Source organism: Pinus tabuliformis, chromosome 7, assembly GCF_031772625.1.
Source record: "Pinus tabuliformis cultivar Carrire ecotype Pingquan chromosome 7, CPIR1, whole genome shotgun sequence".
NCBI classification, from domain to species: Eukaryota; Viridiplantae; Streptophyta; class Pinopsida; order Pinales; family Pinaceae; genus Pinus; species Pinus tabuliformis.
In genome coordinates this window covers 35,016,875-35,088,963 of record NC_142293.1, presented here as the reverse complement: position 1 = coordinate 35,088,963, position 72,089 = coordinate 35,016,875, and the positions used below count along the sequence as shown (strand labels likewise).

Below are 72,089 nucleotides of genomic sequence, written 5' to 3'. Positions count from 1 at the left end.
TATGATGTCCATGCTCCCCCTGAGTATGTGTTGAATTCCTTGATTAATCTCCCCCTGAGTACATGCTGAATTCTCTGATTAAGCTCCCCCTTTGTACATGCTGAGATGCACTAAATTGTCCATGCGAGGTCCATGCTCCCCCTGAGCATATGCAGAGTTTGCAAAAAAAATATTTTTCAAAAGAATAACATGACTCTATAACTCAACTAAGTGAGTATGACCTTCCTATCACCAATGACTCATACATACATCAATCTCCCAACCAAGTGGGGATACACCAAATTTGACTCATCCACCCAACCAAGTGGGGATATACCAATTGTTTATACATGATAGAAATACAATAAATACTACATCATCCAACCCATGCAAAGTGGGGATATAAATTACATCATTTGTCCAATAGGACTTATTCAAATGTATGAGAAGTCATATCACACCCTAGACTTTTACATGACTTAAGCAACAAAAAAAATATCTGAAGCCATAGCTGGACTCAACAACCATAATGCCAACAATGCAAAATGCGTGTGAAGGATAATTCTCCCCCTAACCTGTGCTACTCATTGTTTTTTTTTTTTTTTTACAGAAAAACATATATGCTCATTTAACCATAGAAACTCGCATGTATAAGCGACTATACTTCATGAAACCCGCGTATAATAACCTTCCTCTGAAAAATTGGATTTAACAACACGATGATGCAGCAACTACTCCCAGCTTTTGTCTGAGATATTTAAATGTTTCTCTAGGCAGTAGTTTAGTGAATATATCAACAACCTGTTCTTTGGAGGGGACATACTCCAATTTGACCTTTTGTTCAAGCACTTGTTCTCGTAGAAAATGGTACTTGATGGGTATGTGCTTGGTCTTGGAGTGCATGACTGGATTCCTTGAAATACTGATGGCACTTGTATTATCACATAGAATGGAGATGGGTGGAGTACATGTGATCTGAATGTCTTGCAAAGTTTGCATCATTGAAATTAGTTGGGTGCAGCAAGATGCATCAGCCACATATTCTGCTTCAGCTGTAGATAAATAAATTGAACTTTGTTTGTTGTTGAACCAAGACAGTAACCTAGAACCCATATAGAATGCACCACCACTAGTGCTTTTTCTATCATCAACACTTCCTGCCCAATCTACATCTGTAAATGCATGAAGAGTGAGATCTGCATCTCTAGGATACCATAGTCCAAAGTCCCAAGTTCCTTGAAGATATTTGAAGATTCTTTTGACTACCTGAAAGTGTGATTCCTTTGGATTTGCTTGGAATCTTCCAACTATTCCTACCGCATGCATGATGTCAGGTCAGGTACCTGTTAGATAAAGAAGACTACCAATCATGGATCTGTAAGTTGGTTGATGTACTGCTGTTGATTCATCATTTTAGCTGAGACTGCATCCTGTTATCATTAGAGTACATACAGGTTTAGAATCTTCCATTCCATACTTTTTCATGATCTACTTTAAATATTTGGTTTGTGAAAGAAAAATACCATCTTTAGTTTGCTGAACTTGTAGACCAAGAAAATAGGTAAGTTCACCAAGCAAGGACATTTTAAATTCTTGCTGCATTGCTGAAGCAAAATTCTAACTCATGGATTCTTCATTTCTACCAAAAATGATATCATCAACATAAACAATAATAATTAGCAATTTATTATTTTCAATCTTTGTATATAAATTGCTATCTGCAGAACCTTTTGTAAAACATTATTGGTGTAGATATTTGTCAAGGCAGTAATACCAAGCCCTTGGAGCCTGTTTTAGACCATAGAGAGCCTTTTTGAGTCTGCATATAAGTTTTGCATCATTTCCAAGAATGAATCCTTCTGGCTGTTCAATATAAACTTCTTCTTCTAAATCTCCATTAAGAAAGGCTGATTTTACATCCATTTGGTATACTTTGAATTTCCGAAAACTGGAAAGAGCAAGAAACATTCTTATGGCTTTAAGTCTAGCAACAGGTGCAAAAGTTTCTTCAAAATCTATACCTTCTTGTTGAGCATACCCTTTATAGACAAGTTTGGCCTTATTTCGAATGACTTCTCCATTTTCATTCAGCTTGTTCTTGAATATCCATTTAGTTCCTATAATATTTTTATCATGATGTCTAGGAACTAATTCCCAAGTGTCATTCTTTTCAATTTGCTCAAGTTCTTCATCCATGGACTTGACCCAAAATTCATCTTTGCATGCTTCATTTACATTTTGAGGTTCGGTGGAGGATAGTAATGCTAGATCGCTTGAGGTCCCTGTAATAGTTCTTCTTGTCTGTACACCAGCCTCATTTTCTCCTAAAATTTGAGTTTCTGGATGATTTTTTTGAACATACCCGGACAGAGTCTTTTCTTCTACCCTTATATATTCTTCTGGTGCTTCATTGGTTTCTTCTTCAATATAATTTTAAATTGATGTGGGAAAGTAATCCCCATCTTCCTCATTGTCATAATCTTCTGTTGATTTTATCTATTTTGGATTTTTGCATGCTTCATCAACTACAACATCAATGCTTTCAACAATTTTCCCAAGTCTTTTATTATAACATTTATTTCCTTTACTTTTGGAAGAATAAACAAGAAGAATCCCTTCATTTGCTCTGGGTTCAAACTTACCAAGTTTTTCATTAGTCCTTTTGATAAAACATTTGCTTCCAAAAACTTTAAATTATTTAATAATAGGAGTCTTACCATACCAAAGGTCATGTGGAGTTTGAGTGCTATTTACCCGAACATTTGCTTTGTTGAGAATAGTCATGGAAGCGAAGCAGCTTCACCCTATAAGGTTGTAGGAGATCCAGATTCATCTAGCATAGCTCGAGCCATTTGTTGAACTATTCTTTTCAACCAGTCTACCACACCATTTTGGTAAGGATTTCTTGCGGTGGAGAATTGCCTTTTCATTCCATGTTGTTCACAAAAGTCAAAGAATTCATCCGATATAAACTCCCCTCCTCGATCAGATCTGAGGCATTTGATTTTTCGATTTGATTCATTTTCAAATAAAGCTTTGAAGGCTTGGAACTTTCCAAATGATTCATCTTTATGCTTTAGAAGACCTATCCAACACATTCTGGAAAAATCATCAATGAACAAAATAAAGTATTATTCTCCACGAGGTGACTTTTTCCTTGTTGGTCCACATAAATCAGTATGGACAAGTTCAAGAGGCTTACTAGCTAACCCTTCTTTTTCCATGAAGTGAACTCTGGTTTGCTTACCAATTTGACATGGTTTTCATATTGTATTTTCTGGGATGTTGATATCTGGAATATCATGAACAACCTTGAGTCTTCATGCTTTTCTTATTTGAGAAAAGCTTAGATGTCCCAATCTTCTATGCGACAACTAATTTTCATCATTTTTTCTTAGATGGCATTGTTGTTGTCCTCCTTTGAGTAAGTATAAGTTGTTTTGAGTTCTTGTCCCTTTGATCACAGTCTCTCCTGTATCAAGCTCACAAACAACAAATCCGTTTGATCGAAACACCATTTCATTTCCTTGATCACACATTTGACTAACACTCAATAGGTTATGCTTTAAACCATCTACATACATAACATTTCCAACTTTAACCTTTTCTTTCAAGAAAACAAAACCTTTACCTTTTATGACAGCTGGAGTGTCATTTCCAAATGAGACATTCTTTTCCTTTTCTAAGGCATTATATGAGTGAAGTTTCTCTTTGTCACCTGTCATGTGTTTGGAGCATCCACTATCGATGTACCACTGATTTTCTTGTCCTTATGTATACAAGGCTATACCACATCTTTCTGTTTGAGATTCTTTCCTTCTCCATATCTTGGGATTTAATGGTGTTTTCTCCTTTTGAGGTGTTTGCTGAAATTTTCTCATGCATTCATATTCGTCATGACTAAAGTTGTTACAGATTGAGCATTCTATTTCATTTTCAAGAGGAGAAAAGTTATTATAGGAACTTCTCTTGATCCCTATTATATTCCTTTGATTTCGTGCTTGTCTAGTCATGATGGCTTTGTAAGCAATGCATTGAGCAGCTTTGTGCCCAAAATTATGACATGAAAAACATTGCCCATTAAAGAATTTTCTGCGACTATCGAATCTATTTACCTGTTGATTGTAGTTTCTATTGATATTCATCTTTGGAGAAAATTGAGTATGATTTTCCTGAGGTTGGTTGTGGCTTCTATTGATATTCATCCTTGGAGAAAATTGAGTATGATTTACCTGGTGATCAGCTTTATGCCTTTTTTGACGATTTTCATACTGTTCACTGGTCTTTGCTGCATCAAGATAGCTTTTGGTGGAGGTTGACGACTTTTGTGATTGAGATGCTTCTTCAGTATATCCAAGACCTGTCTTTATCAGAGGAGAACACTGAACTTTGATAATTTCATTTAAAGTTTCTGATCCTTTAGCAAATCTAAGATTGAGAGATTTTGTTTTCTCAAGATCTTTTCTTAGACCCACAATTTCACATTCTAGTTTTTCATTGTGTTTTTCTTTTTCAGCAAGTTGGTATGTCAAGGTGTCTATGATCATATTCTTTTCTTCTAAATAGATTTTGAGTTTAGAGATTTCTTCATGAAAGTTTTCCTCTTCTAAAGCATCCCAAAAATCATCATCGCCATAAGCCATGAGAAGTCTGTAATCTTGTCCAGTTTCATCTTCATCATTATTAGATAAACCACCACTATCTTCATGAGAATAGTAACTCCTTATATTCACAACTTGTTTCATATTCCCTTTTGCATATTCCTTTCCTTTTTCATAGTTATCTTTATGAGGACATTTGGCAGCATAATGACTGACTCTGCCACAAGCAAAGCATTTGAAAGGTAGATTACCTCTAAACCTTCTAGAACCCGGTTGAAGCTTCTTGACAAAATTTACCTCATCTTCTTCTTCTGAAATGTGTCCTAATTCATTGTGTTCTTCCTTTATATTTTCCTTTTCTAAAGCTTTAAATGTGTCTTCTCTCATATCTGATGGACTTCCTTTTCTCATCTCAAAAGAAGTTAGGATTCCGTGAAGCTATGTCATAGTGATATTATGCAGATCTTTTTTTTCTTCTATGGTAGACACTTTTGATTCAAATTTAGCAGACAAGGATCTCAAAATTTTCTCAACTAAGGTAACTTCCTTTATTTCTTCACCCAGATTCTTCATACAATTAACAACCTCATCTATACGTAAGAAGTAACTAGCTATACTCTCATCACTATGCATCTTAAGAGTTTCATACTGAATTCTGAGAGTTTGAAGCTTGGCATGTTTTACCTGAGAGTCTCCTTTGTAGCTCTGAACTATTTTGTCCCATATCCCTTTGGCTGATTTGAGCTGCATGACTTTGACAAACTCTGATTGTGACAAACTTCCCAATAAAGTATTGACAGCTTTGAAATTGGTTTCATATTACTTTTTACCTTTCGTGTCTGTAGGAATTGATGTTGGAAATGTATATCCTCCTTCCACAATTTCCTAGACATCAGTTCCAAGAGATTGTAGATAGGCTGCGGTTCTTATTTTCCAATAAACAAAGTTGCTCCCATCGAATATTAGCGGTCTGATGGATCCCATGCTTTTGTGATTATTCATATTGATGGATCTCCCTTCAAGCGATCAAGATTCTTCTGAAGGACCTACTCTGATACCAATTTTTGGAAATAATACTGAGAGGGGGGTGAATCAATATTATGAGATCAATAATTTTATTTCCCATACAGATTTATATACGCTAATTAAGTGAAGTAAACTAGTGTGTACATGCAACTATGGTTAAAGAAGCCAGCGTATATCCAAAGAACTTGTGATTTAGACAATTTATCATGTGTTGATCTTAAACCAGTACATCAGTAACTTATTAGACAGTGCAGTAAAAGAAGAATAAAGAATCACACATAAGCAACACACATGAACACCAAGATTTAAGGTGGAAACCCAATGTGGGTGAAAACCACTTGCTACTATCGTCTCTGTCTTCTTTTATTAATAAGAAAATATGTTTACAATATTGTACTGGTGCAGACTCATACCAGTATGCAGGCACCCACCTGCAGAAGGCTGCAAACTTCTCTCCTTTTCCAGGTTTTACTGGAAGGGAGCTGCAACCCCCTAGCTCTTGTACTAGCCAATATGTTTACTAGTACGTAGGCGATGACCTACAGAAGGTTACGACCTTATTTCTTTTTCTAGGGACCATGTTTTATGAATTTTTAGATTGGCTACTCCTGGATCACAACACCAAAATCTGAAGGCCACGTTTCATCCAATTTTCATATTGGACCCATATAAAACGTTTTAAACTTAAACTGCATCAACCAACATTCAGTTAATTTGAATAATAAAATCACTGACACCAAAACACTGTGATGAACCTAGAACCCTGCATCATCATTCAGAACCAGCTATAACCTCAAAAATCATGCATTAGAGTGTATACGCTACTTGGCTAAACCCAAACTGCGTGTATACACTACTTCCGTTAATCAAACTTGAGTATACCTTCAAAACTACTGCAAACATAAACTTTTGAATCAAGTTTGTACTAACCAAAAATATATTGAATATCTACTGTCAACTTACAGAGATTTACATAGGTAGGGACAAAGATCACTTCTTCTCACTTATACAATCAATCAATCAAATGCCAGCCTCCTTATGCATTGAGTTTTACATTCAGATCTAAGAAGACTTCATTGACAGACAACAATAACACAACAAAATTTGATCAGATAGATAAGTCAGATTTGAAAAAGAAGCTTTTCTTTTGTATATGCTACTTGAAAGAGCAGAACCTGCATGTATATGCTCTTTGGTTGAGACGAACCTGCGTACAAATCTGCAAATATTGACTCAGAACTTTTCTGTAATTCTAGACTTCATACAAACCCAGATCATGATAGATAACGAATAAAACAGGTGCAAAACATTAGATATAGTCTCAATCAATATCATATCATTCAAGAATATGTCATTTCAAGTCTCATGATCCTGATCCAATATTGAACTCAAGGTGCACATGAATATTTCAGATCTAGTCCCAAACATAACCCTACAACATAAAATATACTTCAGATAGAAGTATTCCTTAGAATCTTATTGCTTGCACACTTGGCCTTATGATCTTCTCCTCTTTATATAGCTTTAGGCCCTTTGTCAATACCTTGGACCAAAACCACTTAGGACCAATACCTTGGACCAAAACCTTCATTTTCCATCCCATACATGCTTTTCCTTCTGTGAAAGTGTATGTATATGTATACACTCTTTTTTATCTGTGTTCCCGCATGTATATTCTACTTTGACAAAGTGAACCAGTGTATACCTCTCTTTCTTCAATCTCTGGAGTCTGATTTGTAATCCTTTGTTGTTAACCTGTTGCACTGTGAACTATCATCTGTGTGAGTTGCCATCAAGGACAACACCTGTATCATAACGCCAACATTGGTTGCTAGTATAAGAGTATCAGCCATACTACCAATTATGTGATTAGTAAGAAGAATCCTAGCCACGTCAGTTGATGGCCATTCAAGGGTACAAAGCTCTGAGTGAAGATCTACTAGTGCTTTCAATTTTACAGACTTGCATTGAGGGTATAGCAGGAGAAGTTGAGATTATGCATGGGGACATGCAGTTGCTTCAGCGAGGGGGAGATGTTGGGTGTGACTTTTTACCTATTTTATGCACCTTCTTTCCCCAGTTTTGATCCCGTTATCCTCTAGGCCTATGAAATTTACATGATTAACCACCCTTTTTCTCACTTTTATAACATATTCCATTGTCATGTTATTTTACTGTATTTTGCTGAATAATACGATACTTTATTTCTTTTTGTGGCTAACTGGGGTGAGCATTGGAGGAGTATTTTGGAAGCTCTTCTCCTTTTCAGGTGTTGCTTGTGGGAACAAGGCTATGGAGTAAACAGGCAACGCTGATCAATTACAGGGCAGGGTAGAGTAGTTTGTTGTTACACCCTGTATGCTGTTACAGGTTGTTGTTACACATTGAATGTTGTTACACTATGCACTGATATAAAGGACCGTTGTTACACCAAGGGTGTTGTCGCCAGTGATTGTTGTTACATCTTGAACCGCTATTCACCCGCAGGATGCTGTTGCACCGGAGTTGGCAAGTGTGGGTACTATTCCACATAACAATTGTCGGCATTAGAAATTGTTTATTTTGGAAGCAATAGACCCAAATGGTTGCAATCCTAAGTAATGTATACTCGTATTTAGAAATAGGTTGTAACTACTTTCATTTTTTATCAGCATGAGAATCATGAGATTCTCATGACTAATCTGTTTCTAATTTCGGGCATGTAATAACTATAAAAGAAACTCGATTTCCTATGTATAAGGACGACATATAGAAGGGTACTGTTACTCTTCTTCTGTAACTCTGAATTATTCTTAATATTAAATCACTACGGTGATACTGTTATTGCTCTTCAGTCGATTCGTTAATTAATTCTGTCTTATTCTTGCACCCCTGCTAAGGAGGAAGGGCCCTCCTCTTTGGCAAGGACTGCAGTGGTAGAGGTAGTGTACATTCTTGTTTTGTTTATTTGTCATATGGTTTCCTGCTGTTGTTGTACAAATTGTGAATTACATTCGTTGTTGTTCCAATTTATATTATGTTGTTACACTGAGTAATCAAACAGAATGGTAGTAACCAGCTGGAGTAGATATTAGTTACTGTGTGGCGCGCCCTTACTTTGGTAGTTGTGAAGTGTGATTTCAATTCTGTGGAGTGTCTTTATTTCTACATGAATGATTTGATTTCAACAATTTGATTCAATGACATATTTTACTGTTCTTTCTATTTTTCATTCTTGGCTGTAGTGTATCGGCACAAATAGTGCAAACTCCATTAAAACAGAAAGACCTACCCTGGGTTGACAATTAAATGTTGTAGTCTCAGTCAATTAGGATTGATTAAAACAACACTACATCTGGAAACATATTTATCTTTAAAAAAGAGGTTTTTATCGGGAACAGATTCATTAAAAAAACCTCTCTCAGGTTTTACACAGGTGCCACGGTTTTGAAGATTCAAATGAATCTTTGCGGCCCATTTTTCCAAAGTTAAATATTAAACAATTTTTTGTTTTAGTCATCAACTTTAGACATGGTTTTCAAGAAGTGAAAATGAATTTTTCAAATATGGAAGAGGTTTTTGGCTATAATGGGATCATTTACAAAAATCTCTTCAAGTATTTATACATCTATCACGGCTTGGGAGGTATGAAGACATATTTGGGCCCTATTTTCCAATAACTCGTGCAATTCACACAATTATTTAGCGATGAAAATCTTTTAATAATTCAAAGCGCATGAAATATTTTAATAATTCAATAAAAAAACACTTTTTCCTCTATGCACGAAATTTCATGGAGGTTTTCTCAAGAAAATAATCTTGACTCTTTATCATATGAAATTTTCCAAGTGAATAAATTCGATTCTTATTTCTTCATCCACCATATGCAAACACAATAATAATTTTCAAAGAGCATAGTGATTTATCTTATAATGCATGCTTGGAATCCTTCCTTCATCTATCTTGGCTTGATTCTACATGTATTTTTTCATTGATTCTCATATTTCCCCATAAGCATACATTAAGTACAATTAAGAAAATGCAATAGCTTTTCTAAATCCTAAAAGCATTCTATAAATCACCCATAAATCACTCCATAAATAAGATTTTTCCTAAATCCATAAATCACCCCATAAATCATATTTTTCTAAAGTCTAAAGCCACCCAATAAATCATCCATAAATCTCTCATGTTTTTGTCGATGTTGATTTGTTTTTTCCTTATGGACAAAATATAACTTATCTGTAGCTTTTCTAAAACTATGACTCATTAGTTCTAAAACTCAAAAATATACCAACTTGGAAATAAAAGTTATTTAGATAGAAGAATATAAATTATTCTCAATATAAAAGTTAAGAATTAATTCTTGTAATATTCTTATAATTAATAATTAGAAGAACATTCTTCTCGTGTCAATATAAGAATTAATAATATTTAATTATTCAACAATGCTCATTTTACGAGTGTTTTTATGGTACCTTATGCCAAAGATATTACATACTCCCTCCCTTAAAGAGAACATGGTCCTTGGTGTTCTTCTCTTGTTGGAACACTAACTTTTTCTCATAATATAACAATCTAAATAACCATAAATGGAATCTTTTCCCTTTAGAATGAAGGATTTTTATGTTCAATAAGTAGAATCGATAATGTTTATGAAATGAAATAATTTTCATTATCAATTATTTATGCAATGTAAATAATACTTCAATCATAATACTTCCACAAGTACTCAAAGAACACTAGCCCTCTAATCATCAAAATGATAAAGAAAATGTATCAAGTAGATGTTGTCTTTTATTTAGGCATTACACCAGTGTTTCTTTTCCATTTGTGTTGTTTGCAAATTACTGTCTTTCTCTCCCACGGTAATTTCAATCAAATTCAAACTCGTATCATTTATCTCCACCTATTTTCCTCTGGTTTGATTGTTTCCATCATAAGTTAAATCATAAGTACATACATTAACAAATTATTTCCTCTATGCATGCATATAGATAATTCACTTGTTACATGTTTGTTTGCTCATACAAACCTACAAACACAACATATTTCATCAAAATTGTCGCTTAGATAAATTAATAGATCATGCATGCGGAACTATAATACATACAATAACTTAGAGATATTTAAGTTACGGTATATTCTAACATCCAACATCTTTAGAAAATTTCGAAATCAATAGCAAAATATAGACATAATTTCATCTAACTGTAGTTAATGTCTAGGAATTATTCAGGAGCTGAGCATATTCCACCCAACCATAAACTATCTCCAATAATTCCCCACCGATCTATGATCTACTTTCCACTAGAATCAACAACCTCATTGATTCCTTGGTGGTTTCTTCCCAACATATTTTTAGCAGTGTCCTTCTTTAAAGTATGTATGTCTTTTGCCTAGGCCTTTTTGTTTTAGTTTTTCCGAAACTATACTTTTCTTTTTCTTTAAAAAAATTATTTCTCTCTCCTATTGTGATTTATTCCACCCCACTTAGTATTTCTCTCCAACTAAGTGAGTAACATAATATTTCTCTCCCATTATGTTAATATTCGCTTAACATAATGACCATACTTCCTTTAATGATCATACTTTACTACAGACTTGCACAACACTACCTTTGACATCAAAGACATTGCAATTGACATCAATCACAACATATATACAACACTTATGGAAAACTTATTTGGGTTTCAACTACATGATAAATTTAATATTGTAAAAGGGTATATTTTATCATGCAATGAATACGAACCAATAAAATTATAATTAATTTTAGTCTTTATATATTAAATGAAAATAAAGAGAATTGGTTCTTCAATCTTATTTATAATCTTCATCATTACTATATAATACTAAAAATATAATGCTAATTCAAAGATCAATATTTAGTAATCAAAATATTTATAAATTGTTAAAGAGAAAACCCTTCTTTTTAAATGTTATAAACTTCTCTTTTTCGATGATAAAAAGATACCAACTATTTCAAGATAAAATCAAAAATACATATAAAGGAACTATATGTTCATAATCATACAAGTCTAAATCACATAATATCTACAAAATCATTCTATATAATTCATTTATTCTTCAACATAATTATTTCAGCATAATCATGGCATCTCAATATTAAAAGCTATAGCTATAACAAAAAACTTCACATATTTGCTTTTAGGAAATATAGCATAGCCATGTAACTTATAAGACTATGAAGTTGCTATTATGATGAGGAATCATTTGATCATCCTTGAATTCATGAATGTATATGTTCACTAGAAATATCAAGGCTTCCTTAGATATAGTATCAACCCACAAACTCCCCAAAGATATGTGTAAAATATTTTTTTTGACATTGTTACACAATTGATTTTATGACACAATCTAACTCTTCTACATTTTAGCTTTTTATTTAGAATCCACAATATTTTTTTTGGAGAAATCATGGGTTTTTTTTCTTTAAGATGCATCCTTCAATACATAAATAGATTCAACACCTTGAAAAACCTTTGTACCACTCATATTGTACAAAGTTTATAACTCAAATTTGTGATTCCAATAATTCCTATAGTATATCTCGCAAAATATGCCAAAAAAAACAAAAGCATAAAAAAAAATTATATTAATTTCAAGAGTTATACAACTTGAAACAAGCTCAAATAATAAAATTACTAACCTAAACTCTATGCAACATGCAATGTCTAGAAAACTCAAAAATACCAAATATGTGTAGAGGTTGTATATTTCTTTCAACCACACATCTAAATATTTGTGAACAATGCACTAAATACCACCATTTTATAATGCTAAATACCCAAGTTAACCTTATAGAAAAGTGATTATTTTAAAAATTCTTATTTTTCAAATCATCCTTTTTTTTTTTTAATAAATTATAAATTCTTTAAAAATAATGGGAAATTCAATTTTAATCGTTATATATTAGCATTTGATAAATCTAAATAATACAAAATTTCTATCAAACAAAAATGAAAATAGATTTAATCGATTTGATTTCAATTGGTGTGGTTGTCACTACGAATTTGATGACTGAATTATGATAAGTTTTCCCTACTGTATAGTGATTCAATCATTTTACAACTTTCAAGATACTACATCTAGATAACTAATTAATGGTCACTCAAATAATTAAATTAGATTATATATTTGTAAAACAATGAGGAAAAGATAATCAAGTAGCCATTTTAATATTCTTGTTATGTATTATTAGTGTGTCTATATATGAGATTATTAAATGAATATATTCTTAAAATTTATTGAAATTTGTAAAATGTTTAAATATAAATATAAGAATTATTTTGAGGAAAATATTTCTTACATGTGTAGGATGATGTAAATTCAATAATGTTTAAAGTTATTATAATAATGTTTATTAGGTTAATTGTTAGAAATCACTATAAAAGAGGGATAAGAAGTAATTGTATATATATATATATATATATATATATATATATATATATATATATATATATATATATATATATATATGATTTTGAATAAATAGTCAATAAATATATGATTAAAATATTCTTTACAAACAAATCATTAATTCAAATTAAAATAATTATAATAATATAATTATTATAAATTAATAAAAATTAAAATAAATATAATAAAATATAAATTAAATTAAATAATTTAACAGTATCTATATATATATGTATGAGATTTTGAATAAATGGTCAATAAATATATGATTAAAGTATTCTTTATAAACAAATTATTAATTCAATTTAAAATAATAATAATATAATTATTATAAATGAATTAAAATTAAATTAAATTAAATTAAATATAAATTAAATTAAATATTTTACCAATTTTATGAATACCATTTGAATTTTTTCATTCCACATAAAACTAATATAAAATTTCACAAGAATAGTCCATGCTAGCTAGGACAAATAAATTCCACATAGAACTAAGATAAGATTTCACCATAGGACGAATTCATAATTTTGTTTCTGATGGGTGAATGAAGATTGTATAGGATTGAGAAGGAGCGCGCGCGACCGGAGCTTCAACAGAGGGAGTCCATGACAGACCTTCCACCGACTATTCCTCCTATAGCTCGTCGACAAATCTGCTGATACTGTTAGTTGCCGGATGAACCTGCAGGTTGTGGCTACATATTTAGCAACACGTTTTCTGGGCTCCCTATCGTCGGCTTTCTGCTATTAGCCGGAAGAACCTACAGGTCCTGCCCACAATTCCTTCTTGACAACACGTGTTTCCCGGCACGACGACCTACATACCTATTCTCGCCATCCGCCTGTAGCTCCCTCTCTCCATTTGCATGATTCCCGGAACATGCATGGCCTCGATTCTTGCTGAAGGGTACGTGGATCGTTGATGGTCTTAGCCGCATGCAAGCTTTCCCTTATATAAGTCCGCGAGTTTTGTTACATTCGGTTTCCACCCTCCAGCCTCGAGGGCTGGAGGCTCTCATAGCCTCTGCTTCTCTGTCTCCATACGTCTGTTTCATGGCTCCCTGCTCCTGGTGTTTCGCGGCTCCTCTCAGGTATGGACTTTCCCTCATCTCAGTTATTATCCTAATGTTAGGATAGACTGTATATTTTTGAATATCTGTATGTCATAGCGTTCGGGGCTTGTATTTAGTTAACTATGTGTTTTTTAAGCACATGATATAGCTAAATGTGATTCAGTGTTTTATGGAACAATGTTTCTGCTATCCTGGTTTATGCTTTCTGTGGCCATGAACATGATATCATAAGGTCTGTCTCTTTTATCATCACCTCTGCTCAATGTGGATGTGTTTATGTTCACTATTTAGCAGAGTCTGGTCCACGTTCTATATCCATAGACCATGCCGAGACTTTCGTATCCGTTTTTGTAAATGGTGGTGCGTCTTTCATTGCTGCTGCTGTTGCATTGACTGTAATTCCTGAACCAGCTATCGATTCTCCTCCACGACGTGGGGTTTTTTCCGTCCTCCCTCCCGGATCTCTTTCCGTTCACCCTCCCGTATCTTCTTTTCAAATCCATTTTCCGGCGACTCTCCACACCTCCACTTCAGACTCTTTAATTGCCCTCTGCCACCTTTTCACTCAAAATATCATATTGGCGGCAGCCTCCCGTCACCTTTCTCCTAAGAATCCCTTTCTAGATTATTCCAAGGTACGGGCCTGTCATCTTAACACATATGATCTTTCCCTCTGGGTAATATTCTCCACAGGCTCATCTTCCACATTTATCCCTCTGTACGAGGGATCCTTCTTTTGGCACGCTCTAAGGTACGGGATATCCTTTTACAGGGATTCTACATCTGATCCACTGTCTTCTTCTTATCTCGGGATGGCCACTGACAGCGACTCTCCAGCTACAAAGGAATTATTTGCCGCGGCAATTCACACCGAGACTGTTCACAACTTGTCCAAGCAAAATCCAAGGTGGCACTCCACGTTGTCCGACTTCCTGCCGCCAGAGCTGCGGGACCCTCCCCTCATGGGATCCTCCCGTCCCCCAAAGGGGCGCCAAAAACGTCCGGTTAAAACGGTTCCTCAACCGTCTGTCACTGTCTCTGGTCCGACTCTCGTAGACCGAATTGAAAGTCTACAAAGGTTCGCCCTTGTGGGGAAATGGTATTTTCCGGAGCTCGATGAAACCCAAATGAGAAGCTGGATCTCCAAATCCTGGGTTCCCATTATTGGATACTCTCCAATCATTTCAAGGCTAATGAAGGACTGGTTTTCCTTCCATTTCCAAAAAGAGGAAGACCTGGAACTTATCCTGAATCGGCCATGGGTCTCGGGCCGAAGTTTTCTTCCTCTCTCCAGATGGTTCCTCGGATTTGATCCTCTTAAGAACACTCCCACCCACAGCATGATATGGGTCAAACTGCCGAATCTTCCTCTGCAGCTGTGGACGCCAGAGATTCTTGCTACCATTGGTGGTGCTATTGGGAAATTCATTTACGTCGACCCCTGGGTCCGTGGAGAAAAGGATAAGAGAATAGCATGGATCCTCATAGAAAGACCATATAAAGGAGGCTATCCGGATCAAATTGAGATCTCTTGGGACGGAATCAAGATCTTACAAAGGCTAGATTATTGGGGCATTCCTTTCCGTTGTTCTGCTTGCCACCGCACAGGTCATCTTGTCAAGGACTGCCACTTCCGACGACGCAGACGCTGCCCCCCTTCGCGGGTCAACAAGGGTCACGATGGATCCATCTCTCCCTCTCAAAAAGATGGCCCTCTAGAGGAGAACTTCTCTTTCCTATCAAATGATTACAGATGTACCAATGAAGTCGAACATCCAGGTTCGCCCGTTCTTACAGGATTCAGAAGCACTCCCTTGTCACCAGGGGCAACAGAGGCGTCCCCTTCTTCTCCAATCAACTCAAGGGAAAATTTTTGCAGCTCCCCAGTTTATGAACAGCATGAAGAGGCCCCTGTCTCTGCCCCCCCAACCATGAATGTCTCTGATTTCGTGGTTGGCTCCCACCCCATCACTATCTCTTCCTCCTCATCCCCTCCCTCTGCTTCCCAAAAAGGAAAAGGAATTCACCTCTCCCCGACCCCCTTAAACTCCCCATCCGATTCCCCAGCCAACCATCTTGACAGTGATATCGAGCATCTCCTCAACTGCAATCCTCCAGTTCTGGAGCCACTAACTATTCATAAACCATCATTCCCCTGTATCAGTCCCAACTCGGCCAGAAATATCACTGTCAGGAAGAAGTCCCGGGGTGGGAGTCGACACTATAAAGGTCGGGCCATATCCTCTGAATTAGGCCTTGCAAACCTCCCCCTCGTCGATGTCCCTATTTTCGAATCCCCTCCCCCTCAGCCCCTTAGAGCAGGCGCGGCTGGACAGTCGTCCAAATGACCTTTCTAATATCCTACAATATTAGAGGCCTCGGAGCCGGCCCAAAGTTTTTGGCTCTAAAGGGTACCCTCCTCACTGCTCGTCCCTCCATCATTTTCATTCAAGAAACTATGCACCCCAGCTCTGTCTCCATTGCCTTTTTCCGCAAGATGTATCCTTCTTGGCACATGGTCGCCACCAATGCCGACGGTCTCTCGGGAGGCTTGGTTTCCATGTGGGATCCGACTATTATTAACGCCAAGGCTTTCAAATGCTCTGCAGGTATCCTTCTCACTGCATCTATTAGGGGGCGGCCGTCAACATTAAATCTGCTGAATATATATGCCCCATTCAGACACAGGTCCACTTTTTGGGATTCCTTTTTTTCCACTGGCATTATGGATATTGGCTCGCTGCTCGTTGCTGGAGATTTTAATCTCACATTAAGCGCAGATGAAAGTTGGGGCAACGGCCTCCCTGTCGACAGAATGGCGGCCAGAATGCGGAGAGAGTTCTTTAACCGAAAACTTGTTGACATTTGCCCGGCGGTTATGGCCCCCACATGGGACAATGGCAGACTGGACACTGCCTTTATAGCGAAACGATTAGATCGGTTTCTCTTGCACGCAAATGTTATCCAACAATGGGGGATGCCATTCGCTAAATCTGGAAGGGAGCTTACATCTGATCATAAGCCCATCTTCCTTGAATGGGCACAGGCGGAGCGCCGAATGGGGTACTCCTTCAAATTTAATTCCATTCACCTCCAGGACGATTCTTTCAACGAATATATAAAGCAATGTTGGGAGGATATTATCAAATCACAAGACGCCTTCCTCCTCACTTTTCGGGATAAGGTCAATCTTCTCAGAGGCAAAACTAAATCTTGGCAGCATTCACAGAAAATTAAAGACTCAAAAGAACTTACCGCCATCAACACAGAAATTGATGAGATCGTTTCCTCCATCCCCAACAATGGAAGATCTATCGCTAAGGCATCGTCCCTATGCACTCTTGAAAGGAAAAAACACGCTCTTCTCCTAAAAGAAGAGGCCACTTGGCGACTCAAAAGTCGCGCCACCTGGCTAAAAAATGGGGATAGGAATACTCGTTTCTTCCACTCCCTTGCAAATGGACGTCGACTCAAAAACTCCATATGGAAGGTTGAAAACGAACAAGGTCAATGTTTTTCCTCTCAACATGAAATAGCAGCGGAGGCCACACGGTTTTTCAGGCAACAATACTCCAGACAACAAAATGACATAACCGACTCTTTCTGGGCGGTTGAGAATCTTCCGACTATGTTCGATGACGAGGCCAACGATGCCTTTTTCAGGTCTGTCACGGAGGAGGAACTGTCGGCTTCCATAAAATCTTTCGGCAAAGACAAGAGTCCCGGCCCTGATGGCTGGCCGGTGGAATTCTTCTCTCACTTTTTCGAGCTATTCAAAAAAGATCTCCTCTGTATGGTCGACATGTCTCGCCTCTCGGGAAGCATCAACAGCGCACTTATGGCCACATTTATTGCTTTAATCCCAAAGTCTGATCGACCCTCCACCTTTGGCGATTATCGACCGATCTCATTATGCAACTCCCTCTATAAGATTATTTCAAAAATAATCGCAGACAGATTGAAGAAGGTTTTAAATTCATTTATATCAAGAGAACAGCATGCCTTCCTCAAGGACCGGCTTATTATGGATGCGGTGGCCATGGCTCAGGAGTGCATACACTCTATTTGCAGTAAGAATATCAACGCTGCTGCTCTTAAAATCGACCTTAAAAAGGCCTTCGACTGTGTCAATTGGAGTTTTCTCCACATTCTTCTCGCCAAAATTGGTTTGAGACCCCAGGCCATCAAATGGATTATGGCATGCGTGGAATCAGTCCAGTTTTCAGTCATCATCAATGGGGTTCCCACTTCTTTTTTCCATGCCGAGAGAGGGCTCCGACAGGGATGCCCTCTCTCCCCGCTCCTGTTTATATTGGTCATGAATTGCCTCAGCTCTCACATCAACCTTGCTGTGCATGACGGTAGATGCAAGCCTGTACGCATTTGCAGAGATATCTCCCTCTCACACAACTTCTTTGTTGATGACATCCTCCTCTTTGCCATGCTCTGCAAGTCATCCTGGATCTTCCTCTACATGCTCTTCAACAAATTTCAAGCTGCCACTGGTCTTTCGATTAATTGCAGTAAATCTGTGTTATATCATAACAACTCGGACCCTGCTCTGGCTCTCTGGATTGCAGATCGATTTGGCATCAATCTTGCCCTCATTAAGGATGGCTTCACTTACCTGGGTTTTCGCCTCAAAGCTATGGGATACCAATGCCTGGACTGGGCATGGCTGGTCGACCGTTTCCTCCATAAGATCTCTCGATGGGAAATGCGTCTTCTCTCACTTGCTGGAAGATTCATCTTGGTTCAGTCTGTCCTCTCACAGCTCTCAATTTATTGGCGACACCTCTTTCTCCTTCCAACCTCCGTCATCAATCAATTCAAATCCATCACTGCCACATTCCTGTGGAGCGGCCGGTCCTCCTCCTACAAACTTCATTTGGTTAAGCTGGACTCTATCTCACGCCCAAAGGAGAAGGGTGGATGGGGCCTCCTTGATATGCATCTCTTTGGCAAGGCTCTTATATGCAAATCTTTACACAGAGGCTTATTTGGGGATAGCCCTTGGAGTCACTTGATAAATCAGAAGTATCTCAAAGGACGCCCTCTGGCTCACTGGCTTCATCGACCCACTCTTGGCATCCGTCGTGGCTCCCCCATATGGAACTGTTTTAAAAAAATCCATCCTTTCTTCAGAAATCATCTCAAATGGACTCTTTATTCGGGCTCCTCCATTCTCATTGGTATTGACCCTACTCTTTACAACTTCGAGTCTATGATCCCCCCCCCCCTTCTCTCTTTTTTCCACTCCAGAGGCTTATTCACGTGGAACACCCTCATTGAATCCTGGTCGTCTCTACAGCCGATTTGGAAATCCGACCTCCTGCTTGCTATCCCTCCCCCTCTACTCGCCCATTGGACATCCTTCACCTCACACTTCTCCCATCAGGGCATTCTCCAACATGGAACAAAGGATTCCCTTATATGGTCTACCGATTCCACCATCCATTTCATCACTGTCAGGAAAATTTATTCCTCCATCATTGCTGATCTCCCTCCCCTTCCCTCCTTTTTTCCTGTCAAGCTTTGGAAGGCCCCTTGCCCTCTCAAAGTCATTCTCTTCTCTTGGCTGCTTTTCAATGATAAAAATCTCTCCTGGGATGTATTACAAAGAAAGGGCTGGCTCGGTCCTGGCCGATGTGTTCTTTGTTTACAGGACAATGAATCCAATCTTCACATGTTTCTTCACTGCCATGCTGTCCAAGTAATCTGGCAGGAACTCTCGCTTCTCTACAGCTTCCCACTCAGTCACTTCTCTTCCATTCAGGATGCATTCAAATGGTGGGCAGACCAAAGCTCTGACAGACAGGCGCTTTTCTGCCTCACTTGCTGGAATATATGGTTATGGAGGAATCGGCACATTTTTCAGGCCTCCTGCCTGTCTTTGCTCTCCATCATCCCACTCATCTCGGGATCAATGTCCACTCAGTTCTAACATCCACCCAGGCGCAATATTATTACAGGCTTCTTATGGAACGTGTTTTTCCCACATGGCTGTAAGTAACATATGGCTGTTACAGGATGTTACAGGCGCCTTTCGCTGTCAACACATGCTCCTCTCTCTTATTATCATTAGCACTCGCTGCTTGTTCTCATCCCTCGCATCACTATATCCGGTTTACCAAATATGTTTTCGCCTTGGTAATAGATTACTGCTGTCTTCTCTTTTATATTTCGATACATAGCCTTCTTGCTTCCAATACCAGGTTGTTTTGCCTTGGTAAATGGATCGCTGCTGATCTCTTTTAAATTTTGACTCATAGCCTTTTTTGCTGCTGATACAATACATGTGCAATATCGGTGCCATGTAATCATATTTTCCAAGATTGCAGTCATATATGTAATTCTCTTTTATATTTCCATTCATAGTCTTCTTGCTGCCAATACCAGGTTGTTTTTGCCTTGGTAAATAGTTCGCCGATGCTCTCTTTTATATCTTGACACATAGCCTTTTCATGCTGCTGATACTCTACAGGCGCAATATCGGAGCTATGTATCCATATACTCTAAGACTACGGTCTTATATGTAACATGATCCATATCTCAATATATATATGCCGATTTTTTCCTACTGAAAAAAAAAAAGATTTCACCATAGGACAAATAAAATGTCATTTATATTTTTGAAACACATTATAAATTTAGAAGTTTCTCATTAAAGCCTAAAAATTATAGTTTTTCCTGGCAATATCATGAGATGTTTCTATTTTTAGTGAAAATTAATCTCGATGCGAGCTCGGAATTAGATTTAGTTTGCTAAGTCAACATCGCTAACGAAGAGGCCATGAAAATCATACGGAACTCTGGCAGGGAGCTCAATGGAGGCCACGATTTCAAGGGTCAGAGATTGCTCGTCCATCACCAGAAAACTGGAAATCCTGGTGCCTTCGTTATGGGTAAAATCCATGATGTACTTGTCGTCCTCCTTGGCATTTGGATCCGAACTCTAGGGCACGAAGAACAGCTCATTGTCGAAGCAACCTTCGCCATATGACCTCGACGCGACCACGCACTCCATGGCAGCCATTGCCTCCACCATATCAAAGTCGAGTTTAACGACCTCTGGGGCATGAAGAATAGCTCATTGTCGAAGCAACCTTCGCCATATGACCTCGACGCAACGACGCACTCCATGGCAGCCATCGTCATATACCATATGCGTACCTATTCTTCTTGGCAACAAACTGGGGATTGATGACACCCAACTCCAAACATTTTGAAGACAATGGCTTTCTGGATACAATACCATTTCTCAAATTTATGGAGACCTTCTCTACTGTGGAATGGACCAGATGGGTTCTCTCCAACATGCTCCACCGGGTACAAATTCGTAGCAATCAACACGATCTCGTCGCCCTCGTCCCACGCGTTGAGCGAATGAAAGAAATTGAAGCCGGGGATATCGAACCATTTCATCGTGGCCTCGTTTGTTGCGTAGCACGGGAGAACGCTGATCCGCAGGACCTTAGCGGGGTCGCAGCCCATGGGAGAGCCGCCGCCGACAATCATGTTCATGGGGTCCACCATGATATGGGTATCGGGAAATATGGCATACTGATTTGTTATCAAAAAATCGTGAATAAATGACGGCTGCAACATCAACAGGATTCCGACGTCCGGTTCCTTTTCTCCCGCATGCGACACTCTGAAATAATTGAGAAAGGGAGGAATGAAACCGCAACGAAAAGCGAAAAGCTCTCGCATCTCGGGGTCGATCTTGGGATGTGCTGCCATGGCCATGAAGAGTTTCACATTGGAGTCATACCTTCCGACAGTGACGATGTCGCCGGATTCTGTGACCTTCATCGTGTATGACAGATTTGATTCCTCATCCGCCATCAGTGTGCCATTGAAATACAGGAGACTAGTATTTGCCAATCCTGCGCTGTTGAAGGGATTAAAGAGGCCGAGAGCCACTCTGGCATTGAACAGGACTCCCCTGGCCAATTTGGCGGCGAGGGTGTAGAAACCAGAAAAGAAGTTGGGTCCCACCTGGCCTCTTGTCATCTCTTCTTCCACAAATTTTTGCGTGTGGATGAAACGGCTGCAGAACGTTACTCGGCCATCTTTGATCATGACGGCGTGAAGCATTCTGTCACCCTCGAAAAGATGGGGGCCACCTCTAGGGACTTGTGTGGGATTCAACCCATTGCGGATATAAACACGTCAACGCAAGCAGAGAGAGTGCAAAATGGTGAATAAATTAAGGATTCCGACGTCCGGTTTTTTTTCTCCGCCAGGCGACACTCTGAAATGGCAAGGGCTAACCGGCCATATATTGAGTCATAAATGCCCTTGCCATCTATGTATGTGGTGCATGTCAGTGGGATGGCATAGATAACTCCGGCGGACGACCTCGCGTTTCCGGTGACATACGCGGGACCCACCAACGAGGGCCCGCCCGCCTCGTCTCGTTTTTGACTCCGTCGGCCAGCATGTGTTTCCGGTGGAGTATGCGGAGGAGTAGTCGGAGAATGTGTTTCAGGCCGCGTGGGGATGAGCATTGAAGCAGATAATTAATTACGTACATTTCTCCGCAGTCCGTCGTTTTACTCGCTGCTCCCAACCCCAATCATGAAGCCGCGCGATTCACCGATTTGAATTTGAATTGATTTATCGCGCCAATTTCATTTTCATTTGCAGTCAATATCCGAGGATTGAATCGTGGAGTTTGGGTTGTTTTGTTACAGTGTTGTGGAATCGAGTTTGTTTGAGGTTAAGGAATGGGATGCAATGGACAAAACCTTTATGGGGCACCAGGGCTCTTCTTCCTCAATCACTTTGGATGGGTATGAAGGGTAATTCCCCATGGATATTTCTACGCGGTTATGGATTGCTTCTGCGAGAAGACATGGAGCCACACTCCGCAGTACAAGATCGGATACTGCCAGCAGTGTCCAGAGAAGGTGTCATGGCCCGTGGAATTAGGGCAACGGCCCTCTCCATACTTCAACGCTGGAATGTTTGTTTTTGAGCCGAGTCAGCTGACATTCGACTGCCTTTTGGAAACTCTGATGGCTACTGTGCCAACGCCCTTCGCAGAACAGGTCTGGATCTGTTCTCATTTCAGTGAGGATCATGCACATTTTTGTTTGGTTTACCAGATCTAATTTTGACTAAATTGTGGTATATGTTTTGTAGGATTTCTTGAATATGTATTTTGAGAAGATATACAAGCCCATTCCTCTGGTGTACAATCTGGTTCTAGCCATGATGTGGCGGCATCCCGAGAACGTGGACTTGGACACTGTCAAAGTTGTTCACTACTGTGCTGCTGTAAGCTTTCTTTTCACTGCAAATTTGGGTTCGATAGAAACAATATGATTTATATATGAAAGACGAGATAGGTGTTCTGAGCGTACAGGGTTATATTAATGGATGAATGTGGATGTGCAGGGATCGAAGCCGTGGAGGTACAGTGGGGAGGAGGAAAATATGGAGAGGGAAGATATAAAGACGCTGGTGCAGAAATGGTGGGACATATACAATGACCCCTCGTTGGATCACTCGGGATCATGCGACATAATTCCAGATCCAATTTCAGAGTTGGATGGAAAATCAAATGATCTGCAACGAGTGGCTGCTAATTCATTCTTTGCTGCTGCGACGGCAACAAATCCCAACTTAATGCCTGCACCGCCTGCAGCTTAAGAGATTTCAAATTTGCAGAAGTCGCCTGTAGCATAAGATATTTATATATGTATATTTTAATCCACCGGCATAGACGGGGACAATTTGTATATCATACAGAAGATCATACTGTATGTCCTCAAAGATGAGGATATTGCTGTTGCGCTTACAGTTATTGGTTGTAAATTAATCGAATTTATTTAATATTTGTAAATATACAAATTGACATTTGTATGACTGGACGTACATGGTTACTCTTTCGTTTTCTGTAATTCAAAAAATATTTAATTTTCATTTAATTCTGCATCGATATGAAAATATTTACACGCATGCAATGTGACGTAATTATGAATTATTATAAAATTTAGTAAACCCTGATGGCTAGTAAAAGCCAAACTTCACTGGTATCTTTCATCATTAGTCATCAGCAATGTTATATAGTTTTTTTGGGTAGGAAAAAGGTGTAATTTATATATATATATATATATATATATATATATATATATATATATATATATATGCATTTAAATATGATGATTTATTAGGATTCTAGAAAGAGGGGTTATATAGTCATCGTTTTCCAAAATAACTATAATAAAATTAAATATAAATATCAAAACAATGTTGGTACGTGTAATTGTTATATGAGATAAGTATGAATAAATGGAGATATACTAAAAAGTCTTACAAAATGTTGTTGAAGTATGTGAACTTAAAGAAAATTGTTATATTTAATCAGTTTTATTAATGAATGGTTTATGATAAAATTGATAGAGCTGATCATTTTGTTGTTGTTTTTTGATCTATGAGGTCCCAAAATCCAATCATATTTTTTTTTAGAAAGACTATCTACTCTATTCTCAATTGTAAACATAAACAACAATTTTGAGGATAAGAGTTGTGCATAGTTTGTTGGAACTTGCTCCCAAACCCATTTTTAGAGAAAATAAATGAGTTTCCAAAATATGGAATACAAATCCTCCCCCACATCCAAAAGTGTCTCCTTGCGAAGTCCCATCAAAGAATTCCCAAGGATGAGATCTATCAACGACTGTTGGATTTAGGATTCTATTGTTATTATCTCTTTGGTCCTTCAAGAGAAGGTCATAAACAACTAAAATTTGTGTCGCAAAAACTTCAATGGGAAAGATGTCATCTTCAAAGATAGCTCTATTTCTTGCAAGCCAAACTCCCCAAACTATTAAAAGAGGCAATACTTGATACAATTTGTTCTCCCTCAATGAGTCCACTGAATACATACCTCCATTAACTCTTCACCTAACCAAATACCTGCAAATATGAACTTTTTCATAACATATTTCCAAACACCTTTAAAATAAGGACACAGTAAGAATAAATGATTGAGAGATTCTTGAATCATCAACTTTGCATAGGACACATTTGTTTGGGCCTTGAAAACATCTCCTTGTTAAATTCTCCCAAGTTGGGAACTTTAATTTTCCATAAAAGTTCCCACCAGTCCTCATGAACATCCTACAATCTATCAGATATAAGAAAAGCATATCCAAATTTTAGCGTATAAACCCCTTAGGAATCATGGGACCAAACCAACTCATCCTCCTCTTGAGCTAATATGAGATGTGTTGCAGGTAAACTGCCAATGTATCTAATCTAGAAATGATGAAGATGCATGGGTATGCCTAAATGATCTTTCAAAACCCAACCTCGATTCCATAGATTTGTTTGTGCTAGATCTACAATTTGACTCAAGTAAGCGAGGTCATTACCATGTAGATATTCAATCAAATGTTCAAGAAGTCTGTGATCAATATGAATTCCAATCCAAGGATTGATCAACCTTTAAATGTGATCCATCACCCACTTTCCAAGCTAGGCTTGAATCAATCAATAAAAATTACGAGAGAACAACTTTCCAAATGATAAAAACATTGCTTTTCAATTTATTGGGTAAGCAAATCTAGTCCTCTCACTGCATAGGGTGTATATATTAGATATACGCCACTTTCGTCCAATGAGAGTGAGTTTTTAGTAATTTCCAACCAACTTTAGTTGCTAAAGCTTTTGAAAAAAAATGTAAGTCCTTTAAACCCTAACCTCCAAAATCTTTAGGAGCAACTATTATTATCTGGATTACCCATGGAAGAATAGATTGATCTGATAAACCTGACCATAAAAGATTACAACGCTTTTTTTATCTTGTTTAATATGCCTTTTGGAATCCAGGAAAGCCACATCCAAGAAACTAATATTGCCTCAAGGACTGATTTAATAAGAAAAATTCTTCCAGCTCTAGAAAGCCATCTTAAGCTCCAATTTTTAAGCCTTTTTTCAATTTTTTCTATTAACCAAAATCCTTCTGCAAATTTATATGAGTTAGGTTTTAACTTAAATCCAAAATATTTCAATCCCACAACAATCTCATCTGTGACAAAGGGAAACATACCTTGATAAAAATCCATATCTTCAACATTCAACCCACAAATAGATAAAGTAGATTTTGTTATGTTAATCTTAATACCTTTAACAACTTCAAAAGAGCAAGTGCATATTTGATGGTTGTAGAATATCTTCTTGTAACATCACAAAAGATGAGAATGTTATCTACAAATAGTAAATTTGAAGTGAGAAGCCCAAAAAATACACATAATTGTTGGAAATAATACTGAGAGGGGGGGGTGAATCAGTATTATTAATTTCTTTTCAATAAATTATCCAGATTTATGCTTTAAATTATTCTTCCAAAATTGATAATTAACTTGTATGTCAGTGCCATAAAATGATGAACAAGAACAGTTAAAAACAGATTGTCACACAACGGAACACCTGATATAAGGTGGAAACCCAATGTGGGTGAAAACCACCTGCTGCAATATGTCTCTGTCTTCTTTCAAATAGAATTTCTTTTACAATGAATTTTTACTGGTGCAGTCCTTTACCAGTACGCAGGCTGCAACCTGCAGAGGGCTACAACCCTCTCTCGTTTTCCAGTCTCTCCTGGAAGGAGCTACAACCCCCTACTTCGTTCAAGGACCACGTTTCATTAATTTTCAGACTGGATCCAAGAAGATCAAATGGTCATCAAGTATAAACAAATCTTCAGAATTACCCAGGCATTAGATCAATATATATTTTCTTTATACAACATATCTTTCAAAATCACCCAAGCACCAACCCAAGCACTATATCAAAATATAAATAAATGCTCGATCTGGTCACCCATTAAAACAGAGGTTGTTTATGCCGAAATCAGAACACAATGCAGAAGATATACATATAACAGTGCACCCGGAGGCTAGGCACAAGACAAACCCAATATGCGCACCCAGAACCTGAACTGCAATACACCTGAAGCAATGCGATTTCTCTCGAAGAAATGTCTGAACTTCAAGCCTGCGATCCTTTGCTCTGTTCTACGCGCATTCTCCTTGATCAGTAATTGCTCCTTAACCGATCACAAGAATGCCAATCAATTCTCCCTTAAGATCTTCAATTCATAATCAATGCGTTGCCAAAGGATCTCTTTTCTTCTTATATAGTCATGATTTTGATAAAACCATGAGTCGAACCCAGAGGATCCGAAATCCTGTGGCGCAACTGTTTTGACCGATCTCTTAAGAAAAAGGGTTAAGCGGGAAAACGATGAAAACGGTCCAAACAAAAAAAGGCGGACTTTAAACTGAATGAACCCATAATAATACTATATCGGGTCCGCTTCTCATCGCTACCAGCGCATGCCCATATCATGGCCTATTCCCGACGTCCGATCCGATGGATCGGATGCGACATGCCCATTAACCAGCCTTTATATATATATCTGGTCCGCTGTTTTCATCGCTATCGGAAATTTGAAGTGGAAGGCTTTTATAAACTGTGCGATCACCGCGGATGCGATGTTATTATAAAATCCCTTTAAAGCTTCCATCGGGTCCGCCACCTCTTATCGCAATCGGAGGATTGGGGTGGACGACCCTATATACATTGCGACATTCTGCGAATGCGATATTATTATAAACCACATTTGAAATGCCATCGGGTCCATATGTTATCGCAATGGATTACCACGAATGCAATGTTAATATATGTTGCCTTTAATGCTTCCATCGGGTCCGCCACCTCTTATCGCAATCGGAGGATTGGGGTGGGCAACCCTTTATGCATTGCGATATACTGCGGATGCAATATTATTATAAACCAAAAGCGATATGCCGTCGGGTCCAATGCATACATGCTATTGATTATTATGTAATACATACATACATATATATATAGATATATATATATATATATATATATATATATATGGGTTTTAAGTGCCCAAACACCTCCCGATAGTATTAATGAATGCATATATGGGATTTGATCGCCCGAACAACTCCCGATAGAGTTAAACCATGCATCCAAGGGTTATATAGGCCCGATTCCTCCCGATAACTGCTTCTTTGGCATATATAAGTGAGATGTTCGTCTATGAGAGGGTTGCCATCAAGTACAACGCATGCATCACAATGCCAACAATAATCCTTTCAAAGAACCACTTCTTTTAGCCTCCCAAGAATTTGACTTAATCCTTTAGTGACCAATAAAAATAGAAGAGGTGATAATTGACATCAAACTTGCCGAAAGACCTCTTTGAGCATGAAAGAAAGGTGAGGTTGATCATGGGTTGATCAATTTATCAGAACAATGAAGGAAATAAAGGTTATGTAGCTCATAATCCAGTTTACAATTGGAATACTAAACCCCAGATGTGTAAGTAAGAGACAAATATAGATCCAACTTACTCGATCATATACTTTTGAAAGGTAAATCTTTAGAATTGCACCTTTGATATTCCTTAATTTTAGACTATGTAGTCCTTCCTCGGCTACTCCAATAGCTTCATGGATCTGACACCCTTCAAGGAAGCTAAACTACTCTTTTGATATCGCTTTAGATAAGATTGGCTTTAAATGATGGGCAATGACCTTATATACACAATCACATAGAGATATGTGTTGAAACTCGTCAAAAGTAGTAGGGTTGTCTACTTTTGGAATTTAAGCGATAAAAGTACTATTAAATGAATATAGAACCAACCCTGTAGTTCATAATTTTTCCACAACACAAAGAATATCATCTCCAATTAGTTCATAAAAAGCAATGAAAATTTTCACTCACCACTTGTCAAGACCAAGACTCTTGTCCTTTTGAAAAATTGAGAACACCTCTTTTAATTCTTCAGATGTCATTTCCTCCATTATAGGCGCATTCTTTACATTATTTGAAAAACTAGGAAAAAAGAAGGCAATCACACAACTTCTGTTATCATTGCTTATCGAGGTTATTTAAACAAGGATTCAAAATGAGACTTTCCCATATTTGCAAGATCTTCAAACAAAGAGGCTCTATTACCTTCTAGGTCATGCAGTTCCCATATAGTATTTGTAGATTTCTTGCCTTTTGCAACATTATGATTTTTTTTTGTATTGTCATCTCTTGCCATAAGCCAAACAATACTACTCTTAAGTCTCCAAGTAGCTTCTTGTTCATACAATTTTTTTTTTTTTCTAGATTCCAGCTGAACAAGTCTATCCTTTGTATTCTCCGTGAGATAACCCTCAGAAGCTTCATCAATGATAAGGATGAGACTATCTTCTATTGCTCTTAATTCTTCAATGTACCTTTGACAGGACATCATTGCATGGTCAGTCCATATTGCTTCTATAAATCAATTTAGCAACTTCAAAATAGATTCTGACTGAGAAGGACAGTGCCACAAAATTTGGCAAGATGGGAATTTGGAAATTCATTATAGAGTATAACAAATGATTGTGCGAGTTTGATATTTTTTTACAATCAATTAGGAATATGTGGTGAGGACTTCATTTTTTTTCTTAAATTAATTAAATTTAATATAACAAGGGTATTGTTTTTTATGTGAAAATATATGTAAAGTTGGAGATAATCGTAATTGGTATAAAATATAGTTATATGTTTTTTTTTTTTTTAAAGATATTCTTTGGATTATGAGAACATAACATTTAAGTGTAACAAATGATATTTTTTAGGATATTTATAATTTGCTTGATGCTATGTTTTAGATATTTTTTTATTAGGAAAAAAAGAAACCAAATCAAAATCAAAGAGATAATTTTGTCTAAATGAATTGAATTTAGATATTAGCTTTAGTCAAAATGAGGTAAATTATTGGGGAATCCACTTCTTTCTTGAGTGATAAAGTTGAAGATATATATAGAGGACTTTCCTCCTCAAGGGGGTTGTAGCTATTGCTCCATTAGTGGAACAAAAATGCATCATGAAACTATTACATCTTATTTAAATACGAAAATGGATCTTTTTAAGGACTTTGATCGCTCGCCTTCTAAGAGGGCTTCCCTCTGTGGATCAATATCTTATTACATTCATCCATAAAGGATCATTTAAAATTGTGAAAATAAAGTCAATGAATTGTAAGTATTGGGAAGGGGGTGTAGGGTATTGGGTTTGGGGGGTGTTGGGGGGGGGGAGAGGAGGCGGGGTGGTTATTGGTATTGGCAGAATAAAAGAGCATCTCTAGTAAAAATAAGGGGTATTTTTACTTGGAGCGATTCATATTGTGGAGCAATACCTTATTAAAGGGACATTTAAAATTGCGAAAAATAAAGTCAACATAATGGTATTGGGGGGTGATGTAGGGTATCAAGGGGTGTATAGATATTAGAGGTTGATGTAGGGTATCGAGGGGTGTATAGATATTGGAGGGTGATGTAGAGAATTAAGGGGTCTATAGGTATTGGGGAGTGATATAGGGCATCGATGGGTGTATATGTTTGGGGGTATAAAAGGGGTTATATAGTAAAATGTAGCATCCAAAGCATAACCACCTCCAAGCATAATGTAGCATCCCCATTTAATGCTCTGCATGCAAAGCATTAAACCCATAGCTATGGGTATGATGTTTTAGTGTTCCATCAAACCCATAGCCAGGAATTCTCATAATTTTTTCTTCCCATAAGAAATGAATCACTGTGTTCAAATAATTATTGGGTTCCATCATATTGGCATTCATCAGATCTATGCTTCCACCATCTGACATAAACTTAATTCGTTCAATAGTGTACCAAATCGATACTTAACATTCTTCCATAACTTAGATTGCATATCTAGCCACACCTATGAGGTGACCAACCAACTGATCGTCTGCTAGATGTTTTTCATGTCGATGCTTTAAATTTGACGCATTAACACATCAGCAAAGCGGGAGGGGAGGTTTTGCCATTGTGCACCTGTTACAAGGGAGAAAATTTAAGACTTTAAAATTTATAACAAAAGTTGATTAATAAGGCCAAAAAACTTGTGTTTTCTACCATGAATATCATTTAGACTCTAGCATATTTATTGGGGCTATTATGTCAATGATTTGACAAGCTTAAATTGACATAATTAAATAATCCAATATAGAAGATGAGCGTGGAGCCATGGAATGAACATCATTCTGCCTTTGCTTAGCCAAATCACTAATGACTCATCTAAGATCAACGATTTCTGATTCAAGAGAAGAATTATATGGTTTTTCGTGTTTCAATTTGTCGAGCCAAGGAATATGAGTCGTGAATCATATTGATATTGCATTGATGAAAATAGACTTATATAACATACAAGAGTGACCCTTTATTTCATCTTCCAAGTTCGATTCCTTTTATAACTACTCATATTTCCTTTTATTTACATATTTACAAGTTATCTAACCAATCCCAAAGGATTAGGTGTATAACATTCCCCCCCCCCCCCCCCTAATTTGAAGGGGTGTTTGTGAGTCGACATGATTTTATATCAATTTAGTGTTTGTAAACTTTGAAGCACACTAAAGCATGTAATATGAGTTAAGTTAGATTATTTGTCACTTCTAAATCAAAACTAACAACTCAATTCAAGAATCATGAAACAAAACTCTTAACATATTCACACAAGCTTGTAATGAAATCACTCTTACTTGATTTAAGAATACTTCAAACTAGGCATATACTATGATCTCTAACACAAATCCAACTTCTCTATGCAATCATCTAAAAAATTCCAAGTTTTCACTCAAATGATGGGAAAATGATCAAAGGGGTTTTCAATCAAAAAGGATAACTAATGCACTAGGGCCTTCCTTCTTGGTGGAGGCAAGTGGACATTCTGACAATCTTTTACTCAACTTAGTTAATATAGAGCCAATACTAGTTATAGGGATGAGAATGCACTACAACCTTCCTCATCTATGAGAGTGAAGATGAGTGGTTGCTCATAGTCTTCTACTCATCTCTTTAACTAGCATGTACTTGAATCATCATTCTATTCTAGAAGAGAAGTAAATGAAAGCAAAGAACTATGGTGTTTGAAAGGTTTAAGGTAAAAAGACAATTTTCAAGAGGTTGGGGCCTTCTTCTCTTAGAAAATTGGTGAATGGCAACTCACTGCCTTGATTACTTTTATCAATTAGGCTAATTTTCAAACAACAGCTCGCATATAATAATAAAAAATAAAAAATGATACTGAAATCTATGGCTATGCAAAAATATAAATTCATTGATGCACTGGAATTATCACGTAGCTCTTCAAACGTAACTATGATATCTATGAGAATCAAGCCAAATATAACAAGCCAATGAAGCCAATATATATTTAACATAATGAAACCTTACTCATCAAAAAATGCTAATAAAATCTAAGCATGTTCAATCAATATATAATATGATAACTAATTTCTAATTAAAATTTAAATACCTAATATGGTTCCTCTCTTTTCGACCTCATCAAAATGAATACTTTCAAGTGTTTTGGTGAGCCATTTTGGGGGACCTTTTTGAGATGGTCTAGGTTTCTTCAGTGATCGCTATGGGGTTGCATCAATATTGAACCTTCCAATCTTCTCAATCACATCACTTAAAAGAGTCCTCTTGATCAATTACATTTATTAGATTAAATTTAAATTAGATATTTAAATTTTAATTAAAATTTCCTTATAAAGTAACTTATAATTAAAAATTCCTTATAACATCACTTATAAACGTATAGTTCATTTTTACTAAAACTATTTACTAATACAAAATTAATCAATTATTATTTAAAATTTTTGAAAAATTAAAATAAAATAAATACAAATGTTTATCTACAATTTAAAAATAAAAAATAAAACAAACTATTAAATAATAATAGTAATAATTTTTATTAATTTTATTTTTATAATTAAAATAATATCATTTACATAAAATAATTTTATAATTTACTATGAATCCACTTTATCATCTCCACAAAACATAATTAAAAATTAAATTAAATATGATGGTTAGTTTTTTATTTCCCAATATATATATATATAAGCCACCTATTTTAGAATAAAATAAAAAACAACTAATTGTTAGCTTTTTATACCTCAAATAAAATTTTAAAACAGTGAAATGTACCAAACAAACCACTAATTTAAAAATAAAAAACAATTCATGGAGAGGCTTACAAAATTAGCAGAACTTTCAAAATCCGCAGGTTTAATTATTGGCTTCCCTTTAAGTCCGACTTTACTAACTTTGACTTGAGGGTAACTCAATTATAAATTTCAAAATATTTCCTAATTGAATTGACAAGAATGAAATTGGACTATTTTATTTGCATTTTAAATATACAATTAAAAAAAAATCTCAAATTTTATCACTTGTTTTAACAGATTGGCCCCGTCGTTTTAATAATAAGAATACTAAATAATATTACAAATCCGCATAAATATCTTGATCAAAAGGATTACCTCTCACGTAAATTTATTCCTTCTCATATAAAAATTCAAATGATTTTGTAGACATTGTCGACTACTTTCTTATAAGTTAAGCGACAATGTATGGGACAGACTAGAAGGTGGATTGCACAGTGGAAGTGCTAAGGCCTTCTCAGGAAAAAACCTGAAAAAATCTCTGTAGATTCCTTGCCAATGTGGGCTTCAACCAAATTACACACAAAGCATTTAACATATACATCCATAAATATCTTATGCTACAGGCGACTTCTGCAAATTTGAAATCTCTTAAGCTGCAGGCGGTGCAGGCATTAAGTTGGGATTTGTTGCTGTCGCAGCAGCAAAGAATGAATTAGCAGCCACTCGTTGCAGATCATTTGATTTTCCATCCAACTCTGAAATTGGATCTGGAATTATGTCGCATGATCCCGAGTGATCCAACGAGGGGTCATTGTATATGTCCCACCATTTCTGCACCAGCGTCTTTATATCTTCCCTCTCCATATTTTCCTCCTCCCCACTGTACCTCCACGGCTTCGATCCCTGCACATCCACATTCATCCATTAATATAACCCTGTACGCTCAGAACACCTATCTCGTCTTTCATATATAAATCATATTGTTTCTATCGAACCCAAATTTGCAGTGAAAAGAAAGCTTACAGCAGCACAGTAGTGAACAACTTTGACAGTGTCCAAGTCCACGTTCTCGGGATGCCGCCACATCATGGCTAGAACCAGATTGTACACCAGAGGAATGGGCTTGTATATCTTCTCAAAATACATATTCAAGAAATCCTACAAAACATATACCACAATTTAGTCAAAATTAGATCTGGTAAACCAAACAAAAATGTGCATGATCCTCACTGAAATGAGAACAGATCCAGACCTGTTCTGCGAAGGGCGTTGGCACAGTAGCCATCAGAGTTTCCAAAAGGCAGTCAAATGTCAGCTGACTCGGCTCAAAAACAAACATTCCAGCGTTGAAGTATGGAGAGGGCCATTGCCCTAATTCCACGGGCCATGACACCTTCTCTGGACACTGCTGGCAGTATCCGATCTTGTACTGCGGAGTGTGGCTCCATGTCTTCTCGCAGAAGCAATCCATAACCGTGTAGAAATATCCATGGGGAATTACCCTTCATACCCATCCAAAGTGATTGAGGAAGAAGAGCCCTGGTGCCCCATAAAGGTTTTGTCCATTGCATCCCATTCCTTAACCTCAAACAAACTCGATTCCACAACACTGTAACAAAACAACCCAAACTCCACGATTCAATCCTCGGATATTGATTGCAAATGAAAATGAAATTGGCGCGATAAATCAATTCAAATTCAAATCGGTGAATCGCGCGGCTTCATGATTGGGGTTGGGAGCAGCGAGTAAAACGACGGACTGCGGAGAAATGTACGTAATTAATTATCTGCTTCAATGCTCATCCCCACGCGGTCTGAAACACATTCTCCGACTACTCCTCCGCATACTCCACCGGAAACACATGCTGGCCGCCGGAGTCAAAAACGAGACGGGGCGGGCGGGCCCTCGTTGGTGGGTCCCGCGTATGTCACCGGAAACGCGAGGTCGCCCGCCGGAGTTATGTATGCCATCCTACTGACATGCACCACATACATAGATGGCAAAGGCATTTATGACTCAATATATGGCTGGTTAGCCCTTGCCCTCTGAAATAATTAAGAAATGGAGGAATGAAACCACAACGGGGTCGATCTTGGGATGCATTGTCATGGCCATGAAGAGTTTCCTGTCGAAGTCATACCTGTCAACAGTGACGATTTCGCTAGATTCCGTGACCTTCATGGTGTATGACATATTTGATTCCCTAGAGCCATTAGTGTGCCATTGAAATACAGGAGACTAGTATTTCCCAATCCCGCACTGATGAAGGGATTAAAGAGGCCGGGAGCCACTCTGGAATTGAATAAGATTCCCCTGGCCAATCTGGTGGCGAGGCTATAGAAACCGAAAAGAAGTTGGGCACCACTCGGCCTCCCGCCGTCTCTTCTTGCACGAATTTGTGCATGCAGACAAACTAGTTGCAGAACGTTACTCGACCGTCTTTGATCATGACAGTGTGAAGCATTCCATCGCCATCAAAAAGATGGTGGCCGCCTCTAGGGACGTATCTCGGATTCAGCCCATTGCAGATATAAACAGCGTCGATGCAGGTAGGGAGGTTGCCCTATATCTTGTCGCACGCCACTGGTGCAGTCTCTTGCACGGGAATGAAGTTTCCAGTCCACACAAATCTTGGATCCACGGAACGCCTCAACAAATTATCAATAAATTTATTTATAAGATCATCCACAACATTTCATAAAACTGCCGCTAAAGCAGAAGAAATGCCATTAAGCGGATCATTTGAGGGAAGTGTAGCAGTGGGCGTGGGCATGGATTTCAAATCATTACTTTGAGATCTAGCGCCATTGACAATGGTTTTGTTCTTCTGATATCTTGGATGATCTGAATACGTCTTAGCATGAAATTCCCTCAAGATAATCTTCTTAAGCTCACATCCATCTGGAACATAGATCCTGTCCCTAAATTTGACCAAGCCATCTACTGTGAGATGATAGTACCCATTCTAATCACCTATACCATGTGGATAAAATCAATATACTTGTGATCTTGTTGTCCTTCATGCAAGATCTGATCTTGTAAATATGTACCATAAAAACTCATAGTTGTTATGTGATATACCTGTATCCTCCTGCTAAGAGCATCTACAACATTGTCCTCTTTACCTTTAATGTACCTAATCTCAAAGTCAAACTCACTGAGTTTGGACAACCATCTGGCTTGCTTGGAATTCAAATTAGGTTGGTCAAATATATACCTCGATCCACTGTGATCCCTCATCAAGATGAACCTCCTGCCAAGAAGATAATGCATCCACATCTTCAAAGCATGGATGATTGTTGCCAACTCAAGATCATGTGTTGGGTAATTCTGCTCATGCTCATTAAGTTTCCTTGATTCATATCATACTACCTGTCCTTCCTGCATCAGGACTGCAACAAGCCCTCTCTTGCAAGCATATGTACATACCACAAGCTCTTTGTCCAGATATGAAAACCACTACTTCAACTGCTCAAAACTAGTTGCACATTCCTCTATCCATTCAAACTTCTTACCTTTCCTTTACAACGATGTAATAGGATAAGAAATATGTGAGAAGTTATTGATGAACCTCCTGTAATAACCTGCTAACCCCATAAAGGACCTTACCTCATCCACATTCCTAGGAGTTTCCTACTCCATGATAGCCCTTATATTTTCTGGATCCACTGTTATGTCTTCCTTGGAAACCACATGTCCCAAGTAATGTGCCTCTATATGAAAGAGACTTCATATATTGAGCTTATCATACAATTGATGTTCTCTCAAAAATCTCAATACTACTGCTAAATGTTCGACATGTTCTTCCTTAGGCTTAGAATATACCAATATATCATCTATGGATACAATAACAATCTTGTCAAGATAAGGACACAACAGACTATTCATCAAGCACATAAAAGTAGCTGGAGCATTAGTAAAAGCAAATGGAACTACAACAAACTCGTAATTCTCATACCTAGCCTAGAAAGCAATCTTGTAGATGTATTCTTGTTTGATGCGTACCTGATGGTATCCGGATCTCAGATCAATCTTCGAGAACATTATTGCTCCCTTCAACTGATCCAACAAGTCATCAATCCTTGGAAACAAATACCTATTCTTGATGGTCACTTTGTTCAATTGTTTGTAATCAATGCATAACCTAAGAGTATCATCCTTCTTCTTCACAAACAACACTGGTGCACCCTAAGGCGATACACTTGGCCTAATGTATCCCTTGTCAGGCATCTCCTTCAACTGCAACTTCAACTCGACCAACTTTGGTGTGCTCATCCTGTAAGGTGCCTTTGATGCTGGCCCTGCCCCTGGTACCAACTCAATAGAAAATTCCACTTCTGTGTGAGGTAGCAACTTTGAAATATCTGACGGAAATACATCCTAGAATTGTTATAGAACTAGGCACATTCTCAAGACATTTGCATCCTCAACTTCCTTACCTTTGTCATTGGAAATATGCAATGCGAATAACACACACCCTTTCTTTCGACTGCGTTTTTCCTACATATATGTAACCATTGTAACTGATGTTTCCCTCTTCTTAGCCCGCAAGAATCTTTGTTCCCCATTGTCATCCAGACACTCAATAGCCTTGTCATAACATTCCACCTTGGTCCTATGAAGATACAACTATTCCATTCCCAAAAACATATTATATGATCCTAACGACAATACATTCAAATGTGATGATGTAAGCATACCATTAAAATCAAATGTAAAATCTCTTACCTAGTGATAAGCTCTCTTATTCGTACTTGTATCCAACTGCACTAACCAAGATTTTGCAAGCACTTATTTATTCAAAACACACTTATCCACCAGGTCAAGATTAACATAGCTATAATTAGCTCCAGGGTCAATAAAAATATAAACAACTTGATCACAAAGTTTAACATCCATCTTGGTAATAGATGCTTGGTGATATACCTACCTGTTATCCAATGCTGCATAGATCCATGGAATACTCTGTCCAACATCTTCGACTATCTATGCCTCTTGAGCACTATAGAAATGTGGTGTGACACCGTGATGTTGTGGAAAATCTCTCCTACGATGCTCTCCACCACAATTCCAACACTCCAAAGGCTTCCAACCTGCATCCTCGTTCTGCTCCTCAGACCAAAATCCCCATCCTCTATCAGATGCATTTAACTTCTTATGTTGTGTCACATTTTCTTTGTTACTTGTATCTTCAGGTCTTGTTTGCTTCTTGTCTCATTTTCCTTGTTACATTTCCAGTCTGGCTTTGTCTTAGATTTGCGCTTTTATTACTCAAAACAATGCTTTAGGTTCCGGATGGCCTCCTTTAATGATCTAGGCTCATCAAATTCAATCTTGTCCTTGAACGCTACTGACAACCCACTGGTGAATCGTTGGATCTTGGCATTCTCCTCCTTGAGGTAAGACACATAACTTAATAACTCCAAGAATCTACAAGTGTACTCCTCGTCAGTCATAGATCCCATCTTCAACTCATAAAACTCTTTTGCCTCATCATAGTAGCTCTCCGATGAATACTTCTTCCTAAACAATCTCTAGAACTCATTCAAATTCAACTCCTTTTCATGAATACCTCTGACATTATTTAAATCTTCCCATCAGATATCTTCTTTACCTTTAAGACTAAATGTTGCTATCCTAGCCTTCATGTTCACTCAGTAATCATGCAACCTAAAGAACTTATTTATCCCAAGCAACCATGCTTCAGAATCCTATGACTTCTTAATTTCCCTATCAAATGTAGGTGGCTTTTATTTCTTGAACTCATCCAGAAAATATCCCCTGTCACTCCTCCTATAAGGATGATAACGATGATGACTATGATACCTGTATGAACCAAAACTAGAGTAAAGTCCATGTCCACTACTGCGTCTATCAGGTGTATCCAAGAATCTTCCATCTCTGACCATGTCATCTCTATCCAACTTGTGCCCACCATGTGACCTGCTACCATATGCTCCATTAGTCCTATCCTCTTGTCCATGACTGAGTCTAAGAGGTCCCTGTCTCTGAAAGTCTGACAAGCTTTGAAGAATAATTGCATTGAATTTTGCTTGTTTCTCATGTGCCCTAGAAAGTCTCTCTTGTGATTGAATGATTTGGTCATTATCTTCTTTGCAAATCCTTATTTCCGCCTTCAAACTTCTCAAATTGTCTGCTATATCAGGAGAATATCCCTCACCATGTGGCTCATCTGATCTATAGGGAGATTCTTGTGAGTTGTAGTCTACCATATTGCTAGTCATCTTTGATCTTCTCTTCCTGCAAGGTATATCATGTCAGCCAAACCAAATCATAAACAAACCAACGTACCTCAAGGGAGGATATCTCATCTGCAAGACCAACCAAATTAGTGCAATACATATATAAACATAATCATGTTAGCATTTAATCATCATTTCAACCATTATCCAGTCATCAATGCATGACCATACCAACCAAATACCATGACCTCATGCATGAAAACTATCACCATGTCAATGTACTCATAACAACACATAAACATTGACATGCATCACTAATGCACAACTGACATGAACTCATGATGGCCACACCCAACAAAAACACCATCAAATTTTACATTGCAACACAAATGCAACCATGCCCAACACCATGCATTCAACACAAGCAAATATACCAAAGTGTGAAGAACACATACACAACTGATATGTATGCATTCTGAACACACACTAGGCATCCAATCCAAGGGGTGAACCATGCTCTGATACCACTCTGTAACACCCTCCTCCCACATTTACCCAAGTTAACCAATTTTTTGGGGTAAACATGTGATGAGAGGCTACTATGATGTGATTAAAATCCCCATGTAAAGTTAAAGAAGTGGAACCGATAAAACAAAAATATTCTGACCTTCCACACATGCTACAAAACCTTCAGTAGCCAACCAACCCTTCCAGGTGACCAACCCCTGAGGCAACCTGCTTTTTCACGGCCCTAGAGCCTTAGTTTCCCCCATGACAAGGCATGCATGTGACTGAGACCCTCCAGTCTTTCCCACAACAAGGCATCCAGTGACTGTGGCATTTTTCAAGTAGTTTTGTGCCATCAACCCCAGATTCTATGCCACTATTTTAGGGCCAAGACTCAGGCCACTGCCCATAAATTCATGAAAGCTTTAGAAATGATAAATAACATTGAAACAATAATAATAATGCAAACATTTTCTCAATGACTTGACTGGAGCCCTACTAGCCATGACAGGTATTTCATCAAACATATCACAAATATGTAATCTAGAAGTCATAACAACAAAATTGAGAATATGGGTCTCATACTTATTTGAGATTTGTAATTATTAATGCCTTATCACAATAGATGCATTATCGTCTATTAGGTCATATATTCATTGATCATTCATTTACTAATCAAAACATGATGAGGGTCATACATCAATACTATCATAAAACATCCTCATAACCAACATATGTATTCAACAAAAATAACAAAGGTATAACAACCATAAGAACCACATATGAGAAAGTATATTTAGCCATCAAATACATGAAGAAAGAATCTATTATTAACATATGCAAAATGCAACCAAGTCTGGGACTGCTACGTATCACCCGACCATAGATTGGTTGAACCAAATATTTCTTTCAGTCAATCATCCATGTGCCACATTCGAAGCCTGAATGTGGGATCTCATGGAAAAAAAAAAAACCAAACCAGAGCTTCCAGAGGTCAAACCACCTCAACCCTCAACTAGTGATTCCACCTCACAGCTAGACATCATTAACCATCACCAGATTGGTCTCTACCAAAGTTGTCCAAGGCTCTAAAGTGTTTTATCAAACCATGGATACCAGGACTAGTAACTCAACCCATAGTTGTTGCCGGGCTTCCAGAGTGTTTGTACAACTAAGGCTTCCAGGACTAATAACTCAACCCACCAAGGGATTCCAAAGTGTTTTTCCAACCAAGACTTCCAGGACTAGTAACTCAACCCAAGTTGTTACAGGGCTTCCAGAGAATTTGTCCAATCAAATCTTCCAGGAACTAATAACTCAACCCACAACCATAAGGAACATGTGAACCAACTAGAAAACAAAAGGAAAGACACCCACAACACCATGGCTATCTAGGAAATGGCAAGGCTAGGAAAATCCACCATCAATCCAGGAAATCCTCCATGCCAATGATAGATCATAACCAAAAAACACATGCATGTGTCATGCATTCCAAAACTAGCAAGGAAATCATACATGCAACTCGGTACCTTTAAGCAAAACCCACTGTAGTTGTTGATACCGATGTCCTGTTGCGCTTTCCTACTATTCATTTTCCTTCTTACTCCAAATCCCAAGTATGCCACACTCCTCCAAGAGTGCTCCAAGAAAACTCTAAGTGTCCAAGAGAATGGGAGAGAGAGTAGAATAGAGAGCTCCAAGCTAAAACTAACAAAAAGCTACAAATTGATCCTCATAATCCTTTTTATTAATGAGGCCTCTAATTTCTTCAATTTCCATTTTTTTTTTCATTGTCCTCCTCACATGCAACCTGTGACCTTTCACCTCCCTTTTCTCCTAATTTCCATTATTTTTATAAATAAAATTCCAATTAAAGCCACTTTGTATTTCCAAATCCTTTGTCATTTCTTTTGCCAATTTCCATAGCCATTAATTAATCACAAGTGAGACCCTTGACTATGTTTTTTCCCAACATTCAGCTTCGAATACGTGTCTCATGACCATGGTTATTACTTTTCCTTTATTAAATTTATTACATGGATTTTTGACCAAGGCTATTACATGCAGGCACGTCAAGAAACACCAATTTTTTTCTATGTGGTTGTTCCATTCTACGTGACACCAAATTTTGCTCATTATGTAAACATCAAGTTTCTTTCCATCTTATCTACTATGCCCTTCGTTTCCTTTGTTGCTTGATTTGGGTTTGGATCCACCTGAGCCTAAGCTTCCTTGTGCACTACAACACTTCCTTTAATGACCATACTTTACTATAGACTTGCACAACACTACCTTTGACATCAAAGACATTGCAATTGACATCAATCACAACATATATACAACACTTATGGCAAACTTATTTGGATTTCAACTACATGATAAATTTAATATTCTAAAAGGGTATATTTTATCATCCAATGAATACGAACCGATAAAATTATAATAAATTTTAGTTTTTATATATTAAATGGAAATACAAATTCAATCATGTGTGGCTTCAGGACCAAGACTTTACTAAATTGGTTACAGACTACTGGAAAGTGCAACCCATTGACAGAGAATCATCATTGGCTAGGGGATTTTGTAAAAATCTTACTGAGTTAAAACACCTAGTTATCAACTGGGCAAAAGAAAAGAAAGCAAGAGAAGATGTTCAGATCACACAAGTGGAAGAAGAACTGAAAGTTCTTCTGGATGAGCGGAATCTAGGTTTCGTTACGGGAGATGACAAAGCCCGACTGGTGGAATTGGAAAATCAGAAGAACAATATTCTCAGGTAGAGGGAGAAATCGCTCAGATTGCGCATTAGGGCAACATGGCTGAAAGCAGGGGATGAAAACTCATGATTCTTCCACAATTATGCCAAGGGAAGGAAAGTGGCAAACACTATCTGGAATCTACCCCTACCTGAAGGAGGTTTTGCGGACTCCTTCAACAAGCTCTCCCAGCTTGGAACGGAGCACTTCAGAGGTTTATACAAGAGCCCTGCTGGCACAAATTTGGCAGAAATCATCAATGTGGCCACTCATTTCCCTAGATTTGTAAATGATGAGGACTCTGCAGATCTCACAGCCCCTGTCTCTATGGAAGAACTGGAAAGCACTCTTAAATGGTTCAAGAAAGAAAAGAGTCCTGGGCCGGATGGCTGGACTATAGAATTCTATATTGCCTTTTTTGATCTCATGGGAGGAGACCTGCTTGGGGTGATTGAGGAAAGCAGAACATCGGGGTGCCTCTATAACGCCATAAACTCCACCTTCATTGCCCTCATCCCAAAATCTGACTCCCCTACCTCCTTTGATGATTTCCGCCCCATCTCACTGTGCAATGTACTATACAAGATCATCTAAAAAATAATTTCTAATAGGATCAAGCCCATTCTATCAAAGTACATCGCCCCCCAGCAATTTGCTTTCCTAGAGGATAGGCAGATTCATGAGGCCATTGGATCCACCCAGGAAGCGCTTCATTCCATCTGGACTAAACACCTCAAATGTATACTCCTAAAGATCGATCTCGCAAAAGCATTTGACCGTGTCAGCTGGCTTTATATCAAAATGATCCTTATCCATTTGGGCTTCCCACATCCCCTCATAAATTGGATCATGGCCTGTATTACTACACCCTCCTTCAGCATCCTGAACAATGGTTCTACCTCCCATTTCTTCCACTCAGAAAGAGGACTCCGACAGGGCTGTCCACTCTCGCCTCTCCTATTCCTATTGGTCATGGAAGGTTTGAGCCATCTAATCATCACTACAAAAAGGGAAGGGGCTCTGAGAGGTCTTAAGATAACAGTAGAATGTTACTTCACTCACCTACTGTTTGTAGACGATGTATTAATTCTCTTGGATGGCAGCATACAGGACTCCACAAATTTCTTCCGCATATTAAATCTTTTCTCACAAGCCACAGGCATGGTGGTCAACCGGATGAAATCTACCATAACTCTAGCCAGGACCTCTGTAAATGAGTCTCAAACTGCCCGGCAGGCTTTCCCATACACCCCTCAATTATTGGACAGGGGGCTAAAATACTTGGGTTTTTGGTTAAAACCCACAAGCCAAAAGATCACAGATTGGGCTTGGCTTGTAGCTAAAGTGGAAAAAAGGCTATTCTGTTGGAGTCACAAATACCTCTCCAGGGCTGGCCAGTTAGTCCTGATCAAATCAGTGCTGGAAGCAACCCTAGTATTCTGGATGGCGCTCACCTGGATTCCTCGGCACATATTGGCTCGTCTACAGCAACTATGCAACAGATATCTATGGGTAGGTAGTCAAGACAAGCGTATCTTTGCCTGGATCAGATGGCAAAAGATAGCAATCCCGAAGAATTGGGGAGGCTGGGGGTTAAAGGAGCTCCCTATCTTCGCACAAGCTCTGGCTGCGAAAATGAGCTGGGCACTGTTAATATCTCAGAGTTTATGGACCCGTCTCACTTATCACAAATACATCTGGCCTCTCAGCACCCTGGATTGGACCAGACTTCCAAATTGGAACAAATCTGGCATATCTTCCATATGGAAAGCTCTAATACACTCTCTTCCCTTAATTAGAGACAATCTGGTATGGCGAATCAGGGATGGTACTCGAGCTCGGATCGGTCTTGACCCTTGGACTAACAGTGGCGGGCGGCATATCCTCTCACAAGAACTAGTGGAATACCTCCTCACACAAGACATCAAAGTAATTGCGCAAATTGCTGATCAAGAAAACTCTGACATATTCCACCAGGCATGGAAAACAGCGCATCACCTAAATCTGCCCCGAAGATGGCACCCTGAATGGCAGGAATACAGAGAGGCTCTGATCGAATCACATATCAGAATCATAGAGGGGCCAGACGAGCTCATATGGAATCAAGTCGAGGACGGAAATTACTCTCCTAAGGCAGGCTACAAGCAGCTCATTAGTCATAAGAAACCTGAAGTCTTAGCTAGCTGGTGGCATAACATATGGAAACACTCTGCAGCGCCACGCTCAAAACTATTCACCTGGTGTATCTTGAGGAACAAGATTCCCACGGGGGAACATCTTATGCACAGGGCACAGTATGGACCAACTTGGTGTGTATTATGCAAAGAAGCCTCAGAATCCACGGAGCATTTATTTTTGAGATGCAGAACAATTCAGAATCTTTGGTCAAATCTTAAAAGCTTCATAAATTACACTGGAAATTGGGATGGAACAGACCTCACAGAAGCTTGGACAGAGTGGGAAAGGAGACACAAAGGATCGAAGATCACCAACCTGCCAATTATTGTAAACTGGCACTTATGGAAATCAAGAAACCGCATAGTATTTGAAGACAAGCAGGTTCACTGGCCCCTGGTGGAGGCTGGTATTATAGCTGCATTCAGAGAACTACCTGACCCACCCTCTCCAAAAACCCGCCTCCCAAATCCCCCCTCATGCATTGATCATAGCACCCTATGGGCCTATTTTGATGGTGCTGCAAACAGACAGAGCTGTGGGGGTGGGTTTATCATACATAAATATGAGCATCATTATTATAAAATAAAGGCGGGTTTGGGCACTGGAACCAACAACTTTGCTGAGCTTATCACTTTGAGACATTTACTCCATTTTGCATTGGGACATCACGGCACTAGCATCAATATTTTTGGGCACTCTCAAATTATCATAAATTGGTTCAATGGAATATATGCATGTCACATCCACACACTCAGCATTATCTTGAATGAGGTTCTCGAACTCAAAGCAGCTTTGAACAATATTACATGTTCTCATATCTACAGGGAACATAACAAAGGCGCTGACAAATTATCCAAGGAGGCCGCGTTGATGGACAAAGGTATTTGGGAGATCACAGAAATTCAAGGCCAGCAGGAACACAAATATTATCACCGTCCATACATAGACCCAGGATACCAGACTACACCGGGTCATCAAACAAACTGAAGTTTTTTTGCATGTATATGACAGATGAAATTTGATAAGGCTTAACATATTTTTGTCGAAACAGTAAGATGTGTTGCCGAAAAGGCATACTGTAACAGCTCAAACAGAATGCCCTGCGTGGCAAATCTGAACTGATACAGAATCTTTTTGCAAAGGGTACAATGTACAAAGTGAACATTAGCATATGCGTTAAAGCATCTACAATATGTAATTTTCCTTAATAATGAAAATTACGGATTTTTCCAGTGGAAAAAAATTAAATGGAAATAAAGGGAATTGGTTCTTCAATCTTATTTATAATCTTCATCATTATTATATAATACCAAAAATATAATGCTAATTCAAAGATCAATATTTAGTAATCAAAATATTTATAAATTGTTAAAGAGAAAACCCTTCTTTTTAAATGTTATAAACTTCTCTTTTTCGATGATAAAAAGATACCAACTATTTCAAGATAAAACCAAAAATACATATAAAGGAACTATATGTTCATAATCATACAAGTCTAAATCACATAATATCTACAAAATCATTCTATATAATTCATTTGTTCTTCAACATAATTATTTCAGCATAATCATGGCATCTCAATATTAAAAGCTATAGCTATAAGAAAAAACTTCACATACTTGCTTTTAGGAAATATAGCATAGCCATGTGGCTTATAAGACTATGAAGTTGCTATTATGATGAGGAATCAATTGATCATCCTTGAATTCATGAATGTATATGTTCACTAGAAATATCAAGGCTTCCTTAGATCTAGTATCAACCCACAAACTCCCAAAGATATGTGTAAAATAATTTTTTTGACATTGTTACACAATTGATTTTATGACACAATCTAACTCCTCTACATTTTGGCTTTTTATTTAGAATCCATTTTTTTTTTTTTTGGAGAAATCATGGGTTTTTGTTCTTTAAGATGCATCCTTCGATACATAAATAGATTCAACACTTTGAAAAACCTTTGTACCACTCATATTGTACAAAGTTTATAACTCAAATTTGTGATTCCAACAATTCCTATAGTATATCTCCCAAAATATATCATAAAATATGCCAAAAAAAAGCATAAAAAAAAATTATATTGATTTCAATAGTTATACAACTTGAAACAAGGTCAAATAATAAAATTACTAACCTAAACTCTATGCAACATGCAATGGCCAGAAAACTCCAAAATACCAAATATGTGTAGAGGTTGTATATTTCTTTCAACCACACATCTAAATATTTGTGAACAATGCACTGAATACCACCATTTTATAATGCTAAATACCCAAGTTAACCTTATAGAAAAGTGATTATTTTAAAAATTGTTATTTTTCAAACCATCTTAAAAATTTATTTTTTTATTTAAAATAAATTATAAATTCTTTAAAAATAATGGGAAATTCAATTTTTTGAATAATTTACCGGAGAATCCACAGTTTTATCATTTCAAATCCCAAGTGGGATCCATCTTCAGGATGAGAGAATGATGATGACAGAAGAGCAGCAGAGAAGTAATACAATCTGCTGCTCTTCTAGCTATCCTCACTCTCGATTTTTCGAGTAAAAGGATATCACTCCAAGCATCCCCTCCGGGAAATTCAATTTTAATCAATATATATTAGCATGTGGAGAAGGGAGAGCTAAAGGAAAATGGCGGACTAGGGTTTCTGACAAACTCTTACACGGCACAGAGACAGAGTAAGCAGCCTCTCAGGCCCAAGCCGAATTGTTGCCAGTTCAGGCTCTGCTCTTCTCGAAGCTAAGAACAATGAATATTTCGATGGGGGAGGCATTAGCACCTCCCCCCAAAGAATGCAACAATGAAGACCCACTTGAAGGTGGAACTGAGAATGCAGAGATGCCATAGGTACGGCTTGCGCAGCAGCAGGAGAAGAAAGCACAAGAGGATCTAGAAAATGAAAAAGGAGATAAACCGACAACATCTGAGAAACCAAAGAAAGTATCGTCATCCACTTGCAAGCCCATTGCTACAGAACGGCCCAAGATTGAGCTACCCAGTCATAGGATCAATGCGCAAATACAATACATGAGAGACCATGCCCTGATAGGTAAATTTATAGGCTATTGGCCAACTGAAAAAGCTCTGCAAGGCTGGATAACCTCAAAGTGGAAGCCCAAAGGACATGTTACCCTACAACTAGGCCCCAAAGGCTTCTTCACAACTATCTTTAACTGCCTTGAAGACAGAAATCGTGTCCTGGATGGAGGACCCTATTTCTTCAATGCAGTGGGTCTTTATCTACGCGACTGGGTAGAAAGATTTAACCCAGATAAGGAAGACTTCAGTTGGGCGCTAGTCTGGATCCGCATGTACTCTCTTCCACTGGAATATTGGGATGAAGAATCACTTAAAGCCATTGGTAATGGATTAGGCGAGTTCATAAAGGCAGCAGAGGAAACAAAGCTTCGCAGATACACCTCCTATGCTCGTATTTGCATATACATGAAGCTGGGCCAGGCGCTCATAGACTCGGTAAGTCTCCTTCACGACGACTTTGAATGGATACAACCCATAGATTATGAACATGTACCCTTCAGATGCAGGAGGTGCCATGCCCATGGACACCTATTTCGTGATTGTCCCTTAAACACTCCTCCTAAACCCACAGAAAATGGAGGTAAGTCTGATCCAGAAGGGTTCACCAAAGTGGCCAGCAGAAAGAAGCATACCAAAAAACCACCCACAGCACCAAAAAATGTTACTCCATCATCAGATGTGCCATCCTCAAGCAACAACTTTGATATTTTGGCAAACCTAGATATGCCTGAATCAGATCCCCCTGTGACAGCAAAGACAACCTCTGTTCCATCCACCAATCTTTCCTCCATACCTATTCATAATAAAACCAGTCAACCATCGAAAGTTAATACCTCTGATCTGCATGCATCAACCACGCAACCCATCCCCAACCCTGCTAATAACAAAGCCCTCTGGTCCGACAAAGTAATGGACATTGATAATATACTGACAGAACCTCTTCAGCCATTACCCCATATGGAGGACAACAGTCAACAAAGTTTAATGGAAGAAGAACTTGAAAGCTTTGATCTCGGAGATATAAACATTTTCAGTCTAGAACAAGCTTACAAGAGGAAAGAGTTCAACACAATACTGGATAGGCAACTTGAAAATTTGGAAGTAGTGCTATCAAGAGTGCATCAACATAACACATTGGGAATACAACAAGGAGGTAAATGGGACAGGAAACATATCATCAAATATGGGAAGAAAAGAGGTCGAAAGACAGATCTACAACGCACCATTTTAATTGGGGAAATGCTAGTGGAGTCTGGAAGGTGCTCCAAGTTGACTAAATACTACCGATCCCTACCTACAGGTCAACCATGAAGCTCATCTCATGGAACGTAAGAGGACTTAATGGTCCTGGGAAATACAAAATGTTAAAGAACATGATTCAACAAGAACCACACATTGTATTCATTAAGGAAACAAAATGTAGCACTAGTACCTTAGCTTCCATATTATCCAAGGCTTGGGCGGGATGTCAAACTATGACAGTAGATGCAACAGGCACCTCGGGAGGGCTTGCCATAGCATGGAACACTCAACATATCTCCCTAACAGATTTCCATGCTTCACACCATTTCATTCAAGCAACTTTCCACCTAATCGGAACCAACATACATGGCCATTTGACTAATGTATACTTCCCTCAAGATGGAATGCAAAAAACCACGTTGCTAGAAACGTTGGAGACTCTTAATGCTACAAGAACTTATCCACTCTGGATCACAGGAGGTGACTTCAATATGATCACACGGCTGGAGGAAAAACTTGGAGGCAGAAGAAAGCTGGACAATGAAAGCAATAGCTTCAAAGAATACATTCAACACAATGGTCTAATTGACTTACCATTTGATAATGGCACTTACACATGGAACAACAAAAGGGCAGGCTCACAACAAATCTCATCCAGGTTGGACAGATATCTAATCTCAGACAACTATTTCCATTTAGGTGGTGATATATGCACTTCCATACTCCCATGGCTGGCTTGGACCATTGGCCCATTTCCTTGCAATGGAAAAATCCGGGAAACTCAAACAGAAAACCATTTAAATTTGAAGCTTTCTAGCTCACCCACCCTGAGTTCAAAATAGTGGTCAAATCAGCATGGGAAAGCTTCCTTCCCAATGGTGGCTCAATCATGTATCAATTCCAACAGAGACTGAAGCACATCAAAAGGCAAATCAAAACTTGGAATTACACCACATTTGGCAACATATTTCAGGGGAAAAAAGTTCTCGAGCAAAGTATGAAAGAGCTACAGCAGAAGATCATCATAGGAGGTAGAACAAAGGAAATAGCCATACATGAACAAGTTTTACTAACACAATTAGACTAAAGAAGGAGACAAGAGGAACTGCTCTGGAAAAAAAAGTCAAGAATTAGATGGCTAAAAGAAGGTGAAAGAAATACTAAATTCTTTCATCGCACAACTATACAAAGAATAATGAATAATACCATCTCGCATAATCAAAACCCACAAGGAGACAGAATGGAGAAATAGGAAGATATCAAGAAAGAGCTCACCAATCACTTCAAAACAGTTCATCAAGAGCCGCCCACAGATAGACAACCTGCAATCAACGAGATACTTCAGCATATTCCTAGACTCATAACAGAGGAGCATAATCAGCTATTGCTAAGACCAGTCACCCTTACGGAGGTAGAAGAGGCATCAAATCAATTGAAAGCTGGGAAAGCACCAGGACCTGATGGTTTTACTTCTAAATTTTACCATCATTTCTGGGACTTAATCAAAGTAGAAGTCTGGAATGTGGTCGAAGAATCACGAGTCATGCATTGGCTACTTCCCTCGCTCAATGCGACTTTCATCGCTCTTATTCCCAAAGAAGCGCAGCCAAGCACTTCGGAGAAGTTCAGGCCCATTGCACTTTGCAATGTCATATACAAAATTATCTCGAAAGTAATTGCCAATTGCCTCAAACTGCTCCTCCCTCTTCTCATTTCACTAGAGCAATCTGGATATGTAGAAGGATGTCAAATCTTGGACGGCATTATTCTGACTCATGAAACCATCCACTCCTTAAAGAGAAACAAACAAGCAGGTATGCTTCTGAAAATCGACCTATCTAAAGCCTTTGACAAACTTAGTTGGACCTATATAAAACAGATGCTAACTGCCTTTGGATTTAGCCTGACCTGGGTTAGATGGATTATGACCCTAATTTCCTCTCCCCTCTACTATGTTCTAGTTAATGGGATCCCCTCCAAACCCTACTCCCCTTCCAGAGGAATCTGTCAAGGTGACCCTCTATCCCCATTTCTCTTTATTATTATGGTTGAAGGTCTGGGTTGTCTTATAAAGCAGGCTGTTCAATCTCATGACCTTAGAGGAATCTCAGTACATGGAACCTCTGCGATCACACATCAACAATTTGTTGATGACAATATGCTCTTTGGACATCCCTCTGTCAGTGAAGCCCAAACCTATAAAGCTCTTCTAGATACCTTCTCAAAAGCCTCTGGAACCACTATAAATATTGCCAAATCTCAAATATTCTTCTTCCATACTCCTGTAGCCACTCAAAGAATAATTGCTCGAATCATTGGATTCTCTCAAGCTAAACTTCCTTCTCATTATTTAGGGGCCCCTTTGATAGATTCAACCTTAAAGCATGCCTCCTGGCAACAACTCATTGAGAAAATGGAAAGTTGGCTATTGTCATGGACATACAGAACTCTCAACATGGCAAGTAGGCTTGTCCTAATAAAGGCAGTCCTACAATCTATGCCCCTCTATCTCTTCTCGGTTCTTGCTGTGCCGAAATGGGTGCTAAAGAGAATAAAAAATCTGCAACGCAACTTCTTATGGGGATCCACAAGACAAAACAGAAAATGGGCATTAGTAAAATGGGACAAGGTTTTCACGCCTAAAAAGCAGGGAGGTCTAGGCTTACGTGACCCGCAACATAGCAATACTTTAATGGGAGCACGAATTTGGTGGCAATGGGTCTCATGCCCACAGAAGCCATGGGCACAACTCTGGACTGCTAAATATGCAAACAATCGACCGCAACAAGAGCTAATAAGAATAACTACCACGATCACAGGATCCCTAATCTGGAATGTAGCAAAACAACACAGAGAGATCATCCAACAGCATAGCTTTTGGGAGATACGAGATGGGAGAACAACACGCTTCTGGACGGATTCATGGCAACAGAGACCAAAAATTGCAGAACTTTTACCTTGCACAAATCACAATGGAAACAATATTAACCAGGAGGACAATGTAGCACAATTCTGGACTCTCAGTACCACTCAGGGCTTCAGGAAATGGAAACCTTCTACTAAGATAACATAGCAAGAAACAAAAGCTTATAACTCGGAGCTACACAAAGAAATCACCAGTAGAAGAATCAAATTCAATACTGGAAAAGATGTTCTTAGATGGGGATATACACTGAAAGGAGTATACACCACCAAAGAAGCATACCTGCTGATGCCCCAAACACAGGAACTAGTTGATCCTACTTGGAATCGAATCTAAACTGTAGGGATTTGGCCAAAAATTTCCACTTTCACCTGGCTGCTATATCACCAAAGAATTCTCACTTGGGATAACTTAATCAAAAGAGGGTTTCAGGGACCATCCTACTGTCCTAACTATCAAAACCATGAAGAAACTATTTAGCACCTCATGGACTCCTGCCACATGGCTAACCAACTATGGGAAAAACTCACTTTCAGATGTCAGCGACCATGCAGAATTCTAGGGGATATAAAAGGCACCATCCGCAACTGGACTCCAAAGCCCTATAACAGCAAAATTCTCAATAAGCTATGGACAATTCTGTCGGGCTTCCTTTTCTGGACAATTTGGAAGGAAAGAAACAAGCGAATTTTCAAAAACCAAAGAACTACTTTAGAAATCATATGGACCAACCTATGTTAGAATATTCAGGAAACTCTAGCTCTCCATTAGTGGAGCACTGAGGACTTTCCCACCTAGACACAGGAAAAAACCATATGGGCAAATTGGAACCTTAAGCTCCAGCAGGCACAATTGGATCCCAACAGATCAAGCACTATTACCAAGCAGCTCTCACATTGGATTCCCCCCCCACAGAAGGTGATTAAGTTAAATTTTGATGGTGCCTCCAAGGGAAACCCAGGCAAAGCAGGACATGGTGGCATATTCAAAAACCATGAAGGCCAACCCCTGCTAATTTACTTCGGCTCCATTGGATGGGACACAAATAACTCTGTAGAACTGGAAGGATTATGGCAAGGTATGAACTTATCTCACCAACATAATTTTCATCCCATCATAATAAAGGGGGACTCCCAAATTCTAATCAATAGGCTTACTCAAATACAACTAGGAAGCACTGCTTCGAGATTTGCCAAAAGCTGGAGATTAGTGGCCAGGATTGAACTAATAGAGCAATGGATGAAAAATAGGAGAGCAACCACATTTACTCATGTCAAAAGGGACAATAATAAGGTAGCAGATCTCCTGGCAAACATTGGGGTGGAACAGGATCAGGTCTTACATTCTGGCACAATCAACATTCTAAATGACCAAACTCAATTGCAAGCTTGCACTGACCTGGTGCAGAAGGACGCCCATCTCCTGGATGCGGGTGACAACGGAGGACAATGAGGTGGCTGCCAACTGGGTTGGAATGTGGCGAGATCATATGGCCTCCCACAGAGTAGCACAATGGTCCAAAAATTGCTTTAACCATCGCCATAAATGCACCTCAAATGAACACTACCACCACTTTGTTAACCGCCATCAACCTCTGCTCAAGGTAACAATGAACTCTTGGGAAAATACCACTTCTGCTCCTGCCATTCCTCCCCTGTAGCCTCGGCCTCGACAATGCCTCTGCCCTCATGCAGTGGTGGCACCCAGCTCCCGCACAACCACTGGGAGACGTTGTAATCTTTATTACTGCATCAATTTTGGCTCGGGAATCCATTTCACCCACAGCCTGAATTTTCAATTTCTCATCCCTTCGGCCTTAGTTTCTCATCCCTCTCCTGAATTTCCTGTTAGCTCCACTGCGACGCTGAATCCCATTGTGCCCAATTCTGACCGAAACTTGCCTCCATTTGCAAACAGCATGGTGCGCCATAGGATGCGCAGCCGTAGAGGTGGGAACCGAGGGAGCCTCAGTCGCTCCCAGCACTCTTCTGCTTCTGATACCACCCCCTCTCTGGCTGAGCAGAACACTAGCCGTTACCCAAATACGTGCAGTGGAAGAGGTTTCTTCCACTCGGTGTCCTCTGCTATGCCTCCCAGCAGCTTTCCCTCCACTTCCGGCCCATCTCCTAGAAGCACTCCACTATCTCCTCAGCTGCACTCCCAGAACGCCCAATTCACCTTTCGCTCCACCCTGAACCAGCTCCTCATCACTGCCACCATCACCATTAGCTTTCATGAGGAAAAGCAAAATTCTGAGGCACAAGACTCTAAGGTTGGCGGTTGAGTCATGGCAACAAAGGAACAAGAAGCAATGGGTGATGACTGCACCAAAGCAATGGGGCTCTCGAATATTGCTGGTGGCGGAGGCACCATAGTGGGGAGTAGCCAAACCAAGGCCAAAACAAAATTGGCTCAGACGAGTCTTCAGGGTGCAGAGGAGTGGAGCCAGGAGTAGCAAACCAGATGCACAGGGAAGGAAGTGGAAGCGGCTCCGCAGATGAACTGGGTCATAGACGAATATTGTTGCATCATTGAGGAAGAACAATCAGAGTTGTAGGCTGGCAACACGGAGACTTCGCCCCTGGCAAGTGGCGACATGGACGAGTACAGATGCTTCATCATGGAGGAGCACCCTCCATCGCCGCCACGTCCCTAGCCGCCACCTCAATGCCGTGTTTTCACCACCTGTTCTGCCACCTTGCTACCACTCAATGTGCCACGCGCCTGCCTAGTAGACCGCCACTCAGCATGCCACGTTTCGCAGGTTCATTGGGACTTTGTTCTTTAGTTTTTGTTTTAAATGGTTTTTTTGGGGAAAACTTAAAATTTTAGGCTCTTTAGTTGGGTTTACTTTTTATAGTCTCCTCAAATACAATGATACAAAACTGGTTAATTTGCTGGTTTCCCCTGCGTGGGCAGCAAAATAATTTTTTGAGACACTTTGGTTAAGAACTGGTTTCCCTTCTGGGCAGTTCAAATCTAGTTTTTTTGCTGGTTGATGCCTTTCCTCTGGCATAGCTAAGTACAGGCTTCGGCCTCAGTGTATGATACTTTTTTTTTACCTTAACAGAATTAGCATAACTTAGAAAAAAAAATATTCGCTTTTTTTATTATTTTCTCCTAGGGTTTTTTAGAAGACTTTTAGGGAAGGTTCATCCTGGAATTAGCCACCAATAGCTTTTGATAAGCTAGCAAGAAGTCTTCTAAAACTCTAGAGTTATTTCCCCAATATACAAAACAATGTATTCATTAACTCAATAATAAAATAAAATATTACATCATCAAATCAGTCCCATCATGGCTTCCATATCCATTCAATGCAATAATAATTCAATGTCTAAAAATAGTCAATGTCTAAAAATCCATTAGAATTTACATAACTGTCCATTTGCATATTCTAATTAAAGAAAATGAACATATATGTACATTATGCATCCATACTTGACCCTCAACATGGGTCCCACAATTTGTAATGGTACATTGACAAAAAATCATCACATGCCATACAGGTGGTATACGTTCCAAATTTCCACATAATAACAATAATGCACTTAGAAAAAAAAACATTAATATATATTGCATACCATAGCATTGTAATTTTTGTAAATTCCCACCTTACCAACCATCAATATTATAGAGAAATAATAGTTCCGTTGAACACTAAGACACAAAATGTGATTTTTTTTTTCTTTACAATTAGCTTGCAACCATGTAAGCTACAGTTATTGGGGAATTTTGGGAAAACAATTTGCAATCATGAAATCTACAACCACTGAAGCATGTTATCAAATAGTTTGCAAGCATGAAATCTACAGCCATTGGGGCATTTAAAAAGATAGTTTGCAAGCATGCAATCTACCACCATTAAGGAATTTTAACAACTAGTTAGCTGACATGAAATAAATTACCATAAAGGTGTTTAAACTATCGGAGAGACAATAAAACTAGAATTTACCAAATAGGATGGATCATATTAATATCATCAATGGTAAAATTTCTGCAAAACAATAGAATAAAAAATCCATATAGGTCAGTGACCAATCGGCAAAATCGAACAGATTATGGAATTTGAGTCTGAAAAGTACTTTTTTGGAATCAAAGTGGGGTTACATGGTCTTAAGGTACGAATAACCCCTGATATTAAGCTGAAACACATCAAAAACTCCCAGGGATGAAATTCTTTAAAACAACAAAGCTTTATATCTCATTGACCACTTTTGTTAAACACATGGAATGCAAACTTTCATCTACAACTCTACATGAAGAAAGAAAACCTAACATTATGCTATTGTGAGTTGTTCATTGAATTTAACTTCACTATATGAATTCTACTTGAGTCATTGCTCATTTTTAACATCTAAAGAGGTTCTTTAAATGTTTTTTTAAAATATTATATTGTTCTCTTCAGGGTCAACCCAAACTTCTACACTCTTTAGTTATCACAAATACCATACATGCATTCATTATTTATAAGTAGTCCATTGTAACTTTAGTCATTTAAAAACAAAAATTAATGTGCACCATAATCATTATTGTAATAGTATGCATGCAAAGGTTGGAAATTAATCCTCACTATAACTAGTGAGTATTCAAGGTTGTTCATCGGTACAACAAAGGTTTTATTGTTTGTTATCCACATCAATATTCAAATGTCATGCGCACAAATTTTAAAGCAAAATTATCACTTTCTATTACTTAATGTGGTCCTTAATAATGCATCATGCATCTCATGTCAATTGTAGTCTACTGCAAGTTTAGTTAGAATCATACTTGAGATGATGTCCACTAGCATCATACCTCTACTTCTTTTATTCTTAATGATTCCCAAAAGGTGCCAGTGTTGCAACCTTTTGCTCTGATACCACTTGTAACATCCTCAGGTAGCCTCGCAGGAAAATGCATGGAGTTAGGAAATTTTTTCAGCATTTACCAATGTGAAACCTTCTAAATTACTTTCCATATTCCCTCAATGATCATCAAAATAGCCATCATCATTACATAGAAAAATATTTATTTAAACCATAGTGAGTTACAAAACCATAAACTTCATTTGTTGTAGCATATTAACTTAAATTTCCTGCTATAACTATGCATCGATTCCATGATTCTTTTAACTCAATTAGTAAATCACATACTTGATAATATAAACATCACATCATGAAAGAAATTAACATCATAAAAATGGCACAATGAACAATCACATCATTAGACACTAATATACCCTGAAAACCCTGTAGGGTGAAAACTAGCAAATGTTTAATTTTATTATTAAATGCTTGTGAGGGTGTTCACTCCTCACTCAATGGTTATAAGGGAGTCCATTCCTTGACCATTGTCAAAAAATATTACATAGAAAAATAATCTTAGATGCAACATAAATAGCTATAAAATATTTCAATCACCATGATATCATTTACCCACGAATCCGCAATCTCTATGTTTTTGTGGTCACTGTTTCCATCAGTGGATCATCCTGCTATTGGAATTACTCAATTTGCGTGGACCAAAAAATATTTATCTGCCATAATGTTAAACATGAAATATCATTTTCATAAGTCACCATCCTTTCCTGCCATTTCTATCATCAACACACTTGATAACATGATTAGATAAAACATAAAATATTAATTAACCAATAATCAATCTTTATTAATGACACTTCAACATCTATTTGTGTGCATGCATAAAACATAAATAGAATTTCATGAATTTCCTTCTCTAATATCATTGCACATGCATTAATAACAAACAAATCACTATCAACCATCCTCTTTCCAATAAAACACTAATAAAAGTTTGCACGCACTTTCATATTCTTTCCAAAGGAAAGCTAACATACTATATATTATTCTTATGCATGCAATGCATAACAAGCTTTCAAGAGAACTAGCCCAACAAGAAATTTTCTTTGTTTCTTCTATTTTGTTTTCTTTTCCAGAGGGATTGACGCAATAGATCATATAATTATGCATGTGAATGCATGCACTTTTCCAAAAACATATTTTCCATAGGAGAGTTATTCACAATGATTATTATGTATAAAAATGCATTCTCTATGTCAAACAAAGTTTACATAATAGTTGTAATTTCTTGCATGCAACTACTTGTCCTCTGCAAGAGAAAATGACATGATAGCTTTTTCTTGCATGTGAAACATATATTTCTTTCCAATGGAAACTAACTAAATATTGCATGGAAAAAACACATTTCTTTTCCAAGATATCAAGCGCGTAACATGTATTCTTTCATGCATGCAAAGAGGCATTTTCTTCTTACCAAAATATCTAGCCCACTAACTATACATAATCTTCTCCCAAAAGAAATATAATACCATAGATAATCCCTTTAGGTGTGCAAATGCATATTATTTTTCACAAAAGAATTAAAACACAATCAATATTATGTGATTGTACCTTCCTTTTCTCCAGAAATATAATACCAAAACTATACTTTTCCATGCATTAAAGTTTATATGTTTCTCTAAAGAATCTTCCAAAGGAATCTTAACACAATAAAGCATGTGATTACCAATTTTCCTCTCCAAGAATCTAATTCAATAATGCATACAAGGACATGTTTTTCTCTTCTCTTCTTTTTGAAGAGTTATAACACACACACACACACACACACACACACACACACACACACACACATATAGAGAGAGAGAGATTTTCCAAGGAATTCAACACACTACATATTATTTTTCCAAAAGTTAGCTAACTCACTAGTTATTATGCGTGCAATACAAAATATTTTCCTATCATTTAATACATCAAACAAATTTGTAATATTTCCTCAAGAAATAGCATGAATAAAAAATCTTTCTCAAATAACACAACCAATTGACTTTTATGCAAAGGTTTTATGTGAACTCTTTCTCAAAAAAGTTACTTATCTATTTTTGCATGACTCAAACTTCCCATGCATGTAAAATCATATATTCATTTCCAGTAGATCAAATATACAAGATTTTTTTTTTTTGTGAATAAGAAAAATATATTACTGTAGGAACTGACAAATTACATTTTTTGGGTTGTGTGGGAGAGAGAGTCTGACATAGGACCCAAAAAAATCCATGACATGGCCATGGATTTGAATTTTTTACAATGCAACCTTGACAAAAATGGGTTTTGAGTCCATAGGAGGAAACAGAGTAGAACCCTCTTTACAACATTCTCAAAACTGAGGGTATAGAAACGGAGAGAGTAGCATAAAGCCATAGCGAAGTAGACAAGGCAAGACTCAATTTCCTCTACGACAGATAGACCTCTGCAGAGGAGGAAAGACAAAAAGGAGGTCGAAGAAGTCATTCCTGGTTGGAGGTTACCAGATCTTCGTCTAGACGAATGGGTGTCTCCTGAGAGCTCCCTTCCTACTACGCAGCGATGTTCGGAGGACTGGTAGAGGCCACAACGACCTCTTTCTTGATGCTTGGGGATCCTTCAACAGTCAAATAGACCTTCGTCATCGACTTCTTACTGATAACAGTATATTGCGGTGTATCTCGAGATATAAATCGGAAGTGGTGGATGGCTTTGACATAAATCACGAACTTCTCAGTCATACTATCAATCTTTGTTTTAGAAGCCTTGGTGCACTCCTCCTGCTCCTGCACAACTAGCCCCATGATGGTTTTCATTTTCCACCATGTTTCGATAGTTCGTGCATAAAGGTTTTTGCGCGCTTGGGTGAGGGTTGGATCCAGAATCCAGGCAAAGTCGGCGTCAACATCCTCAGTTGTGATCTCTCTTCGAAGATCATTTGCTTAGGCTTCTACGACAATGCGTTGTTGAGTTTCAGGATTAATTGACGCCATGTAGCATAGAGCTACGTGCCTTGTGGCTATCTCTGCGCGAGTGGTGGGGGGTGTACCTAAAGACTACCATTGAAAGGCTACGTGATTGCGCGCACCTCCCCGACTAGAACTAGGGGTGGAGCAATTCTTCGGGGCCATGATAGGAGCAGAAGGGCTTGGGAGGGAGAGGAACCAAGGAGTGAAGGACCAACGAAGAGGGATGAGGGTAGAGAGGAGAATGAGGGGGAGAGAGGGGACGTGGAGATATATAGAGGCTAGGGGATGGAGGGAGGTCAGGAGTAGGGAATAGGGGTGGGAAGGGGAAGCATGCGAAGATATGAAGGGATACATTGGAAGATTAGCTGAGCAGAGAGGATGTGACAAGGAGGTGGCGACCGCACAAGGGAGAGGGTAGGTGGCAACAAGGGCTCTAGAATCAGGCAAGCCAAGGATGAGTCTGGGCGCATGGGACACACTTATGTCCTTCCTATGGAACTGAGAATTGACCTTGAAATGATGAAGGGAACGCGAACAGTTATTGTTCGGTGGAGTGGTTATCTTCGACATTGATTGATGCACAGTGCTGACGGAGTTCACTGTCCTTCAAATCTTGTCAAGCTCAGGAATTCAGGTGAAGGATCCCAGCAGTACCCTCATTCGCCAGTCTATCCACAAGTTTATTTCAATTCCTTCTGATTGCTTGAAAGTGAAGGCCTGCCATGCTGTCAATCCTCTACTTGATTTGTTGTATTATTTTGTTTAGGCACCGGTTTTATGAAATTTTTTCCACCTTGATGCCCTGCTGAAATTTTTTTCCAATCTAAGTGGTCAGCATGGAATCTCCTTGTATAATCAGAGGACTGAGCTTTAGGTTGTGCACTATGGTGATGCCATTTTCTAGGGCATGGAGTTCTGCAACATTGTTTATGGCTGAACCTATATTTCCCTCATATATCTAGGTTATTTCTCCTTTTGTGTTTCTCAAGACTCCTCCAAAACTGGCTTAGCTCGGGTTACCTTTAGCAGTGTCGTCGTAGTTGAGCTTGAAAGTCCCCTGCTCTGGCGGCCTGCAGATGTTTTTTTTTATGAAACCAGCTCACAAAAATATAGAAAGGATAGATGAATGCCTTATAAATAAGACTCTTCGAGGGGGCAACCTCCTTTACATTACACAAATGAACAATTCTTGGATGATTCAAATGACTAAACCTCCCTTCTATATATAGGAGTCTAAGGGGTCATAATATAATCAAGCCAACATAACAGTAATAACATAAGGGCACAAAAATAACAATAGTGGGTTTCTATGGGGCATACTAATAACAATATGGGGACAATAGGGGCACAATAATAACAATAAGGGATACAATGACAATAGTAATGGGGGAATCACTAGTATTATAGGGCCCTAACATGCCCCTCTCCTTCCAAAAAGCGTTGTCCTCAATGCTTGAGTAGTTCTGGAAGCTTCTGTATGAAATTCTCATCCTCCGATGTGGAATATTCAGTAGATAAGTTCTTCCACTTGATGAGATACTCCGAAATTGATCGATTTCATAGTTGTCAAGTTATTGTTTCTGTGACTGCTTTCGGTTCCAATATGATTTTTCCTTCCTCGTCAAGTTTAGGAAATATTGTTTGAACTGGGAGCTTGTCACCTATAACCTTCTTTAAATGTGAAACATGGAAAACTGGGTGCACTCGGGAAGCTGCAGGAAGCTACAATTTGTATGCTATAGTACCAATCTTTTGTAACACCTTGTATGGACCATAATACTTTGATGCTAATTTATTATCCTTCTTAGCTTGCTTGAAGGACATTTTTTTATATGGTTGTAACAGTAGGAATACCTAGTCACCTACATTAAAACTTCTTTCATTGCGATGTTGATTTGCTATTGTTTCATTCTATTCTGCGCCAACGTGAGGTTATCCTTTAAGAGTTGGAGAACTTGTTGTTGATGCTTGATGTGATGTTCCATTGCTTGAACCTTAGAATTTTCTCTTAAATATGTTGTGATGGATGGTGGATGATATCCATAAAGTGCCATAAATGGGGTCATTTTTTCTGCAGTATGGAAGGAAGTGTTATACCACCATTCAGCCAGAGGCAACCATTTGACCCATTGTGTCTATTTATCTTATAAAAAACAACGAAGATATCCTTCCAAACATTTGTTTACTATCTCAGTTTTCCCATCAAATTGAGGATGATAAGATGAGCTATGAGCTAACTGAGTACTGAGACAAGAAAATAATTCTGTCCAAAAATTTCCAGTGAAAATGGGATCTCTGTTGCTTACAATAATCTTTGGGTTTCCATGTAGCTTTTGAATTGTTTCCATAAATGCAGTAGAAACTGTACTGGCTTTAAATGGATGTGATAATGCACAAAAGTGTTCATACTTGGTAAGTATGTTAACTACCACCATGATGACACTCTTTCCCTTGGACTTGGGTAAACCTGTGATAAAATCCATTGAAACCTCCTCCCAATGTTGGCTTGGAATGGATAAAGGTTGTAATAAATAGGGGGTCTTAATTGTTTCAACTTTATTTTGTTGGAAAACCAAAAATTCCACCAAAAACTTTTGAATATCTGATTTAAGGCCATCCCAAAAAATTCCTTATTAACCCTGTGTTAAGTTTTTAAAAATCCTGAGTGCCCTCCTAAGGGAGAAGTGTGCAATTCCATAAGAATCTTTTGTTTGAGTTGGGAATTCTTACATATGTATAAGTGATATTTGTACCATAATGAATCATTTTTCCAGCTAAATGTATCAGATGTACTGGGATTTTGTTGTATCTTTCGAATGAGTGCCCACACTTCTTCGTCATTCTTCTATTCCTCCCTTACTTCGTTTATCCAATTTGGTTGGATAATAGAAATGGCGCAAAACAATGCTTCCACATCATCATCCTTTCTTGAGAGTGCATCGGCCACAACATTTTGCTTCCCTTTTTTGTAAATGATTTCAAAGTCATAACCCAACATCTTTGTGACCCATTTTTGTTGCTCTTCAAAGGATAATCTTTGTTCTAAAAAGTATTTAAGGCTATCATGATCCATTTTTACCTTGAAGTGTCTTCCCAGTAGGTAGGGTCGCCATTTCTTAAGTGCATGTAGTATTGCCAACATTTCCTTCTCATAAATTGCTTTGTTAAATACTTTCCCTTGATTGGACGACTTTTGAAAGCAATGGGTCTTTAGCTAAGACCGGTGCTTGGCACATTGACTCTTTAAGATGTTCGAAGGCCTTTGTTGCTTCTGGAGTCCATGAAAATGCATCTTTATTCAATAATGTTGTTAGAGGTGTTGCTATTCTCCCATAATTCTTAAAAAACTTGCGATAATACCCTGTAAACCCGAGAAATCCTCGTAGATGCTTTATGGATGTTGGGATTTTCCATTCCTTAATGGCTTTAATTTTGCTAGGGTCTACCTTAACACCTTCATGAGATACAATATGACCCAGATATTCCACCTCTTGTACTCCAAAGAAACATTTAGAGCTTTTTTCATATAATTGTTTCTCCTCCAATAGTTTGAGCACCCTGTCAACATGTTCAACATGATCCTTCCAAGACTTGTTGTAGTTTAGTATATCATCAAAAAATACTAACACGAATTTTCTAAGGAAGGGTTTGAAAATGGAATTCATCAAACCTTGAAATGTAGAAGGTGCATTGGTAAGGCCAAAAGGCATGACCAAAAATTCATAATGACCCTCATGAGTTCTGAATGCCGTTTTTGAAATGTCTTCAGTCTTCATTCTGATTTGATGATATCCTGAACGAAGATCCAACTTGGTGAAGTAAATTGATCCATGCATTCATCCAATAATTCATCAATGACAGGAATGGGAAATTTATCTTCAATAGTGAGCTTGTTAAGCTCCCTATAATCGGGACACATGCGCCATGATCCATCCTTCTTGTGCACCAATACTACTAGAGCAGAGAAAGAACTTTAACTAGGTTGAATTATACCAGCCTCTAGCATTTCTGCAACCATACGTTCAATTTCACTCTTTTGGGCATAAGGATATTTGTACGGCCTGATGTTGGAGGAACAATTCTTGGAATCAAATGAATAACATGATCATGATCACGAATAGGTGGGAGACCTTTGGGAGCCTCAAATGCCTTGGAATGCTTGTCTAAGACTTTTTTAAGATTTGGAGAAATAGATGATTTCGATGTGGGAACCTCTAGCGAACATAATTGTGCAATTACACCCCGTTGTTCCTTCTTTAGAAGCTTTGTCATACCGTTAGAGCTGATTATCTTTCTCGGTTTCCCTATAATACCCCTTAATTCAACTTCCTTTCCTTCCGCACAAAATTTCATGAAAATTTCTTGAAAATTAAAAGCTATTGTACCCAAGGATTGTAGCCATTAGACTCCAAGTACAACATCAGCACCACCCATTGGACTCCTAGTACAACATCAGCACCACCCATTGGAATGGAAAGAATTGGGCTATTCAATACATATTCTCCCATGGATAGCTTGATATTATGGCACTTTCCAGAGCAATTTATGGTTCCTCCACTTGCAACCATCACTTGACACTCTGGTGTTGCATATAGGAAGCAATTCAATTCCTTTTCTATCTTACAATGAATAAAATTATGGGTGCTTCCCGAATCAATCAACACTATTACCTTTTTCTTCTTGATATGTCCTTCTATCTTGATAGTTTGAGGAGTGGTAATTCCAGCCAATGCATTACAAGATATGGTTGGATTCATTTCTTCCTTATCTAGGGTTTGTTCTTGCAGTATATCCTCTTCTTTTGACATTTCTTGTTCCTTTTCTTCCTCCTCTTCACAATCTATGTAGAATAATTTCTTCTCAACACACTTATGACCTTTAGTGTATTTGGTATCACAACTGTAACAAATCCCTTTTGCTCTTTTTTCTTCCAATTGTTGTGGTGTCAACCTTGTAGGTTGTGGAAGGCTAGGGGCAACAACACTTCCATCTTTATAGTTGTGAGTGGTAGGCTTCTTGGCTGCCATAATTTTGCTTTCCATTTTTCTTGCTAACTTGAATGCCTTCTCTAATGAATCAGGTTCCCAAAGGCGAACCTCATGTTGGATATTATCCTTTAAAGTCCCTATGAACACATCAATCCTATGCTCCTCTGGAATATATTTTAGCCTTATGTTCAATTTTTTAAATTCCTCAATGTGCTCCATCATTGAACCCTTTTATTTGAGATTTATCAATTGGCTAAAAAATGTGTTGCTTTTTGTATACTCATAATGTGTTGTCATTTCTTCCGTAAAAATTTCCCAAGTGAAAATTTGTTTATGAGAGCAAAGCCATTGATACCATACAAACTGATTTGGTTCCAAATATAAAGTTGCAATACATACCTTTGTTTTGCACATTATGGAGATCGAAAAATTGTTCCATCTGTAGTATCCATGTTTCGGGATCCTTGCCATCAAACTTCCTCATATCAATTTTTGGAACATGGTGGGTCTTCAATCCAACATTAGAGTCTATGAAATCATGATCAACATTTCTTTTGTTCTCATCATGAGTTTCCTTTACTACGCTTTCACCATTAGTGACCATTTCTTGTAGCAACTTATTCAAATTTATCTTCAATTCTTCCATCTTATCGTCCATGCCATTCATCTTAGCTTCCATGCCATCCATATTAACGTGCATGCCATTCATCTTGGCTTCAATTATCTTTATTGAGAATGAAATTTGTTGTACTTGGTCTTGTAATTTTGATATATCATGTTGCATTTCTTCCTCTTCTTCATGAGCCATGCTAGAGCTTTCAGGTTTCTTACTAGGTGTTTCCATTTTATTTCTCTGGGGCATTAATTAGTACTAATAATTCTTCACTATTCCCTTTGAATTCCTTCAAACTAATATTTCAAACCAATCTTCTGCAAAATTTTAAAAAAACTACACCTTTTTTTTTCACTTTGTAAGAGCTCGATATTGAATCTGTTGTATCTATATAACTGCAGATCTCGAATATCTGAAATCTCGTCTTGTGGTCGCCCTCTGCGTCCTCTTTCTAACCCTACAAGTCTGATCAAGATTGGATTCTTCAAGGAAGAGTTATGCCAAATCTCCCACAGTGACCTGATTATAAACTAGTTCAGTAGAGCGAACTTGTACAACGTGCCACATGTCACTGTTTCGACCTTAGTACTTGAAACTAATACAAAAAACACTACAGGCCATCCTCTTTCTAAAAATTCTTATGAAATTTCAATCTGATGCTCAAAACCAAAGTTATGGCGATTTCCACTAGGTCACCTATTTGGAACGCAATTCAGGAGTCTGCAAAAACCCTAACTCTCTCAGATCCTATTTCCGCAAATATAGGGAGACAAGCTCTGAAATTCAGACCCAAAGTTCATAACGATTTCAGCGCAAATGGGTTTTTTTTGTAGCATCTGAAACTTCGCAGAAAAAAAAGTTATAGCTAAAATTCCACGATGACCTGTTTGGAGCAGCGAAACCCTAGAATCCAAAGCTCTAATACCAAATGTTATGAAACCAGCTCACAAAAAGATAGAAAAGATAGATGAACGCCTTATAAATAACCCTCTTCGAGGGGGAAACCTCCTTTACATTACACAAATGAACAATTCTTGGATGATTCAAATGACTAAACCTCCCTTCTATATATAGGAGTCTAAGGGCTCATAATATAATCAAGTAGACATAACAGTAATAACATAAGGGCACAAAAATAACAATAGTGGGTTTCTATGGGGCATACTAATAAAAATATGGGGAAAATAGCAGCAAAATAATAACAATAAGGTATACAATGACAATAGTAATGTGGGAATCACTAGTATTATAGGGGCCTAACATTTTTTTTATTTTCATTCCTGGAGAGGGGGGTGACTTCGTGTACCTCGATCTGAAGGATATACATCATTGAGAGAATTCTCTCTTCGAAGATAGTGGGAGGGGCTTTGGAAGTATGAGTAGGTAGAGAGGTCACAATTTCCCAGATTGCACTTTTAATCTTCGAGATTATGATTTCCTCTTGGGTAGAGATGCCATGAAAGATTACTGTGTTGCGCTCCTTTCATAATGCCCAACAAACCAGACCAGGAATTAAATTCCATACGCGATTAACCAAAGGATGTGAGGAGAAGACATATATCCAGTTCGTGATGATGCTTTGGATGGAAGAGGGATCCCGATCTGAGATGTTGAAAACCAGTAAAATCCAATCCCATAATTTGGACGCGTATGGTCATACATTCAGCAGGTGGTTGGGGGCTTTTTCTTCGTGTTGGCAGAGAAGGCATCTTAAGGGACCAATAAAACCTTTTCTTCTTAGGTTGTCCCACGTTAAAATATTTCTATGCATGACTAACCATATAAATATATATATTTTTGGCCAGTGCTTCCTGTCCCATATTGAGTTCCACTTCAGGTCTGGTTGAAGTTGATCTAGCTTGACAATGTATCCATAGGCTTCTTTTAAATAGAAATGTCCTATTGAATTTTTTCCCCCATCTGATCTGATCCTCGATAGAGTCAAGGAGGATTTTTATTTTTTGAAGTTCTGATGAGAGTTCTGACCAGGCATGGGGATTCATATGGGGAGTCCAATCCTCTTGATCCATCCATATTCTCCATGTTTCCTTTTCATCACTCGTTTTCCAGTACTGGCTGACTTTGATCTTTCCTCTGTTTTGCATATCAATCTTGATTTGGTGATAATGATCTTGATCAAGTTCCAGCCTTTGTTGTTAGGCGTCCTCCTAGAAAAGAGCCATGTTTCCGTTACCTATTTCCAAGAAACTATGCTTTTGAATGATATCCCTATTCTCCCATGCTTGCTTCTAGATGACTGAGCCTTTTATATTTCCATTTAGCCTGATAATTTTCTCTTGGGAGAGGGAGGGGGTGTACTTCTCTTTCTATAGGATTCCCCAAGGGGAGCTGGGGTTTTCAATCCATCTCCATAAGTTTTTGGCTCCCAGGGCCTTTCCCAGGAGGTCTATGTCTCTAAGACCAAGGTCACCATCTTTTTTGGGCTTGCAAATTTTTTCCCATGCCACGAGAGACCGTTTTTGTTTTTCCTCTGCACCTCTCCATAAGAAGTTCCTTTGCAGGTTTTTGATTTTGTTTGAAATCACTTTTGGGGATGCCAAAGCTAAGTACAAGTAGAGCGATATGGTCTGTAAAACATATTTGACCAAGATAAGATGGAGTGCCAAATCAATAGAAAATTTCACTTTTGTGTGAGGTAGCAACTTTGAAATATCTGTCGGAAATACATCCTGGAATTGTTATAGAACTAGGTACCTTCTCAAGACATTTGCATCCTCAACTTCCTTACCTTTGTCATTGGAAATATGCAATGCGAATAACACACACCCTTTCTTGTGACTGCGTTTTTCCTACATAGATGTAACCATTGTAACTGATGTTTCCCTCTTCTTAGCCTGCAAGAATCTTTGTTCCCCATTGTCATCCAGACACTCAATAGCCTTGTCATAACATTCCACCTTGGTCCTATGAGGATACACCTATTCCATTCCCAGCAACATATTATATGATCCTAACGACAATACATTCAAATGTGATGATGTAAGCATACCATTAAAATCAAATGTAAAAGCTCTTACCTAGTGATAAACTCTCTTATTTGTACTTGTATCCAACTGCACTAACCAAGATTTTGCTGCACTTATTTATTCAAAACACACTTATCCACCAGGTCAAGATTAACATAACTATAATTAGCTCCAGGGTCAATAAAAATGTAACCAACTTGATCATAAAGTTTAACATCCGTCTTGGTAATAGATGCTTGGTGATCTACCTACCTGTTATCCAATGCTGCATAGATCCATGGAATACTCTGTCCAACATCTTCGACTATCTGTGCCTCCTGAGCACTATAGATATGTGGTTTGACACCGTGATGTTGTGGACAATCTCTCCTACGATGCTCTCCACCACAATTCCAACACTCCAAAGGCTTCCAACCTGCACCCTCGTTCTGGTCCTCAGACCAAAATCCCCATCCTCTATTAGATGCATTGAACTTCTTATGTTGTGTCACATTTTCTTTGTTACTTGTATCTTCAGGTCTTGTTTGCTTCTTGTCTCATTTTCCTTGTTACATTTCCAGTCTGGCTTTGTCTTAGATTTGTGCTTTGATTGCTCAAAACAATGCTTTAGGTTCCGGATGGCCTCCTTTAATGATCTAGGCTCATCAAATTCAATCTTGTCCTTGGACGCTACTGATAAACCACTGATGAATCGTTGGATCTTGACATTCTCCTCCTTGAGGTAAGACACATAGCTTAATAACTCCAAGAATCTACAAGTGTACTCCTCGTCAGTCATAGATCCCATCTTCAACTCATAAAACTCTTTTTCCTCGTCATCGTAGCTCTCCGATGAATACTTCTTCCTAAACAATCTCTAGAACTCATTCCAATTCAACTCCTTTTCATGAATACCTCTGACATTATTTAAATCTTCCATTCAGATATCTGCTTTACCTTTAAGACTAAATGTTGTTATCCTGGCCTTCATGTTCGTTGAGTAATCATGCAACCTAAAGAACTTATTTATCCCAAGCAACCATACTTCAGAATCCTATGACTTCTTAATTTCCCTATCAAATGTAGGCGGCTTTTATTTCTTGAACTCATCCAGAAAATATCCCCTGTCACTCCTCCTATAAGGATGATAACGATGATGACTATGATACATGTATGAACCAAAACTAGATTAAAGTCTATGTCCACTACCTCGTCTATCAGGTGTATCCAAGAATCTTCCATCTCTGACCATGTCATCTCTATCCAACTTGTGCCCACCATGTGACCTACTACCATATGCTCCATTAGTCCTGTTCTCCTGTCCATAACTGAGTCTAAGAGGTCCCTATCTCTGCAAGTCTGACAAGCTTTGAAGAATAATTGCATTGAATTTTGCTTGTTTCTCATGTGCCCTAGAAAGTCTCTCATGTGATTGAATGATTTGGTCATTATCTTCTTTTCAAATCCTTATTTCCGCCTTTAAACTTCTCAAATTGTTTGCTATGTCAGGAGAATATCCCTCACCATGTGGCTCATCTGATCTATAGGGAGATTCTTGTGAGTTGTAGTCTACCATATTGCTAGTCATCTTTGATCTTCTCTTCCTGCAAGGTATATCATGTCAGCCAAACCAAATCATAAACAAACCAACGTACCTCAAGGGAGGATATCTCATCTGCAAGACCAACCAAATTAGTGCAATACATATATAAAAATAATCATGTCAGCATTTAATCATCATTTCAACCATTATCCAGTCATCAATGCATGACCATACCAACCAAATACCATGACCTCATGCACGAAAACTATCACCATGTCAATGTACTCATAACAACACATAAACATTGACATGCATCACCAATGCACAACCGACATGAACTCATGATGGCCACACCTAACAAAAACACCATCAAATTTTACATTGCAACACAAATGCAACCATGCCCAACACCATGCATTCAACACAAGAAAATATACCAAACTGTGAAGAACACATACACAACTGATATGTATGCATTCTGAACACACACTAGCCATCCAATCCAAGGGGTGAACCATGCTCTGATACCACTCTGTAACACCCTCCTCCCACATTTACCCAAGTTAACCAATTTTTTGGGGTAAACATGTGAAGAGAGGCTACTATGATGTGATTAAAATCCCCATGTAAAGTTAAAGAAGTGGAACCGATAAAACAAAAATATTCTGACCTTCTGCACATGCTGCAAAACCTTCAGTAGCCAACCAACCCTTCCAGGTGACCAACCCCTGAGGAAACTTGCTTTTTCACTGCCCTAGAGCCTTAGTTTCCCCCATGACAAGGCATGCATGTGACTGAGACCCTCCAGTTTCTCCCACAACAAGGAATCCATGTGACTGTGGCATTTTTCAGGTAGTTTTGTGCCATCAACCCCAGATTCTATGCCACTATTTTAGGGCCAAGACTCAGGCCACTGCCCATAACTTCATGAAAGCTTTAGAAATGATAAATAACATTGAAACAAGATTAATAATGCAAACATTTTCTCAATGACTTGATTGGAGCCCTACTCGCCATGACAGGTATTTTGTCAAACATATCACAAATATGTAATCTACAAGTCATAACAACAAAATTGAGAATATGGGTCTCATACTTATCTGAGATCTGTAATTATTAATGCCTTATCACAATAGATGCATTATCATCTATTAGGTCATATATTCATTGATCATTCATTTACTAATCAAAACATGATGAGGGTCATACATTAAGTCTATCATAAAACATCCTCATAACCAACATATGTATTCAACAAAAATAACAAAGATATAACAACCATAAGAACCACATATGAGAAAGTATATTTAGCCATCAAATACATGAGGAAAGAATCTCTTGTTAACATATGCAAAATGCAACCAGGTTTGGGACTTCTACGTATCACCCGACCATAGATTGGTTGAACCAAATATTTCTTTCAGTCAATCATCCATGTGCCACATTCGAAGCTTGAATGTGGGATCTCATGGAAAAAAAAAAAAACCAAACCAGAGCTTCCAGAGGCCAAACCACCTCAACCCTCAACAAGTGATTCCACCTCACAGCTAGACATCATTAACCATCACCAGATTGGTCTCTACCAAAGTTGTCTAAGGCTCTAAATTGTTTTTTCAAACCATGGATACCAGGACTAGTAACTCAACCCATAGTTGTTGCCGGGCTTCCAGAGTGTTTGTACAACTGGGGCTTCCAGGACTAATAACTCAACCCACCAAGGGATTCCAAAGTGTTTGTCCAACCAAGACTTCCAGGACTAGTAACTCAACCCAATATATTACAGGGCTTCCAGATAATTTGTCCAACCAAATCTTCTAGGAACTAATAACTCAACCCACAACCATAAGGAACATGTGAACCAACCAGAAAACAAAAGGAAAGACACCCACAACACCATGGCTATCCAGGAAATGGCAAGGCTAGGAAAATCCACCACCAATCCAGGAAATCCTCCATGCCAATGATAGATCATAACCAAAAAACACACGCATGTGTCATGCATTCCAAAACTAGCAAGGAAATCATACATGCAACTCGGTACCTTTAAGCAAAACCCACTGTAGTTGTTGATCCCGATGTCCTGTTGCGCTTTCCTACTATTCATTTTCCTTCTTACTCCAAATCCCAAGTATGCCACACTCCTCCAAGAGTGCTCCAAGAAAACTCTAAGTGTCCAAGAGTATGGGAGAGTGTTATAGCTCCAAATCTCACTCATATGG

The 72,089-nt window shown here is 38.3% G+C and overlaps 1 protein-coding gene and 2 pseudogenes across 1 annotated transcript; 1 reads left to right on the top strand and 2 right to left on the bottom strand.

Moving 5' to 3' along the window:
- Positions 1–20,860: 20,860 nt before the first annotated feature.
- On the bottom strand, positions 20,861–43,742 carry LOC149245116 (putative carotenoid cleavage dioxygenase 4, chloroplastic; annotated as a pseudogene).
- LOC149245118 (galactinol synthase 2-like) lies at positions 22,920–23,983 on the top strand. The gene is made up of 3 exons (XM_089455537.1): positions 22,920–23,159; positions 23,254–23,388; positions 23,509–23,983. Exons 1-3 carry the CDS (start codon positions 22,941–22,943, stop codon positions 23,761–23,763), a joined length of 609 nt encoding a protein of 202 aa, XP_089311663.1. The 5' UTR covers positions 22,920–22,940; the 3' UTR covers positions 23,764–23,983.
- On the bottom strand, positions 33,761–34,583 carry LOC149245117 (galactinol synthase 2 pseudogene; annotated as a pseudogene).
- Positions 43,743–72,089: the final 28,347 nt, after the last annotated feature.

What these genes read in the sequence shown, in the direction of transcription:
- LOC149245118 (XM_089455537.1), top strand. Translation starts at nt 22,941, where the DNA reads ATGGATTGCTTCTGCGAGAAGACATGGAGCCACACTCCGCAGTACAAG. An exon ending in CAACGCCCTTCGCAGAACAG is followed by an intron (nt 23,160 to 23,253) that starts GTCTGGATCTGT and finishes TATGTTTTGTAG; the next exon opens with GATTTCTTGAATATGTATTT. An exon ending in TTGTTCACTACTGTGCTGCT is followed by an intron (nt 23,389 to 23,508) that starts GTAAGCTTTCTT and finishes GTGGATGTGCAG; the next exon opens with GGATCGAAGCCGTGGAGGTA.